General features: G+C 40.6%; 1 protein-coding gene across 1 annotated transcript; it reads left to right on the top strand.

Annotated features, from left to right (window-relative positions):
• Positions 1–26,396: 26,396 nt before the first annotated feature.
• CRHBP (corticotropin releasing hormone binding protein) lies at positions 26,397–39,777 on the top strand. The gene is made up of 7 exons (XM_012664538.1): positions 26,397–26,903; positions 27,285–27,378; positions 27,687–27,844; positions 29,333–29,543; positions 31,252–31,400; positions 35,078–35,195; positions 39,084–39,777. The coding sequence occupies exons 1-7, from the start codon at positions 26,823–26,825 to the stop codon at positions 39,239–39,241; spliced, it is 969 nt and encodes a 322-aa protein (XP_012519992.1). The 5' UTR covers positions 26,397–26,822; the 3' UTR covers positions 39,242–39,777.
• The last annotated feature ends 32,312 nt before the right edge of the window (positions 39,778–72,089 follow it).

Genomic DNA, 72,089 nt, shown 5'->3' with positions numbered 1-72,089 from the left:
GAGGAGTGACAATTAGAACTTACCCAGGGTCTACCCTGGGTAAGAGAAAATAATTGTCCAATCTGGTGACAAGTTCAGAGTTGCTGATTTATAGCCACGAGGGGTGGGAAAGTGTGATGCTGTAGTCCTGGCTGCCAAGTGGAAGCTGATAGTACTCCAGGGAGATGTACTTTTATGTTTGCTTCACTAATAAGGAAATACAAAAACAAGGTCAATTTCCCCCAACAGGCTGGTGCGGTGGCTCGCGCCTGTAATCCTAGCACTCTGGGAGGCTGAGGCGGGCGGATTGTTTGAGCTCGGGAGTTTGAGACCAGCCTGAGCAAGAGCGAGACCCCGTCTCTGCTAAAAAAAACGGAAAGAAATTATCTGGACAACTAAAAATATATATATAGAAAAAATTAGCCGGGCATGGTGGCTCATGTCTGTAGTCCCAGCTACTCGGGAGGCTGAGGCAGGAGGATCGCTTGAGCCCAGGAGTTTGAGGTTGCTGTGAGCTAGGCTGACGCCACGGCACTCACTCTAGCCCGGGCAACAGAGTGAGACTCTATCTCAAAAAACAAAAAATTAAAAAAAAAAAAAAATTTCCCCCAACATTCAGGTAATGGGCTTTGAGGGAAAAAATGAAAGTGGCAGTTCAGGGCCCAATGCGGTGGCTCACACCTATAATCCTAGCACCCTAGGAGGCCGAGGTGGGAGGATCACTTGAGCTCAAGAGTTCCAGACCAGCCTGAACAAGAGTGAGACCCCGTCTCTACTAAAAATAGAAAAATTAGCCGGGCATGGTGGCACGCGCCTGTAGTCCCAGCTACTCAAGAGGCTGACAGAGGAGGATCTCTTGAGCCCAGGAGTTTGAGGTTGCTGTGAGCTATGATGATGCCATTGCACTCTACCCAGGGTAAGAGAGTGAGACTCTATCTCAAAAAAAAAAAGGAAAGAAAGAGGCAGTTCAGTTCAGTTATGGATCAGGGAAGGGCTGGGGAGTGGGTGGGGCTCAAATGTAGCCCTCCCTGCACTGACCCCTCCTCTGGGGAGCTGCTCCAAAATTTGCAAGAAAGTATTGCCTAACCTGGTTAGGAGATTTGGAGATGGGAGCTGGGGAGAGAGGCTCCAGAGAAAACTAAGCACAGAGCTGAAGGCCAAGACTTAAGGAAAAGGCTAAATGACCGAGACAGGAAAAGAACCTGGTAGGGCCTAGGACAACAGAAAGATGAGAAAGCAGAGGGGACTTGGGAGAGAGACCAGATGACAAAGCCCAGACTGAAATTCTTCTCAAGATACTGATAGCTTCCAGCCCATGGCAGTAGAGGCAGCTTTTCAAAATAGAAAGGAAAAGATTCCCCCTGAAGAGTTACAAAACTATCTGATTCATGCTTTATTTTCTTATAAATCTCCATAGTCAATACAAGGATTAAGTATTCTTTCTCTCAACGTCCTGTCTTTAATTTCCTTGTTGTTTTTCCCTCTGGCTATTTTGTTACGAACTTGGTTGTCTGTGTGTTAAGACAATGTCTTTGACACTCACGGCTGGGGAAATTCAGTCAATTCAATCTGTGGTTCTCTTGTGTGCGTGGCCGTGAGATGTTCCTGCTGCTTCCTTCCTACACCAAGAGCAGTAAGAGCAAGATATCAAGACCCAGAGCAACCATGCTGACCCATAAGAAATGAAATGAGGAAATATGTGTTGTTCAGGGAGGCCCTAAAGCAAGTGGGGTTTGAATCCCTGAGGTCCTTTCTAAGCTCTGGGTGAGATATATCCTAAAGCCCAAGCTCCTCACGCTGGCTACAAAGCCCTTGGCCTCTGGCCCTTACCCATCTCCCCACCCTCAGCTTATGCCAGTCCCGACCCTTTATCCCCTCCTCCAACCACTCCTGGTCCTATTTCCTTGTTTTATCTTCTTCAAACTTCTAGTATCAGAAATTATTTGGTTTATGTGTGAGCCCCAGGGGAGCAGACCCAGGCCACCCTTGCTGACTGCTGTTTGCCCACCATCTAAAACCATGCGTGGAGCATAGTCAATGCTCAAAAATGATTTGTTGAATGCATAGTGTATGGCAAAATGTTCCGAGTCCCAAAAGGTCAAGCTGACCTGTTATTGTTTATTTTATTTTTTTTTCCTGATTCATTTCTTTGCATTTAAATCCCTTGCTGGTAGTAAGTTAGGCTTCCACTACCGCTCTCAGACACAACCAGTCTGCTTTGCAAAATTGTCACCTCAAAGGCCGAGAGAAGTTAACGACCCTTGCAATGATGCCTTCGGTCCCTTCGGTCCTTGAGGAAAGCTGTCAGAAAATTGTAAAAGAAAAGCCAAAGAGCTTTTTGGTGAAGGAAGAAATAAGATAAGGATTTGAATTTCTCACAGCTTCTGTGGCTGTCTTAAAAAAAAAATAGAATTTTAACATATGAAATGACTGGTATAGGAAGAAGGGAGTTGGGGGGGTGAGGATTAATATTTATTAAGGTCCAGGCCTTGTCCCCATGTTTTATCCATGTTATGACATTGAAACTTCTCAACAAGCCTATGGGGAAAGAATTAGTATCCCCATTTTACAGATAAGGAAGCTGAGGCTCAAAACGGTTCAGCAAATTCCTACAGCTAATATATGGAAAAGCCAGGTTCATGCCGAGGCCCAGCTGACTCCAAGCCCATCTGTGTGTATGTTGTTCCCAGATCACACCCCTGGTTCCTCAGACCCGCCTCTCTGCTCTGAGGGCATGTTGAGGGGAGCAGGGGACTCCCCTCTGTAATGCTCTGCTGGCCTTACACAGATGTTAGAAGACCCATGGCAAGAACACCTCCCAGACCCTCCCCATCTATACTGATTTCAAGTATCCTTTAGAAGTGCCTGAGTTGAATTCACTATCATTTTTATACAATAGTGACCTTTATAAATGATAGCTTTTGGGTCCTCCAATTGCAAAGGAAACAAGGACCATAACTGGGCCATCAATAATCTCCCCAGAGCAGAGGAGCTGAACATAAAAGCTGCAAAAAGATGCCTGAAGTTTTAGAATTTGATTGCTTCCTGAATAATCTTTTACTTGGCAGAATTAAATGTAAATGTTGTGCTTGTGGCTGCAGAGCCTACTTCGAAAATGAGATAATGCATCTTCAGGGTGGGAGTGAGAATCCTTTGTCCCTCCTGACATATTTTACATAATAATAGAAGATGCTCCTATGGAGAAGGGGAGAGCCAGGAGGGTGAAGCTACTTAAAGTGGCTGCTTTCTTTCTGCATTACGGTATAGAAAGTAGCAAACTTCAAAGCCCTGCACAGCTTCCATCTCCCCTTTCTAAATGATAAAAGATTAGTTGAAGACAGAAGCGGCTCAGGCTCAGTAAGAAACAAGAGTTCTTTTCATATCCAGATGGGGCTCTCTAATCCTCTGCAAACTCCCAGTGTCACTTACTGGGTTCAAAGTTGACTATTTGGCTGTCTCTTGTGTGACCTTCACTATTAGAGTCTGAGCCACAGTAGGAGGAACTTAACAATAAACCTTGTTGATGGATGTATCAGAAAGAAAATTACAGAGTCTCAAACGTGGAATGAAACCTCCTAGCTGAACAACGCACCCAACACATGGAAAAACACAGGCAAAAGCTGGGTCTTTGAGTGAGATAATCATCCTGGATTTTTACATGGCAGAGAGAAGGGTGAAGATAAATGCGTATTGTACTTTTATTTTTGCTGAAAGAAGTTAACAAGTAAGGCTTTGAGTTGTGTGCATGTCCACTTCATCAGGAAACTCCATTATTAATTCAGGGAAAGAGATGACAGACCAATTGAGCGATTTGTCTCTCAGGTATATGCAATAAAAGGAAACATCATATTAATTAACGGAAAATTATTCTGATACACGAAGTAAAAGGGAATTGAAGGCATTATTTCCAAATCGATTGCACCACATAAATTCGGCCAAATATGCATCCAACACATTGCAGCAAACTCCTCTTATAGTCTTGCACTTTGCTTTACATTTGTTCTAATAGTACTTGCTGTTTTGGGCATGTGTGCCAAGAAGTGACACAAAACGGAAGCTGGGATCATTATGGTTAACCTGAACATGCTGGAAACCAAAGAGAGGCTGTTACTATACACAGACTGTGAATAGGAGTGAATGGTAGAAGCAGGCTGAACTACACGGTGCAAAATAGGTGGCAAAGTTTGGGCAGATGGTCGCCAATATTTCCCAAATAACCAATAGCTAGTTGATGGGTATTATCTACGATACCAAAAAAATCTGAACCACAAGGAAAAATTGTTCGATTGATCCGAGATGCCAATCTGCTTCCACTAAAGGAGAGAGGCTCAATTCGTAGGAGCTCTCAGAAACAGGTAAAAAGAACAGAGAGTATAATAGATGTGTAGACCTTCATGTGAAGAGGCGAATGTTACTAAAAACACCTTGGGCATCAGCATCCTAAAATGCTGCTGATCCAGCAGCTGATCTGCTTTTCCTGCAACACAGTGAGGTATTTGCAGTAAAGATAATTTCTGTTCCTACCAGAGTAGGTTTCCATCTTTAAAACAAAGAACTCTGAGAGCTAGAAGAGGCCCAGGGAGTTCCAAATCCAGTGTTTTCTAAATTCTTCTGCACAGCAGTGTCATTTGTGATATCTGTTAAATACAAACTCCTAGATTCCGCTCTGGACTCTGGCCGCATCTCCAGGGAAATGGCTGGGATCTCTCTACAGAACAAGCTCCCTGCTTGTCCTCAGGCTCAGGGAGGTCTGGTGACATGACGATTGCAAGTCCAAATTTTACCAATGAGAAAACTGAGGTGCACAGGAGTGACACACCCAAAGTCCCTTGAGACACAGCAGAACCAAGACTGAAATCGAGTCGGAAGCACATAAAAATCCAATCTCATTTCATTTCCATGGTAAGGAGACGCAAATCTCACAATGTGGGTTTAGGGCCACAGAGCCCTAAGGTTTGGTTGCTAAGGGTGGGAAGCAATTGGACCAACCCCTCCTGTTCAATTTGCAGCGAGAAGTTCTTTACCAAGCTCAATACCCTAGAAAAGATATAATCACCCAGCTCTGAAAATTCCTGATTAGCTTGTCAGCTGGGATTACTTTAGCTTTACATTTAAATCATAATTCTATTTAATACCACCAAGTGCTGTTCTATTGATCCCTGGGTTTGACTCACAGTTGATATTTTTGAGCAATTGACCATTATGTCTGAAGTGCAAAGGGGGATCCAGGGAGAAGAAGGGTGTTTGCACGATTTCCTGGCATATTACCCATCTGGGAGATGGTGTCGGAGTCCACCAGAGGAGATATTTTTAAAGTACAGCCTGGCAGAGGTTTTGCGGATAATGACACCTAAATCAATTCAGGAGCAGCCCTGGAGAGCTGGAGTGAGTTCTGCAAAGTTAAGATCTTCCTGGCCTGAAGGAGTGGAGGCAGTGAGTTCAGAGGGGGTCTGCACACTTACAGAAACTGCAAAAAGGCAAAGAAAGTCTGTTGTAGACTTAAAGGGGCCCCTTTGGGTCTCCTGAATGATCATTTGCAACCTGTGATGAAGAACTGTTGTAGATTTAATCCTATTAATGCATTTTCTGCCTAAGATGTTAATTTAAGGTAAAGACATTCATTCCTTTTGCGTATGGGGGTGTGTGTGTGTGTGTTTAAACCTATGGTTTTTGTATTTATCCTAAGTATAGCCACAAGAGTCGGCAAACTTACAAAATTCAATTGATATTGACTTATGTTTTTGAACATAGGCATATTTTTGATACGTTGACATATTTTTGCACTCATATTTCTGCACATAGACATATCTAGACATATTGGCTTATGTTATATTTGCACGTATGTGCCATTTATGACTTTGGAGTGGGCTCAAGAGGCTACTCTGAAATCCAAGAGTTGTAAACCATCTAGATTTGAAACCTATGGACTGACTAGTAGCAAGCAAAAAAATAAGACAATAGAAACAATCAAATTTCCAGTTTACAGGGTAATTTTGCTTCTTGCAGAGACAATGGCATTTCACTAAGGGGACTAGAAAGCCCTCCAAACACACACTGATACCTTAAACTCAAAGTGATTCATTTTCTTTATGGCTAAGCACTCTGAGCTCTTCCTTGGCAATTCAATTAACTCCTGAGAGAACAAAGAACATGGTTTACATTGGACCTATTTCTCTGGGCCGAGAAGAATAGACACAGAACTAACACTTGATGAATCCTGTGTCGTACCTAGCAGAGATAAAGCTTCTGGCATGTTATCTCAATCAATGCTCTCAACAGCTCAAGTGGGTAAAGATAATCACCATTTCACAGATTATCCCCAAACACAGGGAGGTGAATAAATTGCCCTAAACTGCACAACTAGAAAATGGAGGTGTCTTAATCAGTTTGAGCTGCTATAGCAAAATACCATAGACTGGGTGGCTTAAACAACAGACATTTATTTTTCACAGTTCTGGAAGCTACAAAGTCTAAGATCAAGGTGTCCGCCCATTCAGTTCCTGGTGAGGGCTCTCTTCCTGGCTTGAACACGGGTAGGCAGGGAGAGAGAAGGAGATCTGGTCTCTCTTCTTCTTATAAGGACACTAATCTCATCCCAGGGACCCCACCCTCATGACATTAATACCATCACATTGAGGATTAGGGTTCCAACATGTGAATTTGTGGGGCAGGGAACACAAACATTCCATCCATAATGGGAGTTGTCCTCACTCTCAGTCCCCTAGTGTAGTTGAACCTTGGGAGGAAGGGAGAAGTGCTGTAGAGAGGACCAGATGGGTAGGGAACCTGAGAACATCAGGTTGCATTAGGAGGCCACTGATTGTGGGAGTCTAATATCCAGAGGCAAGGTGCAATCTTGAGAAGATGAAATCACTTATAGGGATGAATAAAAGTTTTTTTTTTTTTTTTTGAGACAGTCTCACTGTGTCGTCCGGGCTAGGGTGCCGTGGCGTCAGCCTAGCTCACAGCAACCTCAAACTCCTGGGCTCAAGCGATCCTCCTACCTCAGCCTCCCAAGTAGCTGGGACTACAAGCATGCGCCACCATGCCCGGCTAATTTTTTCTATATATTTTTAGTTGTCCGATTAATTTCTTTCTAATTTTAGTAGAGACGGGGTCTTGCTCTTGCTCAGGCTGGTTTCGAACTCCTGAGCTCAAACAATCCACCCGCATCGGCCTCCCAGAGAGCTAGGATTACAGGCGTGAGCCACCGTGCCTGGCCTAAAAGTTTTGATTTTGTTTCTTTCTACTTCTTCTTCTTCTTTTTTTTTTTTTTGCACCACAAGTCATAGTGTGTAAAATTTGATGCCAGTATATACTCACACTGACATTCACACACAGACATATATGAAGAAAGGTACGGAGGAACAGAATAGGCTTAGTGTCTATAAGGTTAGTTATCTCTGGATGGTAAAATTATGAGTTCTTTTATCTTTTTTTTGCCATTCATCTGAAGTGTTTGATTTTCTAAAATAGACTGTTTATTAGTATTATTATCATTATTATTATTTTAGAGATAGTCTCGCTCTGCCAACCAGGCTGGAGTGCTGTAGCGCAATTATAGCTCACTGTAACCTTGAACTCCTGGCACAAGCAATCGTCTCACCTCAGCCTCCTGAGTAGCTAGGACTACAGGCATGTGCCACTATACCTGACTAATTTTTTTTATTTTTGTAGAGATGGAGGTCTTACTATGTTGCCCAGGCTGGTCTCAAATTTCTGGGCTCAAGTGATCCTCCTGCCACAGCCTCCCAAAGTGCTGGGATTACAGGTGTGAGCCACCACATCTGGCCTGTTTATTATTTATGGATGTTTAATAATGTTAATTTATACTAAAAACTTCCCAAATGTATCTTTTCACAAGATGTCAGTAGTTTTCAAAGGTCACTTGTGTTATGTTCCCATCTTTTACAATAATGGTCTGTAAATTCAAGCATTTAATCTTAGCCCATGTTTTTCTCTCCACCAAAATGACATGAGCTTTGCTGCTGTTGTTTATCTGGTTCTTGTGCAGGACTGACTAGTTGTTTTGATACCCTATAGGCACAACCTAAGTCATATAATTTGGTTAAGTTGGAAAATAAGTATTTTGCTGAGCTTACCCCAGGCTTTCAACAACAGGAGATTTTTGTGCCCTTAGAGTGACAAGAGAGAAGCGAAGACCATTTTTGAAACTCCAGTTGGAAAAATGAAGCCCACTGAGCTGCCCACTCATTCTCATCCCACAGATGAATGACTCCATCATTACACTTTTCAAAGAAAGTTCATTTATTTATTCATCAACATCTAAAAAATAAAAATTAAATGAAGCTAGACGTTTTTTTCTGATGAGGTTTAGGAAGAAAGATTAAAAAAGAAAAGCAGGATAAGAAAAGCCTTTGATGACTCTTCGTAATATTTAAAACCTAAACAAAGCAGCTTAGTACCAGTGGGAGCTGAAACTAATTAGAAATCAAAATTATATTCGCCTCATCGATGCTAAAATAAATCCAAAGGAAAACAAAGAGGTACTTTTGTAATTAAATTTAATTTAGTGAAATAATCTTAATTCTTGCTATTTGCAACTGTGGGAGTTATTTTTAAAAGAATGTTTAAGGATGTGTTTTTCAATGCGTCAACAGTGTGCTGAGTTTTGTGTAAGACTGAGATGATTCAAAGGAGAGGGGAAGAGGAGGGTGCATCCGGTGGGGGAAGGGACGCAGAGCCTCAGAGAAGCCAGGAGGCACCCGATGGCAGGTTGGGTCCCCAGGATGAGGCTCCCCCTCCATTCTCTACTGTGTTGCTGAGTGGAGTTCTCCCCTCCCTCAAGGGACAGCATGGAAAGGAGGAAGCTGTTCTAGTGGTGTCTCCTCTGTTGGGAGCAGTGGAGTCTGGGAGAGTCCCGTGGAGTGAGTCAGCCTCTTCTAGAAGCAGCCCTAGAATTGGAGTAAGAGAGGGGATCACCTCCGGACAGCAAGAATGCACCTTAGAGCACTGAGAAGTCCCTGATCCGGTCGAGTTTCAGCCTCATCTGGTGGTACATACACACTCACCTTCTCAGAACAGCCGGTGAAATGTTGCTGTGTGCAGGAAGGAGCTGTCACTTGTTACTCGGATGGTAGCCAGGCCCTGTATTAAGTCAGCACTTTTCATATATTATCTTACTCTATATTCACAACCTTCTCAGGAGAGCAGAAATTATATTCCTATTTTTAAAACTACAACTTGAAAATATTATTCTCACTCCTTCATGGCCACATCTTTCTTTTTATTGTGGTAAAGTATACATAACAAAATTTACCATGTTTCAGCGTACAATTCAGTGGTATTAAGTACATTCACAATGCTGTGTAACCACCACCGCCATCCACTTCCAGAACTTTTTCATCATCCCAAATAAAAACTGCACTTGTTAAACAAAAACTCCCCATTTTTTTCCTCCCCCAAGCCCTGGTAGCTGCTAGTCTACTTTCTGTCTCTAGGAATTATTTCTGGCCTATTTCACTTAGCATAGTGTTTTCAAGGTTCATCCATATTGTAGTATCCCATGGTGTGGACTAGGAAGCTGAGACTTATATTAAATAACTGCCCAGGGCCACGGAGAGAATATTAAAAGTAGCAGAGGAAGAATTCAAATCCAGAGAAGTCCCATTCCCAGGTCCATGCTCTTAATCATCCTCGACCAGGTATTTCTCCCAATGCAGACCACAGACCACTGGATCAGAATCATCTTGAGTGCTTGAAAAATGTAGATTCCTAGGCCCCACCCCAGTCCTGCTACATGATAATCTTTATATTTTTAACAAGCTCCTCAGTTGATTCTTATGCAAAACTGAAATTTGAGAATGACTTCATTATTCTCTATTGAAAATGCAACTAAGAAGAGCTAGTAGCAAGTGAAACAAAGTCATCATCACAAACTCAAGGGTAGGTGATCTCTCTGAAAGGGAGAAATGAGTAGATAAGTGCTATGGTTTGAATGATGGTGTCCCTCCAAAATTCATGTTGGTACTTTATCTCCAATGCAACAATATTAATAGGTATGGCCTTTAGGAGGTGATTAAGTCATATGGTCCCCACCCCCATAAATGGGATTAGCATCCTTATAAAAGGGTTTGAGGTTGAAGGGAGTGCCCTCTTGCCCTTCTGTCCCTTCCACCACGGTTCCTCCCTTCCAGAGGACACAGCAAGGAGACGCCATCTTGGAAGCAGAGAGCAGCCCTCACCAGACACCAAATCTTCTGGTGCCTTGATCTTGGACTTCCCAGCCTCAGAGCAGTGTGAAATAAATTTCTATTGTTTATAAATTACAGTGTGTGGTATTTTGTTACAGCAGCACATTGTACTAGAACAATAAGAGTTATCCAAGCTCACATATTCTGTTGGGGTCTCCGGGAATGATTTCCAGTGTGTCCACCCTGCATGTCCTTTGTGGCCTCATGGCTTATCCTCTTATGAAGTGAAAAGATAAATCTCTTATAGTTATGTCATATTTTTCATTCCCATTTTTATAGTTCATGTCAATGTATATTATGTATGAAAAACAAACCAGCTTACCGTCCAATGCTGCCAACATGTAGCATCCTGATGTGTGGCATAGGAAAAGAAAGACACAAATGGTGAGCCGAGGTGCTGGCAAACCAGTGCACGGTGCAGCCAAAAGACGTGCAGTATTTAGTGCAGGATTAAAAACTAACCTTCAGGAAGACTTTCACCTTGAAATCTGGTGATGTGTGGAACAGATGTTTTAATTTACCTAAAATTATTTGCATAATCAATTTAACATGTGGTTTATCAAACCTGCCAAAGAGCAGGTGACAATATGGAATTAATATGATTACTAATTTGACACATCATTGAGATTAATTTGAACTTTCTTGATCTCAGAATACCCAGAGGCCTTAACAGACAGGAATAGTGTGCTATAAAATGCAATCTAAAATCCACCATCTTAGCCTCATAAATAAGCAACCACTTTGCTCAGTCTGGCCACATATTTCTATGCCTTTCCTTTTGAACTCTCCTCTAAATCGAAAAGAAGGCAGTGAGTGAATGTTGGGGGAATATATCTGGTTCAGAGTGTTCATAATTTTATGAAAGTAATTGATTTATCTTGCCTCTGATACTATATATGGTACTGCCTTCTCCCTGGTCTGTTGATTTATCCTTGATCCTGGACTCAAAGAGATATCACCTTTGAGAATCCATTGGCTTATGTCTTTAGCTTTAAGTCTAGAGATTCAAAATAAGGGATTTTAAATTATATGTCAATTTCATTATGATAGTAAGTTACTGTATTAGAAACAATAGAAAGGTTCGTTAATAGGGGATTGGTTAAATAAAATAATATCTCATGCCAATAAAATGCTGTGCAACAATTTAAATGATGTGGAAAAAGTATATTTAATGACATAAAAGCATGTTTGTGATGTGTGTCATAAAGAAATCATATTGCAAAATAGTATATGTAATTTTTATAAGAAAAATTACTTATGTATCTGGAAGGATAAAGACCAAAATGTTCAAAGTGGGAGGATTGCTTAAGACCAAGAGTTCAAGACCAGCTTGAGCAAGAAGACTGAGACCCTGTCTCTGCAGAAAATAGAAAAATCAGCCAGGCATGGTGGCGCATGCCTGTAGTCCCAGCTACTCAGGAGGCTGAGGCAGGAGAGTTGCTTGAGCCCAGGAGTTTGAGGTTGCTGTGAGGTATGAGGAGGCCACGCACTCTAGCTCAGGTGTCAGAGCAAGACCTCGTCTCAATAAAATAAAATAAAATAAAATACCCTCAAAATTAACTATGGTTATATCTACATGGTAGGATTAAGGTTGACTTATGTTTTCTCTTTTTACTTATCTGTATTTTAAAAGAGTTTTTCTTTTTACCATGAACATGTAACTTTTTTATATAATAGAGGAAAAAACTATTTTTTTTTATATTTGTGAAGTGAGGATAGCAGATTGAACTCAGTATCCAATTTCACTTTCTCCCAAAACTTCATTAAAGTGCCTGTAAAGAAGTTTTCTTACAAACACACACACACAGATGAGGACAGCCGTGAAGGAGACAACAGCAAGAACATTTTGGAAGCTGGAAAACAGATGTGAGCACGGAAACTGGTTTGATAGGCTAGCAAAGCCCACCCTCAAGGCAGCGGTGGGGAGAGCCATAAACCAAGTTGCTTTAAGCTGCAGAATTTTCCCTGGGGAGGAAGGCTGGCGGAGGGAGGAGGAGAGGGCACCACCTAAGGAGCACTGATGAGCGTTGTCTGAGAAGTGCTAGGTCTCAGGAGACAGTCTCTCCTTGTTTGTCATTCCCCAGTCCTTAAGCCTGTCCTCCCCGACCCCACAGAGGTTTGGAGGCTTATTCTCTGGAAAGAGTCTCTGTACTATGACACCAGACACAGTTGAAAGTCTGAGTGCCATACCCTAATCTGAAGGTATAGTGATCTTGTGCACAGCAAATCCTGACTGCAAAACCTTCCCAGACGTTTCCACCCGCTTCCAGAGCACCAGCAGCCAGACTCTTACCCTTCCAGGTAAGAGATTGGAAAAGGCTTCTTCACAAAGGCAAAATTTGTGCTTGCTCCTCAAGATTTCAAAATTAAACAATATATCACTTAGGGACACATATATAGATGGCATAACCAAAAGAAAAGTAGAGGAATGAGTACTCTCGCTCTCTGTGATGGGGGGGAAGGAGCTGCAACAGGCTAGTGCCCTAGTAATCTTTGATTTCTTCTAAGAAATAGAGTGTTAGCAATATGGATGGTAACACATTTTATTCTTATTTAAACTGTAAATGCACATTTCATACACTCTTCCCTATGTATTACACATTTTACAATTCAAAAAAAGTTGGCACTATCCCAAGAAGTAGCACTAGGAGGACGACAGGAACAGGATGAGGACCAAGATCTCTTCCCTCCCTGTGTGCCTTCTCTCCCTTTCTTCTTCCATTCCTGTTCTGTTTCTTCTGTGCTCTCATTCCCTCTTTCTTTTTTTATTTCCTCTTGCTCTACTTTACATCTCTCAGTCACCCCTCGCTTGTGTTCCTCAGGGAACAAGAGTTTGTTAACATTTCTCTTGAAAGTTTGAAAAGGTGTCACACATTGTTGCCCATGATTTTTATTGCCCAATATTATTAAATTGAGGCATACTTTGTGCATGTTAAAATACACAAATCTTAACTGTACAATTTGACGAGTTTTGAAAAACCAATGCACCATGTAACTATTATACCAACCAATCAAGAAATAGAACATTTCCATCCCCCCAAGAAATTTCCTTGTGTCCCGTCAATCCCCCACTCCTAGAGGGAAACACTGTTCTGATTTCTGTCAACATGAATCGGTTTTTTCTGTTCTAGAACTTCATCACCTTAGAATCATGTGGCATGCACTCCTTTTATGTCTGACTTTCTTTCTTTTCTTTTTTCCAGAACATAACAATTTTTAGATTCATCCATGTTGATCCATGGACCGGTAGTTCTTGTCCACTTTTTGCTGAGTAGTTTTCTATTATATGAATACACTACAATTTGTTTACCTTTATATTTTTCTTAATGTTGTTATCAGTCTTTTTAATTTTATCCCTTCAGTGGATATAAAGTGGTATCTCATTGTGGTTTTAATGTGCACTTCCTGATGACGGATGGTGTTGAACACCTTTATATGTACTTATTGGCAATTGATATATCTTCTTCTGTTAGGTGCCTATTCATTTGTCCATTTTAAAAATAGAATTGTTTTCTCTATATTATTGATTTGTCAGATATATGAATTCATAATAATTCCCCTTTCTTGTCTTTTCATTTTCTTGGTGGTGTTGTAGGGGCTGAAAAGTATGATCCCTTTCCTCACCCATCATAAAGGTCATGGCCGACACCCCTATAACAAAAGACAGGTTAACAAGAGAAAAGCACAACAAATGTATTTAATCCTGGTTTTACATGACATGGGAGCCTTCAGAATGAAGATCCAAAGACCCGGGGAAAACTGTCTAATTTTATGCTTACATTAGATGAAGAATGGACAGCCACGTAGAACTGGGATGGGACAAAATGGGAACAGACGGAGGGGGGAATCCAGTAGGTCAGAGAATTTATTTATAGTCATTTCTTACACAGAAAGGCAGGGGAAGGTTAGAGTCATATTTTTAGGTTTTATGGCTCGCTTTGGGGAAAAGGAGTTCTGGTTTTTATAACCTGCCTGGGGAAGAGGAATTCTAGTTTCTATGGCTTGCCTTGGGGAGAACGAAGGGTGAGAGATGAGAGGGCAGGAGAAAGTCAGACAGAAACTTTGTTTCTGAGGCTGCTTCCAAGGCCTTCACTTTGGGGTATCATTTTCTGAGCCCGAACAGTGATTTCTTTGTTGTTGTTAGTTTTTTTAGTTTTTTTTTTTCTTTAGAGACAGGGTCTTGCTCTGTAGTCCAGGCTGGAGTGCAGCGGCATGATCAGAGCTCACTTCAGCCTTGAACTTCTGGGGTCAGTGATCCTCCTGCTACAGTCTCCTGAGTAGCTGGGATTACAAGCACACCACCATGCCCAGCTAATTTTTCTTATTTTTGTAAAGACAATGTCTCACTATCTTGCCCGCGTTGATCATGAACTCCTGGCCTCAAGCGATCCTCCTGCCTGGGCCTTCGAAAATGCTGGGATTACAAGTATGAGCCACTGAACTCAGCCCCAATAATGTCTTCTGGTGAACAGAAATGTTTAATTTTAATAAAATTTAAATGATGTTTCTTTATGGTTAGTACTTTCTATAAACTAAGAAATCTTTGCCTACTCCAAGGTTGAAAAGATATTCTATATTTTCTTCTACATGCTTTACAGTTTTAGCTTTTGTACCTATGTCTGTAACCCATATTAAATTAATTTTTATTAATGGTGTGAAGTAGGGACTAGGTTTTTTTCCCATACAAATATCTAGTTGTTCCATCATCTCATGTTTTTAAGCTAATAAAATGTGCCTCTAGCCCTTTCTTTGCTCAACAAGCAAAAAAGTATTCTAAACTTAAAGCTGAAATCTTGGAATATGCAACCCTGTCTTGCACATCCCACTGCCTCCTGAAAACATGGCCAGTAACTTTAAGGACAACCTACTATGACCTCCCTGCCCCCCCATTTTGTTTTGTTTTGTAAACAAAAACAAATTGTTTACAAACAATTACAAATGATTTACTTCTTTAGAATCATATATTTCAGACTTAGAGAGAAAAAAGATTTTGTAAGGAAAAAAATTTAGCACCATTTTTTTTTTGACTCTGGCCTTCTAATGTTGAAGATGTAAATAAAATCAACTGTTAAATTTGGTCCTGCAAATATTTATGTATCATGTAAAGGATGAAATAATATGAAATAAAATTGGGGTTTAACTCGTTTTTTCAGTGTTTTTAAAATGAGTACATATCTGACTCTTTTTTTTTTAAAAGATCAAGTTTACCTAAAACCAAAAGAGTAATAGTTCCCAAAAGAAGAAAAAGTGAAAGTGTCAAAAAATGCAGAGAAGTCAAGGAAGAAAGAAAGTGATCAGTAGATGTAAAAATTAGGAGTAGCCTAAGTAAGAGAAGCTTCTGCAGCATGGTACAAGTAGAAGCCAGAGAAATGGAGGCTGAGGAAAAGATAGGGCATAACTGCATATGAATACAATTAAGAGATAATTCTCTTATGAGGTGGAAAGGAAGGTCTGAGAAATTTTGGAGATAAAACTTCTTTGGGTCTTGCCTGACAGATACCAAATACATTCTGATACTGAAAAATCTATATATGGATGTTAACTTTTAAAAATTGACTTTATTTTTTAAATTAATAGACTATTGTTTTAGAACAGTTTTGGATTTACAGAAAAAAATAAGAGACAGTACAGAGCTCTCGTGCACCCCCCTCCCTTTCCTCTGTTATTAACACTATTATGGTACATTTGTTATAATTCATGAATCAATATTGACATGTTATTGTTAACTAAAGTCCACAATTAATTCAGATTTCTTTAGTGTTTACCTAATGTTCTTTTTCTGTTCCAGGATCCCATTCAAGATACCACGTTACATTTACTTGTTGTGTCTCCTTAGGTTCCTCTTGGCTGTGACCGTTGCTCAGACTTTCCTTGTTTTTGATGACCTTGATAATTTTGAGAAGTATTGCTCAGGTATACCATAGGATGCTCCTCTATTGGAATTTATCTGATGTTTTACACATGATTAGTTTGGGTTATGGGTTTATAAGAGGAAGATCTTGGAGGTAAAGTGCCATTTTCATCACATCATGTCAAGGGTACACACTACCAGTGTGACTTATAACTGTGATGTTGACCTTGATCCAGCTGAGACAATGTTGGTCAGGCTTTTCCACTGTGAGGTTACTCCTCGCCCACTCAACACCTCCCTTGCCTCTTCCCATACTCTACTCTTTGGAAGGAAGTCACTATGTGCAGCCCACATTTAAGCAGTAGAGAATTATGCTTCCCCTTCTTGATGCCAGAGTATCATAAATCATTTGGGATTTGTCTGCATGAGAGAAGTGTCTCTTCTCCTCATTTATGAATTTATTCAATCATTTATATTGGCATGGACTCATGGAAATTTATTTATATACTGGGTTGCAATCCAATACTACTTTGTTGGTTTTGTTGCTCAAATTTTTCCAATTTTGGCCATTGAAAGCTCTTTCAGTTGGTTCTGGATGTTTACTTTTTAACCCTGAAGTTGTTTAGTGTCCTGGTCAGTTTTATACCATGAGATTTTAGAACATGAATGGGACCTACAATATAGCTATTATGTTGGCAAGAAAACTGATTTCCTCAATATTAAACGGTCTTCCTCCCCTGAACAATTTAGAGGAACTTTGTTCTGTTTGCACAGTGGTAATGATTAGAAGTGTAAAAATGTGAGCATTGAAAAGGGAGCAGTGTTTGTTGATCTTTCCTGCATAATTCCAATACCAGCTGGCTAGGGCTTGCTGGTTTCAGGGCTGCGGCATTAGGGTGTTAGTTTCTGCCCTCCAGCCACTTCCCATGTCCCCATAAGCTGAGCTTGGCACCAGCCAGCTCATTTTTACAGATGTCAACTCAGTCTGGAAGTGGCTTTCTGGGCACGAGGCCGTGCCTCGCAGATGGTGATTCAGCTCAAGGGCTTCCCAGACAAAGGCTGTCACACAGCTGGAGTGCTTGGGGACTCCCCAAGTCAAAGCCCCAGAGAATGTAGGATATTAGAAGTGGAAAGGGTCCCTATTAGTTATCTATTCCTGAATAACACATCCCTCCCTCCAAAATTTAGTGGCTTAAAACAACAGCTGTTTATTATCTCTCATGGTTCCTGTGGATCAGGTATGGGAAGTAGTTACTGGGGTGGTCCTGGCCTGGGGTCTTTCATGATGCTGCAGTCAGGTGGTGGCTGGAACTGGGGTTACCTTGAGGGCTTCTTTACCTGGACTCAGATGATCCAAACATCTGGGAACTGAAACAGCTGGGGCTCCTGGGCATCTCCCTGTATCTATGTGGTCTCCCCACATGGCCTCTCCAGCATGATGGCTTTATGGCAGCTGAACTCCATACACGGTGGCTCAGGACACCAATGGCACTTGTCCCAGGAGAGAGAGAGAACTCCAGGCTAAAAGTACATTACTTTTTATTAGCCTCAGAAGTCACACGGTGTCACTTTGCCAATTCATTAGAAACACGTCTCTAAGATCAGTTCATATTCTGGGGAAAGAGAATTAGTCTCCACCTTTTTGTGGGAATTGTCAAGGAATTTGCAGATAATTTTTAAAACTATCGCAAGACCTTAGAGTCCCGATAGCCCCCGGGACTAGATGTCTTCCTCTGGCCCCACCTGTTCCTGTCTGTGTCCTCCTCCCGTGTTCTGCATCCAGGAGGCTGAGTGACAGCTCCTCTCCGCTGTGGGTCCTGGGACACCACATCCTCTATTGTGGTTTCCCTGCCCACTGCCCACACCTTTGTAAACAATCCTTTCATAAAACTCTCTTCTAATTAGCCACTTCGAGATGCCATCTGTTTCCCACAGTGATCCTGACAGTTACTCCCACCTCCGTCATCTTAGAAATTAGGTGAATGACGTGGCCAAGCTCCCATCAGGGTCCAGGGCTTGGGACACCTAATCCAGGCCCTTTGTTTCCACTCTGTCAGCTAACATATACAGAAACCAGATGAAACCCCTAAAATTCTGATTACTCCCATGGAGTTTTTTGTTTGTTCATTTACAGCCTTCCTCTGTCGCCCAGGCTGGAGTGCAGTGGTGCCATCACAGTTCACTGCAGCCTGGAACTCCTGGGCTCTAGCGATCCTATCGCTGCAGCCTCCTGAGTAGCTGGGACTACAGGAGTGCACCAGCACACCTGGTTAATTTTTTAATCATTTTTTTTTTTTTGAGACAGAGTCTCACTGTGTTGCCCGGGCTAGAGTGCCGTGGCGTCAGCCTAGCTCACAGCAACCTCAAACTCCTGGGCTCAAGCGATCCTCCTGTCTCAGCTTCTCGAGTAGGTGGGACTACAGGCATGTGCCACCATGCCTGGCTAAATTTTTATATATATTTTTAGTTGTCCAATTAATTTCTTTCTATTTTTAGTAGAGACGGGGTTTCGCTCTTGCTCAGGCTGGTTTTGAACTCCTGAGCTCAAACAATCCGTCCACCTCGGCCTCCCAGAGTGCTAGGATCACAGGCATGAGCCACCACGCCCAGCCTAATCATTTTTTTATAGAGACAGAGTCTCACTATGTTGTCCAAGCTGGTCTTGAACTCCTGGCCTCAAGCGATCCTTCCACCTCATGATTACTCCCATGAAATTTTGCCTACATGCTACCTCCACAGTGCTGTGCTGGGCCATAGTGGGGCCTGAAGCAAAAGGAAAAGTCACTGATACTGCTGGTATACTTATTGAAAACTTTGATATTTTGTTCAGCATAGATTTTTGCATTAATTTTCATATAACAGATTGCATTACAATATCATTTGTCATGACTGAGTTTTTCAGCAGCCCCTTAAATTTTTGTGTCCCAGGTGAGCGCCTTACTTGCCTCACCCTGTCCGGGGCCTGTCCCTCCAGCTGCCTCCCCACCTGTGTCACTACTGCACTGGGGAGCTGGCTGTGGTCTTTTAGTGGTGACCCCAGGAATTGTTTCAGCATCTCTTTGCTTCCCTTTCCTGAAGTTTTCCCATTCGACTCTCATTGCCTGGCTGGTGCCATATCTTTGGATGTTGTCAATGACATTTTGGTGGTGACTATTCTCTAATTTGTAACTAGGTGGAAGTAGAAGCTCCTTTATTCAATTTGTTTTTAAGTGGCACCCAGAAGTGCCAGGTGTATGTGTGCTGGGTGCTGGGGAGGGAGGGGGGAACTCAGATGCAGGGGGGAGCTTTGAGGAGTTTACATTTAGGGTGGAAAACAGACATATTAAAAGTTAGAATAAAATATGGTAAAGGCTATTCAAGCCATATATAAAATACTCTGAGTATACAACTAAATCTGTTGCTCAGAGTTTGCTCAAAGAAGGCAGGAGGGAGGAAGGGCTGGCAGAGGGGGAAGTAGGCTGGCCGCTGGCTGGGGTCCCGCGGAGGTGAGATAAGGAGGCACCAGAGATAACTAAACACTGCCTAGCTTGCAGTTTTCTCTCCTGCTGTCCTTATTTAGAACCTCTCGTGTCACTGCACATAGCTGGCAGACTTTTCTCCTTTGGATCTATTCTAAGGCACTAAGGAATGAGACTCTTTATATTGCATTTCTCTGCCGTCAGGGAAGAGGCCGTTACGTGTGGATACGCGTCACCACTATTTAATGACATACAACCGTTCTGGACCTGGCGGTACTTTTCCCTTTGATGCAGGCAGTGAGGGATATTAAATGACATTTCATTATGATCTACTGGCTAGATGTTAGTCATGGCATATTTTCGAGTAAGCCTGAAGGGAGATGAGATAACAATGTCACTCCAAAGTCAAGGAAGCCGTTGCGCAAACGTGAACAATCCCCAATCTCCTTTACAGTTATTGATCTGCAGGTGTCTTGCTTTGAGCTGCGCCATCTCGCTTTTTGCTGCTACTCTAGTCATTTGGTTAATTTACAGGGCTGCTGTCTTTGAAGAAGGGTTGACTACCTGGCTGGATATAGAAAGATCTCTTCAGTCTGGAGTTTGTTTCTGACCCTGTGATAACCTCTCATTCTTTCCTCCCATCATTACTCTTTGGAAACCGTCTTGCCAAATCACTACTTTCTTATTCCCAGTGTTCCCAGGCCATAACAGGCGATGTCATTCAACAGTCCTTGATATGGGATCAGAGTACTTTGGGCAGTTCCTAATGATCTTATCTTCTGTGGCTTCTGCTTCGTGACTTCAACTTCCCTCTTTCCTCAATCGTCTCAATTTCACTACACTCTTCATTTCAGCTTTTCTCTCTGACACAGCGACACTGCTGTCCATTATGGTGCATCATCCTTATGGGACCCATTCTCAGCTAATCTTTTGAAATGCAGTTGTGTAATTATAGTTCTTCCTTTTTCTAAGCATGGTTTTTAAAGTCTGTTAATGTGCTAATATGAAGCCGTTCATTCTAATTTAATAATAATATGAAAAACATATCCTATGCATGCACCCATATAACACTATTATCATTAGAAGTAAAACCCTAGTGATAAAGACATATAATATGATTGCTATAATTTAATAATAGCTATCATTTAAATCTATCCTCTATGTATTACATATGTTATAATATTTAATCCCTACAATAATTCCCAGTATATATTACTATTTGGCAAGTGAGAAAATTTATGATCAAAGACGTCATTGGACCCAGGTAGGGTTTGTTTTGTTTTGTTCTGTTGTAGATACCGATTATTTCGTGAATCCATGAGTCCTTCTTATGAAAACTGCTTCTCCCTTCTCCATCCACATGCTCTCATAGGAACAGTCATGTTATGACAGGATCCTACCCTCTGGCCTCTGAGCCTCCTTCCACAGTTTTGTGGACTGGGGATTATTAGAACATGAGTTCATGGTATTTTTATTTGTTTAATGGTAACACATAAAGCTTAGGAATTGTTGGTGGCCTGTTTACCACCACAGGGACTGCAGACATGGGGGAAGGCAGCTTGCAGACAGAGAGACTGAAGAGCAGCATTCAAGTCCCTGCCTTTAGTTCTCCCCATCCATGCATTCTGGAAGATGCCCCGTGTCTTGGTAATAAATTCCCCTTTTGGCTTAAGTTCAAATTTGGTTTCAATCACTTGCAACCCCCAAAAGTCCTGCATTCTACTGACTGCTGATGTTCATTTAGATTGAAAATAGCTGCCACATGAGGGTTTCATTCAAAGGCTGATTTATACTAGTTCCCCAAAGGGTATTTGCTGAGTTTCCTCCTTCCTGATCTCAAACACATCTGAAAAATAAATCTTATCTATTAAAAACAATTGTACCAAAAAATAGCCAAATCCATTTTTATAAAAGTAGAAAAACAACCCTAAAATTTATATGAAGCTACAAAGGATCCCAACTAGCCAAAAAAATCTTGAGAAAGAAACAAAGCAGGAGGCATCACATTTCCTAATTTCAAAACATATTACAAAGCTACAGTAATTAAAACAACATGGTACTGGCATAAAGACAGATATCTAGACCAATTGAGCAGAATAAAGAGCTCAGAAATAAATCCACACATATATGGTCAACTCATCTTCAACAAAGGGTGCCAAGAATACACAATGGGGAAAGGATAGCCTCTCCATAAATGGTGTCGGAAAAACTGGATATCCACGTGTAAAAGAATGAAATTGAACCCTTATTTTATATCATAACAAAAAACAACTCAAAATGGATTAAAGATTTAAATGTAAGCCCTGAAACTATAAAACTCCTAGAAGAAAACATAGGAAAGAGCTTCATGACATTGATTTTGGCAATTACTTCATGGATATGACACCAAAAGCACAGGCAACAAAACTAAAAATAGATGAGTGGGACTACAAACTACAAAGCTTCTGCATAGCAAAGGAAACAATCAACAAAGAGACAAGGTAAGCTAAGGAATGGGGGAAAATATTTACAAACCATATGTCTGATAAGGGGTTAATTTCTAAAATATATAATGAACCCCTACAACTCAATAGCAAAAAAACTAATAATACAATTAAAAATTAGGCTAATGACTTAGACATTTCTCCAAAGAAGACATACAAATGGTTAACAGGTATATGGAAAGATGCTTAACACCACTAATTATCAAGAAAATGCAAATTAAATCCACAATGAGATATCACCTCACACCTGTTAAGATGGTTAGCATCGAAAAGATGAAAGATGATAACCGTTGGCAAGGATGTGGAGAAAAGGGAATTCTGGTACACTGTTGGTAGGAAAATAAATTTGCACAGTCATTACGGAAAACAGTGTGAAGTTTCCTCAAAAAATTAAAAATAGAATTACCATATGATCCAGCAATCCCACCTTTGGGTATTTATCCAAAGGAGTTGAAATCAGTGTCTCAAAGAGATGTCTGTACCCCCATGTTCATTGCAGCATTATTCACAACTGCCAAGATGTGGGAACAACCTACGTGTTGATAAATGGATAAAGAAAATGTGGTATATACATACAATGGAATATTACTTAGCCTTAAAAAGGAGGAAATCCTGTCATATACTACAACACGGATGAACCTTGAGGACATTATGCTAAATGAAATAAGCCAGTCTCAGAAGGACAAATGCTGCACAATTCCATTTATGTGAAGTATCTAAAGTAGTCAAACTCATAGAGGCAGAGAGTAGAATGAGGGTTGCCAGGGGTTTAGGGGAGAATGAAATTGGGAGTTGCTAATCAATGGGTATGAAGTTTTACTTATGCAAGACGAATGTGTTCTAGAGATCTGCTATACAACATTGTGCCTATTGTTGACAATACTGTGTTGTGCACTTAAATGTCTGTTAAGAGGGTACATCTCATGTTAAGTATTCTTACCACAATAAAGTAGAAAATAATAACCAAATTCATTCAAACAAAAAGTCATCTTGAAAGCAACTGAAAACTGTTTTGCTGTTGTTTTTGTTGGCTAACTATAGTAAGTTTATCCACCCCATCTTTATTTCTTGAAGAACTTAATAATATATTCCATTTTCCAACATTTCAACAAATTGGCCAAGAAAGGAAAAAGGAAGTTCTTCTACAGCATGTATTGGTGATGTTCTCTGTTGACATGACAAACAAAAGAGAAAATTTAGTATTATAGGGAGGAAATACTTAACATGTTGACTGCCGCACTAGAAAAAAAATTTTTTTCCCCCTTGGGGCCACGGTATTTTATTACGAACATAGAATAAAAACTTCGAAAACAAAATGATCCTTTCTAAGTTTATGAAAATTTGTTATTTTTTATTGTTTTCCATGTGTGAGTTACAAGCAACTTGAAAAGTAGTTCTTGAGGCTCCTAAGGTGAAAAGACGTGTGAGTTATTAATACATATGCTTCATGAGGCCCCGGGCTCAAAACTAGTGTGAGTTAAATACAACTCACATGGCAGTTAATGGGATCATGGGACCCTAGAATAGAAAGAGACATGAGATTATGTAGTCCCCTTTGCTGCTCCCGACACCTCAGTGTATAAGCTGTGGCAGAGACTCTGCAGGCTTGCACTTGGCTATCACAGTCATGTTGTAGGCTGTGTTTCTAGGCCACAAAGTCCCTCTGCATGCTAGTTAGATGTAGTCTGTCTGCACCTCTTCAGCATAATTTTAAATTCAGCATTCTCCCACCCCATGTTCATGGATTGAATGTGGATCTGATATTGTGTGGCCACTTTGTCCTTCAAGCTTAACACAGGTGACAATTTGGTTGAACAAACAGCTAATTGTAAATATTAGCTTTCACATAATAAGCTAATTATGTGAATGACCAAATAAGTCCATGAAAACAATTTATCCTCCGTCCTCAAACATACACCTACTTATTGCCCAGAAATTTTCTTCTGCCTAATCCAAATTACTCTTCCGCCATTCTCACCCATTTTTAATACTTTCATTAAGAGAATTGCTATTTGGCTTTTCTTTGTCCTCTAATTTTATCTTTTAAGTTTTCCTCTATAGGTTATAGTTTTCATCCTTCAATTACCTTTACTTTTTTTTTCCTTAGAGACAGGGTCTTGCTCTGTCACCCAGGCTGGAATGCAGTGGTGCGACCATAGCTCACTGCAGCCTCAAACTCCTGGCCTCAAGCAATCCTCCCGTCTTAGCCTCCCAAAGTGCTGGGAGTACAGGTATGAGCCACTACACCTGGCCTAATTATCCTTATTTTTATTATTTTTTTTAAAAAAAGCAGTTTCTCAATGGTGATATAACACCTCCTGTATATTCCTGGATAGAGCTGGAATGCATTCTACTAAGTGAAGTATCCCAAGAATGGAAAAAGAAGTACCACATGTGCTTCTTAATACCATCAAATTGGTATTAACTGATCAACACATAAGTGCACATATAAGAATAACATCTACTGGATGTCGGGCAGGGAGGAGGGGACGGGTATATGCGTACACAAAGAGTGCAATGCGCACCATCCGAGGGATGGACACACTTGAAACTCAGACTTGGGTGGGGCGGCAAGGGCAACATACGTAACCTAAACATCTGTACCCCCATAATATGCTGAAATAAAAAAAAAAGATAGAGATTGACTATAGAGACAAACTTCTTTAAAAGTAAATTGTATTTTAGAAGAAATATTCTTTATTATGTAAATTTCTTTGTACTTTACTGGCAACATTTAAGTTGTAAATAATGGGGAATATTTGGCAATATCTTAGCTCTTTCTCAAGTATAGTTATAGATTTTATAATTCAATAAATATTTTAGAAATAAAAAAAGCAGTTTCTACTGGCTTAGTAGATATTTACTAAGCTGGTGAAAATTACACAGTAATTTCTTCACATAGGCTTTGGTGGGGATGAAGTTCATTTTATAGTACAATGTGTGGATTATTATGTATTAATAAAATCAGAAGCTATGTTATCATATTATGTAAAATCAGTCGTTGTGTTGGCCCTCATTCATCCCAGCTCTTGCTGCGTGTGGTTCCTGAGGAGGAAGCATCATGAAGGCATATTGGGAACATCATCGTTGTCCATGTGTTTGTGTGTGTGTGTGTGTGTGGAGGTGTGTGAAGGGGCTGGCTGGAGAAGAATGTCTCCTTGGTGGTGCTAATAAAGCAGCACCAAGCTGGAGTGACACTAGGTGCCAGACCCCCAAGGGGGGAAAGACAGAGGTGTCCAAGGTGAGTGCTGGACTGACTCCCGGGAGCAGGCCAAGGCTAAGGCTAAGCAGGCAGGAAAGGAGTGTGGGCCATGCCAGGTGAGTGTGTCTGAGTCTCCCTCTAGGCACAGAGGTGTGGGAGACAGACCCGAAGGTGGCCTGGCGTGTTTGAGGCCAACCAAGGTGGGGTTAAGCCATTTGTTTTTCTCCTTTTTTATTCCTCTCAGGTTTTTTAACACCCTTTCTAAAAATCAGACTCTAAACAGTCCCTGGGAGTGGGAGAAGGACATGGTGGCCAGCATTCATGACCTCTGGGTGTTCTTTTCCCTCATACTCTCTGTGGCTCAGAATTGTCTCCTACATAAAAATGTCAAGTTCTGATACCACTAGACTAATTACTGTTTAATTTTGAGTAGGTTTAAACTAAAAATACAGCCATTTCATTCTGTTAAAATCCTGTATTACGGTCTCATTATTTTGTAAAAATTTTTAATAATGGTGCTTAGTGCATAGACTGGAAAGGGGTAGGAGAGTCAAAAGTGGAGCATCCCTATATATCCCACAATTCTGGACACACAGAAGAACAATTTTCTTCTCTCCTAATCAGCAAAGATAAGCTTATACTCATTTCTGGATTTCTAAGTCATTTGTTTAGCCCCGTAAATTTGCTGGTGAGCAGTTATAATAGAGCTTCTCAGTAGTTCTTTCCACCAGAAGGTTAAAGTAACCCAGGTATCTGAAGGCATGAAATGGAATGACTTAATCCCTCAGTGATCCAGATGGATGCTGAGGTCATAACACAGTTACCTGGCTCAGGAGTGTGCACATCATACAAACACTCAGGGCAAGTTGCAGAGCTCAGCTAAAATCCAGAAGTCCACTGACACCAGAGTTAGCTTTCCACTAAGGAAATACTATTAAGAAACAGCAACAGAATAAAACAAAGATTAAGGGACAGGAAGAAAGCCTGTAATTGCATTATTGCAATATTCTGCAAAATCAGACTTTGACTTCTGTCAGCCTCTCTTTAGAGCTGAAAATGTCTCAAGTTTCTTACTGACAGGCATGAGCCATTGCATGAGTACTAAATTCTTTGATAATTCCCAGCACGATTCCATCCAAGGTTATGTGATGAGGCTGCATGATAACCTTCTAAGTGTTTGGGTATTTTATGCATGTGTGTAACTTTGTTACTTTGATTTGCAAAACTGAAAATTCCCCCAATGTCCACAGAAGAGTAGAATGTACCATTTGGCAGGTCAAGAAAATGCCCTCCCTTATTCTTCGTCCCTGCCTCATTCTTAATCCTACATTTTCAGCTCGCTAAGTTGTAGCGACTGGAATCATTCTTGGTGAATAATGCTGGGCCACGCTGAAGATTTGTGGCTGAGAGCCGGACCCTCGTCATCGCCACGTACTTTGTCAATGAGACAGGGTAACCCATGGTTACTGAGCTGCGATCGGGAAGGGGCAGAGAGCCTCCGCTCCCCACTGCTCTATAAAAGAGACCCAGCAAAGGGACCCTACCAGCTTCTAGCTCTCAGGCTGCGCGAAGGTGTGGGAAGGAAAGCCCAAGACCTCCGGAGCAGAGCATACCAGCTGCCGACGCAAGGCCAGCATGTCACCTAACTTCAAACTTCAGTGCCACTTCATTCTGATCTTCCTGGTGGCTCTCAGAGGGGAGAGCCGGTACCTAGAGGTGAGCCATCCCTGCGTCGACCCATCGCACCTGCCTTGCGTGAGTGCTCAGCCCTGGGCGGCAGGCAGGCTGCCTCTGTCCTCAGCCTCTTGGGGGTTTGCTCTTTGTTCCTCTCCGCTGGAGCCTCTCTTCCCCTGGTTTGCCCTAGACCGGTCTTCCCCCCAGCCCCTCAGCATCCCCGACTGCCTGCCTTCCTCTGGCCGCTGGGGGCTACCCTGGTCCGATGGAGAGGAGTCAACGTCCCGTCTTCTCCGGACTCGGGGAGACATTGAGCCCCCTCTCTTTATTCGCTTGCCGAGCGGCGGGGAGGGTGCCCCGCTCCCGGTCCCTTTTCTTTCCCACCCCTTGAACTTTTCCGGACTGACCGGTTTTCCTTGCTAGCTGCGGGAAGCGGCGGACTACGACCCTTTCCCGCTCTTCAGCGCCAACCTGAAGCGGGAGCTGGCGGCGGAGCAGCCGTACCGCCGCGCTCTGCGTGAGTCGGGGCTGCCGGGCTGGCGTCCGCGGGCCCCGGGGAGGCGGGAGGTTGGCCCGGGCGTCTCCGGGAAGGGCTGGCCGGTCCCGCCAGTGCCGCGATTCCCGCCGCTAAGGATCGGTCCGAGGAGGCGCGCCCTGGACAAGAGGGGGTGACGCACCCCGGGGCGCGGGATCCCGGCGCAGCTGAGGCTGGGAGCTGGGGAGCTGCAGAGCCGGGGAAGGGGGCGCGCGCAGAGGGGCTGCCCAAGGTCGGCGCCACGGTGGCTGCAGCCCGGGACTCTCGGCCCCGTGCCCTCCCTCCCCCAGGGTGCCTGGACATGCTGAGCCTCCAGGGCCAGTTCACCTTCACCGCCGACCGGCCGCAGCTGCACTGCGCCGCCTTCTTCATCGGCCAGCCCGAGGAGTTCATCACCATCCACTACGACCTGGTCTCCATCGACTGTGAGGGCGGGGACTTCCTGAAGGTGAGGCGTCCCTGCCTCGCGCAGCCCCAGCCGAGGGGCGCGCCAGTGTTGGAAAGGGCTGAGCGATGCGCCCAGCCTGGGGCTGCCGAGCGCGGGGAGCCGGCGACAACCCTTCATTAGACACTCCGCTGGTGCCCGAGCCGGAGAGGCGCGCTCGGGGACCCTCACGCGGCGAAAAGCTCGCCCCAACCCCTAGACCTCGCCCCACACCCCGTAGAGCTGGTGCCTCTGAACGCTGCAATGGTTTTAATTGCCTTCTATGCGCTTTCGAGGCACTGGGAACTCCTAAAGACTTGAACTCGCAGCGCGAAATGCTGCATGACGCAATCTGGGGCAGAAGAAATACGGTAAAAACTAACTAGGAACCAGTGCTCCAGTCCACCGAACGGGCCGGTCCTGGTTAGAGGGCTCGCCCCACGCTCACGTCTGAGATCTGGGTCCGCCTCGCTCCCGCTGGTCCCTCTGTTGGCGGAGCTGTTCCAAGCGCGCAGAGGCTGTCTTCAATGCCTGGGCGACACAATTATGGAGCAGTAGGGCATTGGCTGCTGCGAAGGATGCTGAGGGGGAATCTAGTTTGAGACAGGTGGAGGAGAGGACAAGCCCCCCAAATCAGCAACATCCCCGCTTCCCGTCAGTGTCCATAAGTCTAACAGGTCAGCTTAGAATGGCTGATGGAGTTCTACTGTCCAGTTAAAATAATCATGATTAAAACCTCCAAAGTAGAATTACTTTGAAAGCGGGCAACCACGTTGGAAATAATTTGTAGCTAGGTTGCTGGCAATTTTGTTCATGTGGACTAGACTGGACTGATTAAACTGGAGACATGTGGTGATTTGGGGAGTAGAGTCAATAGAAAGTGACCCTTTGTCCAACTGCAAAGTTTAACAAGTGAAGGGAAAAAGTCCCAACTGGCATAGCAGCCATCATTGCCTCACTGTTGAAGCAGTTCTTGATATTTTAAAGTAGTATGTGATGATAAAAAAAAAAAAGATAAAAATGGGCATAAATAACCATTGGCAGGTAAAGTTGCTGCTCCAGTTTTTTCTTTTGCTACCTATCTTTGAGATATTTTGTTCACATTTCAATGACTACAGGAAAGAGAGCAGTTGAACAAAATCCAAGTTATGTTTCTGTTGAATTCTTCTGAAGGTGGGATGTGGAAAATGTGACCAAGATAAAAATGTACATTGCCTGTAGTTTCACTTACCAAGGTGGTTGAAATGATAAAATAAATACAGGACAGTTGATTTACTTTGAAAGCTTTATTTGTAATGAAAAATAAGCATTAATTAATTAATATTACTTGCAAACAACTCACAAAGTCAAAAAAATATTCAAATGAAAAGCAAGCAGGAAGGGAGGGTAGGCTGTGTATTCCTCACTTATGACTGAAGGCCCATTGCTGAATAACTTTTTCCCTCTTTCAACACACCCATGACTTCAGGAGCTGATGGAAATGATAGCATCTATGTCTATATTTTTTGAAAGGTATTTGATGGTTGGATTCTCAAGGGGGAGAAGTTCCCCAGTTCCCAGGATCATCCTCTCCCCACGACGGAGCGGTATATAGATTTCTGCGAGAGTGGTCTGAGCAGGAGGAGCATTAGATCCTCCCAGAACGTGGCCATGATCTTCTTCCGGGTCCATGAACCAGGAAATGGATTTACGTTAACCATAAAGACAGATCCCAACCTCTTTCGTAAGTGGGCTCCCTGTCTTGTCAGTTAAAAGGCAGAACTTGGGTGTCAAACCTGCTTTTCAGAGGTAATATCATTGCATGGACTTGAGAAATTTGAACTGAGGAATGATTTGAATGGCAATTTTGTTTTCATTAGAAATGACCTAAGGGGTATTTTCTATTCATGGTTATGAATTTATTTCCCAGGCTAGGTAGTATACTAATTTATGTATACTAAATACAATTCTATTTTTTTCCAAAGTCTTATTCTGATCTCCTAAGGTATTACAATGCATTCAGTGACAAACTTTTAATCTCCCAAGTCATCCTACTGATCCCAGATAAGCTTGCGGGATCAGATATGAAGTTATAGTCCTGGAGATATTTAGGCAAAGGCTTAAAGGCTGCATATTTGGGATGTAGTAGACAGATGTCATGCCCTGAGTGGAGGGTTGACCAGAGCACCTCAATGTTGCCTTCTGATTCTCAGCCCGCCACTCTAGTTTACTTCCTTTCTGATTGACACTCACATAGATTGTGCTCTAAAACTGAACAGCCTGGGCCTAAAGCACATTATCTTAATCAAAATGAGCTTACTCCTCTGTTTATTGTTTTTTTTCCCTATTAAGAGAAAAATCTTTCCAAAGATAAGAAGAAAGCATGTCACTCATTTTAGATTTCATGCAATAGTATTTATATTAACGTTTTATGTAGTTGAAGGATGGGGCCTAATTTGCCAAAGAATAATGTACTACTGATCTTCTGATTTCTCTTTTTAAAAGAATTTCTGAAAGAAGACCCTGCCAAAAAGGCTATTTCTGAACAATGGTGCAAAATAATTCTAGAGGACAAAATAAAATATTTTCCCTATATTTTGTTTTCTTAGAAATGAGAAACCTTCTAGAAGCATCAAGGAATTTCAGTTTTTTTAAAATTAAATGTAATTAAAAATACAAGAAGGCAGCAAGAGGTAGTTCTGATCAATCAGAAACTTTTGTCTCAATATCACCAAAAAAGTACAAATTCTGATGCTTCTAGTTTCGTAGCTAGAAGAATAAATATATTGTAAATCTAGATATGAGATATGAAACAAAAAATTTTAGAAATTCTTGTGAGTAAACTAAACATTAAAAATTTACCATTTAGTCAACTTATCACTTAACACCCGGCAAATATTCTTCAGACTTAAGCCTGGTGTCTTTTTATTTTTTCTTAGCCTATTTCATCACTATTAGAAAGTACTTTAAATGAAATTATTTCTTTACTTTATTATTTCAAAAATAACATTATGGCTCCAAATTCTATGAATGAGGGCTTCAGGCAGACAGGGTTTGAGTTCTGGCCTCACCTCAAAGCCTTGATTCTTTCAGATTCCTAACTCGAACCTGGACATTGGTTAACTGAAATGCTCCTAGAACTACTACCAGCTAGTATTGTTCGTTCAGTTATTGCTTTATGTCTTGTGATTGTTATAAACAAGGTAACCCCCTGAGATTAAGATCAGCAGACCCTGCAGCCCAGGGCCTCCTGACAATGTCCACATGTCACCGATGACTTTTATTCCCCATCTCCTGCCTGTCTCCAAATTGCCTTTGTTGATACATATAACTCTTCCCAGGCAGAAGGCCCTAGACCATGAACAGGAGCCTAGAATAAGGATATACAATAAACTCCTATAAAAATCCAGCAAACCAAGTAATGCAAATGTGATTTTATTTTTTCTACAAAGCCTGCAATGTCATCTCTCAGACCCCAAATGGAAAGTTCACCCTGGTAGTTCCACACCAGCATCGCAACTGCAGCTTCTCCATAATTTATCCTGTGGTGATCAAAATATCTGATCTCACCCTGGGACACTTAAATGGTCTTCAGTTAAAGGTGAGTTGCTTACTTGCTTCCCAGTCATTTTTGTAAGGCCACGACTTTGTCAGAGCAGAAGCAGTCATCCAGGGCAAACCTGGGCATTAGCAAATTGGAGTAGTACATCCCTCTGATTGACTCTGAAACCCCACGTGCTTGCCCTCGCTGCTGTAACTAAACCCTTCTTCTATTTTAGTTATGCTGCAAGTCGCATACTCAGGTGCCCATCCTGACTGCTTGAATACTTTCCTCATGATGTAAGAAATGTTTTCAACTGGTAAAGTTGTGGTATATAATTACAATTGAACTCTCTTGTACTTGCCTCTTTTACAGAAATTCTTTCCTAGCAGAACCTAGTATGAGTCATCTACACAGCTGTTTTTCTGATTATTGGAATTTTCTTTTGACATGAAGGAAGTATCTCATTGACAGAACTGTGTTATGAAGGAATGCTAACTCTAGCATAAAATACAAAATTGGATTTTTATATCGCAAAATACAGTAAAGTATTGAAGAGTATTTTAATACTCTTCAGGTAATTCAGTATATTTTGCCTTAAAAATATTAGCTGAGAATCCCCATCAATTTGTCTTCAAATGAACTTCTGTATGGACCTTAGAAATTTGACCATATCTACTTGCACTCATGGCTTCTTCCCTCTGAGTCATCCTCATTTCCTTTTACTGTCTCATATGCCTAGGTTAAGATAACTCATGTATTTGCTGCTATCAAAGACAGTCACAGTTCCTAATCAGACAGATGTTAGTGAACACCAAATAAATAGAACCAGGACTGAGAAAAGGAGTATATCCAATTTCCTTTAAGCCCTAAATTCATGGACCAGTGCCTATCTTTTTTAGTTGGAACTGAGTGAAAGAATAATTCTTTGATAAGGATGTGTTTGGGTACCTTTGGTACAGACTTATCAGCTTAATATTGTTAGTGTGTCATTCTTGATGTAAAATATAGAAGATGTCAGGTGTGATCACAGTTTGGGAGAGCTGCACTTTAGTTATTAAGGTTGTAAGGAGTAATCTTGGTATTTTCCTCTGAATAATTTAGAGCCTACAGGATTCTAGGCATCTATTCCTTTAGAAAATATTTCTGAATGCTTACCTTGCGCAAGCCATTATTCTAGATGCTGGAAATTAGCAATGACCAAGACAGGTCTTGCTCACAGGGACCCTGCATTCTAGTGGGATGAGACAGGCAAAGTTGCCATGTATTTCAAATAGTGGTAAGTGCCGTACAGAAAATGCAGCAAAGTGGTGGATAGGCAGTGACTGGGAACAGGGGGCTGGAGGGAGGGGCAGGAGGCTGCTTGAAATAAGGTGGCCAGGAAAAAAACCTTTTCAGAAGTGAGACCTGAGTGATAGGTCAGAAGGATCCAGCAGCCACAGGAAGAACAGGGACCAGAGGGAAGAGTAGTACAGAGGCTCAGAGGCGGGAATGGGCTTGCTGGGTTCCCAGAATGGAAAGAAGGCAAGATGGGCAGGTGTGGCATGAGACAGCTTCAGGGACATGGGCAGGGCCAGAGTGTGGAGAGCCCTGCAGGCCATATTAAGGAGTTTGAGTTTATTCTAAGTACAGTGGGAACCCACTGGAAGGATTCAGGCAGGAAAGTGGCATGATCTGACTTATACTGTTTAAAAAATCATTCTGGCTTACTTGCAGTGAATGGGCTGTAGGGGCCTTACTATCCTTTTCATGGCCCTGGTAAGAAGTTTCTTTGATTATTATTAATGTGCCTATCAAGATTATTTTCTTAAATAAAACACTCCAGATTTCTTATATATAGGAAGGTGAGTTCCATCAAAAAAAAACCCTTACATTTTGCACATTGAGTTGGTGTTTGGATCTTATGTTTGGTACAAGGAGTACAGGTACTCCTCTGGTACATTGTTGTAGTCTAGGCAAAAAATAATGGTGCCTTAGAACCTCAACTAAGACATCTAGGGGGTCACTGCTGTGGAACTGAATCTCAGAGAGGTCCCTACATCACTCACTTTCTGCCACTGTTTATAAGAAAAGCCGAGAGGTTTGCAAAGAGGAGAGAAAAGTCATTGAACACCAAGGAATAGGTGCACCCAACTGCCTTGTTTCCTTGTTTTGTTCTCCTCACTTTAGTTTCCACTTCCCAACTTCCTTATTTCCCATTTCTCTGTCCTGAGTCTGCCTTTTTCCCTTCAAGACGATCTGCTGAAATTTAGAACCCACAGAACCAAATGGAAAGTTTAGTCTTAAGAGATGATCCTCCTGGACATCCTCCACTCCAGGGAAAGGCAATTAAGGGATTTTCCTTCACCCATAAATGGCTTATTCAACTCTCAATACAAGAACATGACGCCCTGTACACAGTGGGGCTAATTAAACCTCTGTTTCATCAGTTGATGAAATTATGTGTAAAGCACCTAAGCATAGAACCCAGTGTGCAGTAGGTAAGCCCTTAAAAAGTCTGTATCCCCACTTGCCTCCCTTCATTAGTCAACAGTTGCCATTATATTATTTTCCAATTTATTGTTTAGTTCCAGTTGTATTTCAACATCCTTCTAAATGTCTGAATGTGTGTGCTCACGTATGTGTGTGTTTTCCAAGTTCTCTATTTTAGATCTTGGTTTGTATGTGTCAGGGTCTATCTGGTTAACTACTGAGGACCTTGTCACATTCTACTAGATCTGCTAATGAGCATACCCCAATGAAGAAGAGGATGATGGACAAAACTGGCTGTACAAATAGTGGGGGCCAGTACAAGATGGAAATGTAGGGGCCCTTATTACAAATTTATTGAGAATGCAGCAGAGCATCAAACCAAGCACAGGGCCTTGCTAGGCGTGGTCCTATATGGCTGCACAGGTGGCATGCCCATGAGGCCAGCCCTGATTATAGCAGGTGGGTGGCCCAAAGTGCAACATTTGGACTGAGAGTGGCTGCTTTGTTTGTGTGGGAAAGTGAGACACAGGAATTGCTGTAGACGAGACAGTGGGGGAAGAATGAAGGGAAGCCGAGAAAGGTGGTGACAGTGGACCACACAAAGTCTTAGAATCAATTCTTTTGAGTTTTTCAAAATAAATTTGTTTTAGTTGAAAGGAGAAAAATGATGGTAATTCTAGCTAACTTGGGCCCCAAATCAGTGTTTTATTCTTTTTAAATATATGCATGATTAATCTAAATCCTTATGGGCAGAAATGATATGTTCCAATAGCTGAAAAATTCCTTCACAAAAAAGAGGAAATGAAGTGAGGTGAAGAAAAAACCAAAGTGAAAGCCCTATTTATAAAATGCAGGTATTTGACTTGGTTTAACTCTGACTGCATTAAGAAATTCAAGTAATTCAGTATGTATGTCCAAATGATTCAAAAGCAAAGCATTTTCAGGTTCAATTTTCATACATCTCATATGGAGTTTACAGATTCCCATTTTATCATTCCAGTCCTTCAGCTTGAGGGGAAAAAAAAACCATGCACTGACACATTTTTTTAAAAAAATGATTACTCAACTGATTTAGAAAAGCAATCTTTATGGATTTTTTTCCCTTTAAATGTCTTTTAATTTCCGGAGTCCCAGATGTTAAATTAAATGGCACCGCCAGGATGTTAAGGGCTGATTGAGTGCATTTACCAACCTGCTGTTGGTCAAATGGTTTGACTTCTGTACTTGGTTTAAACAAATATTTCTCTGTTGCTTTGTCCCCTTAGAAATCCTCAGCAGGTTGTGGGGGGATAGGAGACTTTGTGGAGCTGCTGGGAGGAACTGGATTGGACCCTTCCAAGATGATGCCTTTAGCTGATCTTTGCTACCCTTTTCAAGGCCCTGGTGAGATATTTCTTTGATTATTATTTATGTGCTTATCAAGATTTTTTAAAGTAAACCACCCTCAATTTTTTATACATTGGAAGACAAGTTTAACCAAAAAGACTTTAATTTTGTACAGTGAGCCCGTATGAGGATTTTTACATTTGAGCCTATGTACAGTTTCAAAATCTGTTACCAAAATATCTGACATTGGGAGAGAAATCTATGAAGCAATAATGATATATGTTTAAGTTTGGCCCTAAGAAAAACTGTGAAAAGACAAAGCTTTTTAATTCTATGCTCTTCCCACCTTCTTGGGGGTCCCTGCTTTCATCCTCTAGAGTAAAGGGTTTGCCTACTAATGCAAATTTATGGCTCACATAGTAGATGTATCATCAATTAGTAATAGTATGATAATGAAATAACTAAGTTTTCCATATATGTATGTATATATGTATATATTACTCATAGTAAATAAACAACAAAGTGATAAACTTCACCAGAAATTCTCAGAACTGCTGAATGTTCCCAACTTCTAACAGCTAAACCAGCCCCTCAGAGGCCTCTGCAACACAGAGGTAAATTCTGAAATCTGTAAGTGGTCACCAGTAATAAAAGACTCGTTTAGAACATAGCATACCAAACAACCAGATCTTCTCTGTCAGAAGCCAATGAGGATTTTCCATTTGATTACGCTCAGGTAGGGTGAGGATGGGTGGAAATTACTGACCTTGTGACCGAACTTATCAGCCAAGCCCATGGGGTGGGAGGAGAGGATTACATAAAACATTTCTATAAAGATCATTCCCATATCTGTACTTCAGGTGCAGGAATCTTAGATTATCTTTAAAGAGACGAAAGTGAAACAGAAGAGGAAGAACACCAGTCTCAAACCTCATAGTTAATTCTTCCCATTCTCACCCCTTCCTCTCCTTCACCCCAGATTGTTAACCAGCTAGGTAAGGAACGGGCAAAGCAGACTGTCCTTTCCACCAGTGGTTACTTTTCATAATTAAAACCAGGTCAGCCCACCAGTATTTTCTCTCTCTGAGCTAATATGGACCTTAATAAACAAAATATCTCTGATGTGGAATCAACATATAGAATAATTCACTACAAAATAATAGAATTGATATATAAAATGTCTCTGAAACAGAATTCATATACCTCCCTATCTATGGGTTTTGCATCCGTTGATTCAACCAACCATGGATTGAAAATATTTTAAAACACAATTAAAAAAATACAAATACTACAAATAAAAAATACAGTATAGCAACTATTTATTTAGCATTTACATTATATTAGATATTACAAGCAATCTAGCGATGATTTAAAGTTGCTGTCCACAACCCCTTAGCCATGGACCAGCACCAGTCCGTGGCTTGTCAGGAACCAGGCCGCACAGCAGGAGGTGGGCGGCGGGGTGGGCGAGTGAGGGAAGGGAGTGAGCGAAGGTTCATCTGTATTTGTAGTCATTCCCCATTGCTGAGATTACTGCCTGAGCGCCGCCTCCTGTCAGATCATGGGGGCGTTAGATTCTCAAAAGAGCGAAAACTCTACTGTAAACTGCGCATGCGAGGGATCTAGGTTGCACACTCCTTGTGAGAGTCTGATGATCTGAGGTGGAGTGAGGCGGTGATGCTAGCAATAGGAAGTGGCTGCAAACACAGATTATCATTAGCAGAGAGGTCTGACTGCACAATAAATGTAATGCGCTTGAATCATCTGGAAACCATCCACCCTCCACCCCGCCCAACCCACTCCCCCCACCCCCGACTGTGGAAAAATTGTCTTCTATGAGTCTGGTCCCTGGTGCCAAAAAGGTTGGGGACCATTGATTTAAAGTATAGGGAGGATGTGTGTAGGTTATATGGAAATACTACATCCTTTTATATAAGAGACTTTAGCATGTGGATTTGGGTATCCGTGGGGGGTCCTGGAACAAGTTCCCCACAGTTACCAAGGGGGGACTGTACACAGGTAAGCACTAAGGCCTGATACGTACTCCACCCTCCTCCAGATACACATGCGTTAAAAAAGTTTCCGATGAGATTTAAGGCAGGATTGGGCTCAAGGCAAGCTTTTTAATTAAGGTAAAGGCAAAAAAATTCTAAAAACTCACTTTGCTGAAAACTAAAGGATCCTTTTATGCTGATTGAAATTTGAGCCCTGATTTAAGCTGCTGGTGCTCGGGGCTTCTCTAGCCTTTTGCGTGCGCTGTCGGAGGCGTTGAGTCACCTCATGCTAATGGTTGGAGAGCACCGGTGAGGATGTACTTGAACTGGGTAAGAAGATAAGACTGGGATGGGACTGAAGAGCACCCAGGCCTTAAAATTTAGATAATTGAAGCCAGAGTTACTTTTCTGCTTGAATGATAGAACTTGAATTAGGCAAAAGGGTGAGACCAAAGCCAAAAAATCACTTTTGCCAAAATTACCTAGATATTTGAAATTTGAATGAAATGAAATTTTAAGGCTTGAATTATATGACTCTTTGGTTCATTTGAGAGTTTATTTTTTTCTCCCATTCACCATGTTTCCATGAGCCCTTCTAAGTTGTTCAGACAATGTGGAACTATTAGAGACCCTACCCATTAAACTGGATTTTATTAGGAATTATGTCAAAATAATATATATTAGGCACATTAACTAAAGTAAACAGTTCATGTTGTGTAGATTAAAGTTCACAGTAAGACCAGAAAAAGAATGATTGCCTTCTAATTGTATAAAGAAAAATATATTTGGACCTCCTGGTAGAAACTTAACCTAGACTCTCTAGTACTTGTATTAAAATAATTATAGGATTTATATTTACTGTGTCTTCAAATTGACTTTTATCTCAATAACTCTATTGAATTGTTTTACTTCATTTAAACTCAGATACATGTTTGTGAAGTACCTGCTACACTCTGACAACGCTTGCATTTCTCAGAATTTAGAAACGTCTCATAGAGACAAGGGGTGGGGGAGATTGAGAAAACTAAAACAGCAGAAAATATGATTGCAGGGCAGATAAGTCTTGCTCAGGAACCAGCTTGAGGCTGGAGAAATAAAACCCAAGTAATTTTTAATAAAATAATATGAGTTTCAATATGTAACTGCTCAGGCACACCTATACTAAAAGAGATCTAAAAGTTGTCAGATGCTCATACAGATAAAGAATAAGATTGGATTTTGCAGAAGTAAGGATAGCAGAGGCCATTTCATATAAGAAATATGGAAAAAATGAGGGCGAAAAGGGGCAGGTGGACAATAGAACAAAAGCTAGTATATTCTGTGTATGTCTATAGCATGCAAATTATTTTTTTGTTTATGTGTAAAATAGAGTTTTTACCTGGACTCAGAAAATAATAAACAGGTGATTTTTTTTTTTTGTGGTCTACATAAATATCCAGCAGTACATTTTATCCTCTAGCCCCTGCCCACTAAATGCCATTTGCCGCCCCAGATACGGTAGCAAACAGAAACTGCCCCTGCAAATTTCCAATCTGTCCCTAGAGGGCAGTACTGCCCCCACTACAAGCACTGAACCCAAGCAAGACTGCAGAGTTGACAGACTAAATGCCCTTGCGTGCCTTCACCACCCAAGCCTTGCAGACAGGAGACCATGAAAAAGGCCAGGAGACATCTTGCCTCTATCCAGCCAGTTTTGTTGATATAACAAGGTTCTTGCACTTGAGGAGAAAGGCTGAGTTCAATTTTACCATTCTATAATTAATTATATACAGTATTATAATGAAAGTGAAAACAAAAACGTTTCACCTGATAGCAGATGCATGATTTGGGTATGTGAGAGGAGGTTATGTCCCCTGGTTTTCATTGTGTTTAAATTATCCAGTTGACAGAGACCATTCGACTGTGTGGTTTCTAACCTTCTGGGAAACTTTTATTTTTCCATCTATTATAGCCCAAATGAAAATTGGCTGTGACAACACTGTGGTGCGCATGGTCTCCAGTGGGAAACACATAAATCGTGTGACTTTTGAGTATCGTCAGCTGGAACCATACGAGTTGGAAAACCCAAATGGAAACAGTATCCAGGAATTCTGTTTGTCCAGTTTTTGAGTGACCAACCCAGTGATTTACATGCTGCTAAGTGAGTTTTTAATGGCTCTTGTATATGGTTTTGATGCCCAGCTAGTTAAAAAGCTTTTCAGACCAGTCAGTATTTCCAGCCTTGAGCACACATACATACATTAATTTTTGTGCTTTGCTTTTTTTTTTGTTCGTAATAGATAAGTGAACACATGGCAGAAAATAAGCCCCTATTTGGTAGAAAAAAATTTTAAATGGAAATCTTTGTGCTGCTTTGGTGTATTACAAACCTGAAACTGGTAAGACGAGTGGGAAACAATAAAAAATTGTATCTCAAGGAAAGAAAAATGGTGATACTTGTTTTCTGTTTTATAACAGAAAAAATTCAAAGTCTTGTGTAGGGCAAAGTAGTTGCATCTGTTTATTACTCTGTTTACAAGAGACAGTAATTATAGCTATTATTTATTGATTTGTAACAACTTGTTTTTAATAAAACTTTGTAGCATGGAAAAAATTTTCCAGCCACAAATACATACATGAATAAATATATTGAGAAAGTTGGCACCTTAACATTGTACTTCGTTTTCTTTCCTGAGTAGTCCTCTCCCTTGTTACCATCAGAAAATAATGTTCTCATGTGGTGCAGAACCAAATGCTAAAATAAATAATTTTGGATTTCTTAGGGGTAGTAGAACTCTGGATCATTGAAGCAGAATTATTTAGAGCTGAGGTAAAATTGTATTGTGCAAATTGAGTATTTGCACAAACAATGCTAATTGGTTCTAGCAGGGAAGAGGGGTACAGAGATCCGTTTTCCACTATCCTCTGAGAAAACTCAGAATACATGTCTTTGTCACAATGGATGCACTTTTCAACAAGAACAGCAAGGACCTGAAAACTCTCGTAGACACAATTTGCAGAAATCTGAGTCCTTTGATGCTGAAGGCAGTTTACTGTTGACTGAGCCTTGTTCACCTTAGCTTGAGATTAAGCATGTGGTATCTAAAAGACATCTCGGAGCAAAAAAATGAGGCTCAGAGCAACAAAGGAAATACTCCTAAGTCAACTCTTTAGTTTGGATTAACGGATAGAGCTTTAAACTATGCCATTCTTAATGGCCTGATTATGGATCCTGAAATATATTTGATATAAAGTTCGTTAGAATATACTAGAATCCCCATACACTGGACTTGTTAAAAATTTGAAAACCAGGCAGAAGGAAAAATATTGATTGAAAGTGCCGTAGGTACCTAGGATTTAGCACAAATTTTGGCTTAGCGAATATTTTGGAATGAGTGACTGCTTTAGCAAATGAATGGACAAATGCCTGGATGGATGAATGGATGCATGGATGGATGGATGACTATATAATTCTTGATTAGTTATATAAGATATTGGATTCCTTATTGCATTGAAAATAAATTCTATAAAATTGAACCATTTTGTCTTTTTTCAGTCCCTCTAGCAACCGAAGAATTGAGGCAGTTACATATATCACCATCAGAAATTTCTGGCTCTTAACCCTCGTGACTCCCTTATGCTGAGTAAAACACAATTTTCGATTGCATTTTACCATGCAAGTTAGAACTGCCTGCTTTTATTCCTAAGGGACATTTTGCAAGCTAATAAACCTCTCTACACTAAGATAGATGCTACTATGCTCTCTAAGGTTCCTGTGGCCCTAAAATTCTGTGGTCACTTATTTGTGACATATTTCACTTCAAAGCTTGTTAGTGCACTATAGTCTGCAGTCTTTGAGAGGATGGTCATTCCAGTGAATTGTTCGTGTATTATTCTTGGAAGTTCACGACTTAGTCTTCATTCCAAAAGGATGGGGCACCTTTCTGGAAACAAAATGGTCGATGTGATCTCTGTGGGAGAGTTACAGGGTGTATCTTCACTGGCACATCCACTGAGTGAGTAAAAGTTTATAGGAGACATTGGTCAAACTTGAATTCCTAAGAAAGGATAGAATAGTGGTTAAGATCATTGACTCTGGCACCAAATCTCTGTGAATCTCAGCCTACTACTTTCTTGAGAAAGTCACTTATAAGTCTCCATTGCTCAGCTTTTAATCTGTAAAATTGGGGTCATTTATAGTACCTTTATAGAAGGGTAAAAGTACCTTTTTCATAAGATTTTTGTCCACATTAAATGGTTACATATATTTAAAGCTTAAGAACAGTGTCTTCGGCTGGTCTGAAGGTAGTGAGTTATCTCACTTGATTGTTCACAGTCAGTTACAGATTGAACTCCTTGTTCTACTACTTAACTCCCCTCCTCACTACTGCACTTTACTAGTCTTTAAATAAAAAAAAAAAAAAAGAACAGTGTCTTGCACGTGTTGGCTGTTGTTTTCATTATTATTTCTCCTACTCAAAGATGTCGCCCCAGCCCCTCTTTACTCTCAGCGGGCACCTGCTTTGTACTCTGAAGGGTCTGCAATGATTTGATTATACTGTTCGATCGTGGATATTTGTGAGGGAGCTGGGGTCAGTTGGGGCTGTGGTCTGTGACTGAGAAGCATACTGTTTGAGGGTAGATCATCTCACCGCTGTCTGTAGCCTCTGCACTGCTCCAGGACCAATGCTGACCTTGGGCAAGAGGAATTTGAACGGCTTTTGTCTGATGTGCTGGTTGTGAACAAATTATCTCGTAAACAGTCTGCCTGGACCACCTGCCCTTGTGCTGTATCCTCCATCTCTATAATCTTCCCAGACCTTGGTTAATCCATCCTAGCTCTTGTCTGACCCTACTCATATCCCCAACTCCTACCTTCAGGTAGGAGTACTAATTGGGAGACTAGGGCTCTACTTACTACTTACTAGTAACTGATTTCCCAAATTCCTCCTGCCTCCATGCCTGAAATTCTGAGCATTTTTGCTCATAGGCTTTATGTTGCTGACACCAACCCATCTTCTGGACACTTTTCTACCTCCTCTAAGCCTTCCTGTTCCGCCACTGCCACAGTCTTCTAGCCTGTCGTCTGTGGAATACCCTGGTCTGCCTATGATGTTGGACTTTCTCCCAGTATCTAAAGCAGCATATCTTCTTTACCCAAACTGCTTCCTGGTACTGTTGCTTCATTTAAGTGGGTAGGGTAGAAACACTATGTGTTTACCCAAATTCATTTCTTCTACCTCCTGAGCAAAAACTAGACTACAGTTTTTCAATCTCCCTTACGGTTAGGTTTGGTTAGATGACTGAATTCTGACTGAAGGAATGTGGGTAGAAATGACGTCCACCCCTCATGGGATCCTCCACACATTCTCTCTCTTTCCTTGTCTACTGGCTTGACACAGAGATTCTAACAGAGGATTCCAAGACCACACAGGAAGACAGAGCTGTAGGATTCAAGGAGCCTGGATCCCTGAATGACCACATGGAAGGCTGCCTATTGACCAGGAATATCCACATTGCACTTTGTGTGAATGAGAAACAAAGGTTTTTTTGTTTTTTTTTTTTTTTTTGAGACAGAGTCTCACTCCATTGCCCTGGCTAGAGTGCCGTGGCATCAGCCTAGCTCACAGCAACCTCAAACTCCTGGGCTCAAGCGATCCTACTGTCTCAGCCTCCCAAGTAGCTGGGACTACAGGCATGCGCCACCATGCCCGGCTAGTTTTTTCTATATATTTTTTGTTGCCCATTTATTTTTCTTTCTTTTTTTTAGTAGAGATGGGGTCTTGCTCTTGCTCAGGCTGGTTTTGAACTCCTGAGCTCAAACGATCCACCTGCCTCGGCCTCCCTGAGTGCTAGGATTACAGGCATGAGCCACCACGCCCAGCCGAGAAACAAAGTTTTATTTTGTTAAGTCACTGATATAAATATATATAGCATTGAGTGTTGCCATACTTCATACAGTGAGCCTATCTAAATCCAATTCTTAGCGATTCATGAGTTTTCTAGTCTGGTTTTGCTGCAACTATCCAGAGAGGCCTGACTTGACTCTCTTCCAAAGAAAAAGACCTCAAATGTACATCTTTAGTCTCATGAACACTACACTTTAACTTATTTAAGTATTCAACTTTTCTATTTTCCTTAAATAATTTTAGAACAGTGATTCTTAGACGCCTTTGAAAACATGACAGAAACTACAGATCATTTTTCAGAAAAAAATGCCCACATTCAGAAAAATATCCCCCAAATATCTGAGAGTTCACAGATCTCTGAAATCCACCTAAGGATTTCAGGACAAGAACCCCTGCTTTTGGATTAAATAATGGATAAAAGTCAGTTTTATACCAGTCTTCCCAAACTGAGTTGCCCTCTCTTCAGTATTAGTTAAAATGATTCATTAGTTAATTTGGCTGCAAATTAAGTCCATAATAGCAATTTAGTCATTCTGCTTCTATATTTAACTATTTAATTTTGCCTTTTACTAGATGATCTCTTTTTCATCTGCTGTGGCGTTTTTCCTCAAGGAGGAAATACATTTGACTCAGGACAAATTTTTGTGACAATGATTTTTCCAGGTCTCTCCCAACTTCAAATTTTCCTTTCTTGCTATTTCAATAGGGAGGCAACATTGCCAGAGTTTGGCTGCAAATTAGAATCTTCATGAAAGAAAAATAAAGGTTTGATGGACAGGATTTACTTGTAGGCAATTTGTTTATGTGCTCCAACACAACCAACAGAGAGTTGTGGAAAGGAACTCGTATTAGAGGGTAATCATATGAAATTACATCTGAATACACTGTTCTCTGTACGGTGGAGTATTTCAGAAAAGAGAAACACCTTTGTATGCTCACACAAGCAAGTTGAATGGCTTCAGTTCTAATGGGTCATTTATAATGATTACCATCCCTTTTTCTCTTTGCATTTAAAAGTTTTTCTTCATGTGTTAAGACAAACTACACAAAGAGAAAAGAAACAGATATGAGAGAGGCAATATGAGTGAGAGAAAGAAGACTTGATTAGAGGGTTTGAAAACATAATGAAAATCAAGGTCTCTAAATTGGACTCAGCTTTGCTCTTGGCAACAACAGGGTGCTCAGTCCCTTGGCAGCTGAAAACAAGAAGTGGTTTTTGTTTTAGGGGAAAGACTTAATGGCAACGCTAAGACACAAAGTTGGATGAGCTAGACATAACCGTGGCCTTTGTAACCAGAAGGATTTTCAGATATTGGTGGTTCCTAGTAAGTAAATGGACTCCCCTTCCCAGGTTTCTAAAGTACAAGAAAATGTGCCCTGTGTTATTAATGGTTCAGATATAATCAAGCCAAATGCACAGGCACAGTCGGTGGCTACCCGTGGGTGTGGCTTGAGGGACAGCAAAAGGCCCGCTTAATTGAAAATGTTGCCCTGCACCGAAGTTCCCACCCTTACAATGCTTTTCTTTTGTTCTTTAAACTGTATATTTAATTAAGCAAGTAATTCATTAGTACTTTATTGTTTTAAAGATTCAAACCATACAGAAGTAATTAGTTAATTAGGCATTAACTTGGCCGTATAAGGTATTGCTAATCATTATAACATGACATAGAATTGGCAGGTAGGTTTTAAATAAATGAGACAATAGTGAGTGAAATTGATAGTGTAAGATGCTGAAAAGGAAACAGACCCAGATGAATGCTCCACAAAGCTACCTGGACAGCCAGCAAGGTACTGATGGCCAAAAGTTTGTGCAGGTAAGCAAAGAGAAAGTTCGCTATGAAGTTGGGGGTGTTGTCAAAGACGAACTTTGTGTACTTCCGCAGTTTTGCCTAGGACCAGCTCAGAAAGCAGTCTTAACCTGCGTGGGTTGGATGGGACCACAGAATGGATCTTTAGAGGAAAGATCTAGATCTGTAAATACAGGCCTCACAATGGAGGGGGAAGAACCCAGACTTCAGGAACTAGCTTTGGGAAATTGATTCAATCACTAACCAGCTGTGTGCCCTTGACCAAGTCACTGCGTCTCGCTGAGAATAAGCTTCCTCACAGGAGCACCTTTTAATGCAATGATTACACACGAAGTGCCAAGCACCAGTCTGGGCACAGGGTAGATAGACACCATAAATATGAGTGTCCCTTTCTTGGAAAAGTCGTTTATCATTCAAGTCTTTGGTAATATAATTTTATCTTAAATGCTATAAAGAAGTTTGCTATTTAAAGGAAATAGAGGTGGCTCCTTTAAGTGGTATGAATTTATTTGGTAAAGAGAAAATAGCTTGTCATTTTTGTAACATTAAATTGTTATATATTTGGCCGGTCGCAGTAGCTCACACCTGTAATCTCAGCGCTTTGGGAGAAAGAGGTAGGAGGATCGCTTTAGGCCAGGAGTTCCAGGCCAGCCTGGGCAACACAGAGAGACCTCCAACTCTACCAAAAAAAAAATTTTTTTTTAATTAGCTGGGTATGATGTCCCATCCCTGTAGTCCTAGCTACTTGGGAGGCTGAAGTGGGAGGATCCCTTGAGCCTAGGAGTTTCAGGTTATAGTGAGTTATGATTGTGCCACTGTGTTCCAGCCTGGGTGACAGAGCAAGATCATGTCTCTAAAAAAAAAAAAAACTTTAAAAAAATTGTTATATATTTTTAAAAATGGCCTTACCTCTACAGTACTTACACATCAATTCTTTAAAATAGGCTGGTCTATTTGCAAGGTTAATAAAATGGTAGATCATCCTTGCCGTCTGCTCAGCCAATCCCTATGCCCATTACGACCAGGCATATTAGCAGGGGTCTTTATGATTCTTCCCTCTCTCAGTTTTTCCAATGAAAAACAACCAGTGCTGATATCGAGTGTCCCTTAGGGGACACTGAAATGCCAACCCCAGGATAAAGGTAGGAAAAGGTGCAGCTGGTACAACTTTCTGTGAAGATATAGGTTTAAAAACCAATAAAACAAGTCCAAAGCCTAGCTCTAAGATCAACAAAAAATAAGAAACTGTTTGGCTTTATTCTGTTTTAAAATTATTTACTTATTATTTGGAGATTTTTTAAAAGGTCTTTTTCTTTCTTTTTTTCTCTTTATCTATCTATCTATCTATCTATCTATTTATTTATTTTTTTTTTTTTTTGAGACAGAGTCTCACTCTCTTGCCCGGGCTAGAGTGCCATGGCGTCAGCCTAGCTCACAGCAACCTCAAACTCCTGGGCTCAAGCGATCCTCCTGCCTCAGCCTCCCAGGCAGCTGGGACTACAGGCACGCGCCACCATGCCCGGCTAATTTTTTCTATTTTCAGTTGTTTGGCCAATTTCTTTCTATTTTTAGTAGAGACGGGGTCTCACTTTTGCTCAGGCTGGTCTCGAACTCCTTAGCTCAAACGATCCTCCCGCCTCGGCATCCCAGAGTACTAGGATTACAGGTGTCAGCCACTGCACCCGGCCTCTATTTATTTATTTATAGAGATAGGGTCTCACTCTGTCTCCTGGGCTAGAGTGCAGTAGCATCATCATAGCTCACTGCAACCTCAAACTCCTCCTCAAGTGATCCTCGTGCCTCAGCCTCCCGAGTAGCTGAGACTATAGGTGCATGCCACCACACCTGACTAATTTTTTTTTTTTTTTTGAGACAGAGTCTCACTCTCTTACCTGGGCTAGAGTGTCGTGGCTTCAGCCTAGCTCACAGCAATCTCAAACTCCTGGGCTCAAGCGATCCTCCTGCCTCAACCTCCCGAGTAGCTGGTACTACAGGCATGTGCCACCATGCCTGGCTAATTTTTTCTATATATATTTTTTTAGTTGTCCAGATCATTTCTTTCTATTTTTTAGTAGAGACGGGGTCTTGCTCTTGCTCAGGCTGGTCTCGAACTCCTGACCTTGAGTGATCCTCCTGCCTCGGCGTCCCAGAGTGCTAGGATTACAGGCGTGAGCCACCATGCTCGGCCTGGGAACTGTTTCTTGAAAGGAAGGGTCCATCAGTGTGGCAAACTTCATTGTTGTCTTTTTTAAAAAAATGTATATATATATCCATATATATATATATATCTTTAAAGGCTAGTCAAGTGAAGCAGTGGGAATAGAGAAGGAACAAAGAAATTTGTAACTAGATGTGACTGTTGTCTTATTTTAAGAAGTTGCCACAGCCACCTTAACCTTCAGCAACTCCACCCTTACCAGTCAGCAACCATCAGCATTGAGGCAAGACTCTCCAACAACCAAAAGATTACAACTTGCTGAAGGCTCAGTTGATCATTAGCATTTTTAGCAATAAAATATTTTTAAAATTAAGTACGTTTTTTAGACATAATGCTATTGTACACTTAGATTATAGCATAGTGGAAACATAACTTTTGTAAGTGCTGGGAAACCAAACACTTTATATGACTGGCTTTATTGCAATATTCACCTTATCATGGTGATCTGGAACCAAACCTGCAATATCTCAAAGGTATGCTTGTATGTTCCTTGCACTGTTCTACAAACTTCCCATGAGTTAAAACATTTAAACTTATTTTCACTTTACTGATAAGGAAACTGAAGCGTACAGGAGCAAATCAGTTGGAAGCAGAGGAGCCAGGATTCAGACTTCCACAATCTGACATCAAAGCTTGCCCACTACACTGCCTGAGACCATAGCTAGAGTAAAGCATGGAGCTCTGCCCTCGTGGAGGGTTTCCACCAGAATGGCAGTGACATTGAAAGGATTCTGGTCCTTACTCCTTTGTCAAAGCACACAATTCAAAGTGATTTTAGGGCATTTGTATGAGGATTTTATAACAAATCATTCCAACTCCAGCTCTCAGAATGGCCCCATGGGATGGCTCATTGCATGTGTCAATATGGCCAGGCCATGGTCCCCAGATATTTCACCAAACACTCATCTGGATGCTGCTGTGAAGGCATTTTTTAGGTGAGATTGACATTTAACACATTAAGTGCTGTGTGAGTTGTATTTAACTCACACTAGTTTTGAGTCCGGGGCCTTGTGAAGCATATGTAACTCATATGTCTCTTCACCTTGGGAGCCACGAGAACTATTTTTCAAGTTGCACATAATTCACACATAGAAAACAATAAAAAATAACAAATTTTTCATTACATTAGAAAGGATCGTTTTATTTTTTAATTTTTTATCTTATCTTCATAACAAAACAACATGGTCTCAAGGAAAAATGTTTTTTTCTAGTGTGGCAGTCAATGTGTTAAATCAGTAGACTTTTAGTAAAGTCTGTAACGTGTATGGGCCTCATCCAATCAGTTGAAGGCCTTAAGAGGAAAAAGACAGATGTCCCCCAAGGAATGAGAACATCCTATTGGTTCTGTTTCTCTGGAAAACCCCGACAAACACACCAAATACTGCTATTTTTGTTATTGTTGTTCTGGAAAACTCTCCCTTGTACTCAGCCAACTATAGGAATTTTCTCGACACAGTCCCATGTGACCCCTGCTCACAATCAAGCTGACTTTCACATACAGGAGCACAAAGGGGCAAAGAGATGGATCATTAGCGCCTCCAACAGTCTCATTAGCACCTCCCCTACATCACTTCGGTCCCCTTAACTGAGAACCTGCTGCTGAAGATGGCAAGAGCCAAAATAAAACCCAGTTCTCAGCCAAATAAAACCCCCGAAAAGAGAGTCCAAAGTAAAAATGATTGTGAGATGTTGTTGTTCCACTTTTAGGAGAAACTGCAGAAAGAACAGCCAGCGGTTATACAGAAATTTAAGACTGTGCCTACCTAGTTTCCAAGCAATGTTCTATTTATAAATCACGCTAAGTAAATGATATCACTTAACATTCATGATTAACAAAGGTTTTCTGGCTATTGTCAAATCTCAAGTGAAAGGCTTTTAGCTGCCTTCATTTCTTCTCAATGAACCCAATTTGGAAGTCTCTTTAGAAGCAACACCTTTAATTGGAAAGCACTCCCACATGCAGGAATGAACAATGTGTCCCCTCAGGTCATTGATCAGATGTGCTTAGAACAGACAGGAAACTGTGGTGGTGCTCTATTCAGGATTGCAGAAACATCTGTAATGCCACTAGGTAACAAGACAAGAGCAGAACATTATTGGGGGAAAAATATCTTAATTCTTTAAAAAATGTAATACATGTAAGAAATGAACAAAAGTGTCGTTAAAACATAAAGCTTAATAAATGGCTTCAACAATATTGGATATAGCTAATGAAAAAATCAGTTCTGAAAGAAAATTTAGAAGATACGGAGGATAGAATGAGATGCACCAACATATATCTGAGCAGGCCACTGGTCTATGGTATCAGGCATTTTGTTTCTCCTCATTATAAAAGATGAATATTCTCAGACACTTTGCGGATTTTTAAAAGAGTTCCCTTGAAAATTACTATTTGAAAAAGTGACACCCATTAAGATGCTGTGAAGCACTGATCACTTTTATTAAGGGAATGAATGTAGGTGAACAAAATTAATAATCCCAGCCATGATCCATCTGCGACTTTTCCTTGTCGTCATTTTGTTTTGTTTTTTATTCTTAAATAATCTTATAAAGTACCTCAATTCCTAACTTCACTTATGTATGTAGATTTATATTTAATTGATACTCAAATTTTTGCACAAGCACATTCTTTTAATCCCAGAATTTACTGCATCTCTATATAATAATATCATTTAACATTTATTCAGTGTTTATTATATACTAAGTGCTGTAAAACGGTTTACATATACTATCTCATTTAATCTTACAACAATCCAAAATAGTAGTAGTGTTATTTTCCTTATTTTACAAATGAAGGAACAGAGGAAGAAAGAAGTTAAGACACTTGTCCAAGATCAGACAGCTACCTATCCATAAAGGAAAACAATTCACATTTGTTTGTCAAGGTTAATTCATTGCAAGAATGATTCATCTCATTCCTAAATATAAATCACTCTTTTATATTGCCTGTTTTACAATCCCTCCTCTCCTCTTCCATTACAATCCATCCTAATCTATCCTCCCTTCCCCCAAATAAACAATGTCAACAGTCTGGAAAAAATATCTAGATAATTCAATGGGTTTGTTTTATTATTTTCTTTCTAATGGAGGTATTTCCTTCATTTTCATTTCATTATAGTTGTAGAGACCTGGCTTGTGGTATTTCATAGGTGTGCTAGGAATGAAGGAAGATTCTTTGGCCTTGGTGTTCTAGGCTATCAAAACATTTTCATAATGATCCTTAGGTTAAGGTGTAGACAAGAAATTCATTGCTGTGATGGATAAGAGGCATCGGCATCCTCCTGAGTCCTGACAGCAACAGACAAAACTTACTTTTGTTTGGCAGAGTTTCTAGATGGAATTTCTAGAACAGCCTCCTCTGTTTGGTGCTGCTGGAACATGGCTCCTGATTCACAGACGGGAGTGCCAAACCTTCCCCTTACTGGATAAACAGTGTCTCTTTACTGCTGAAATTCCAACAGTTCACCAAGGCTGATGAAAAAAAGCGGTACTTCAGAAGAGAAACCCCATGCTGGTGGTGTTATCATTTAAAGGTAAGTCTATATTTGGCAGTGCTTCTTAAACCTTAGTGTGACTGCAAATCACCTGGGGACCCTGCTAAAGGTCAGATTCTGATTCCAGGGTGGGGTCGGAGATTCTGCACTTCTAACAAGCTCCCGGGTGATGCTGACACTCCCGGTCCATGAACCACAAGAATATACAGACCTGTATGAAAGAAAAAAATTGCCTCTCACTGTGGTTAGCTGCTGGTTGGTTTATTTGTTTTTGCTTTTCTTGAAGGCTTGTGTTAAATAATAAAATCTACCTCACTTTCTTTCTACCTTGTCACTTGCATTTGGCGTTTGGAGTGACACAACAGAAGGAGCAAGCTGTAACTTGCAAGCCGGAGACACATTAATAAAAGAAAGCTCCGGAGGGAGAATGCAAGGCCAGCCTGTTGCCATGACGCCATGTTAATGACACTGAGCTGGAAGAGTGATTCTCCCTGGAGTAGTTATCCAGTGACACCATCTTAATTACCCAATGAAAAAACTGCCTGTTTCCAGCAAACAATTATTTCCTGATCGATACCCCTGTCTTGTTAAGTATGCGTTCTGGCCATTTGTAACCAAACGTTTTTCCTGAGGAGAATCACCTTCTCGGCTATCTCTACTCCTCAGCCACCCCAACCCACACCACACACAAAAAGCTTCTACATTCAGCTATTCTGTATGGTTTGAATCACCTCATTGTTTGTTATGCATCAGAGACTTTTATCTATAGATGAAGAACTAAGACTGGCACACAACTTCCCTTCTGGCAACTTTTTAAGCTGTGGATGAGGCCTCAACTTTGGGGAAGGGAAGAAGGTTGTCACAAACCCTCTCTGAGGCAACTTCTTGACTGCAGCTTCCTGTCACTCTCCTCTCCTCCAAGGACCTTTGCTTGTGGTTGTAGCCTAGAGCCCTCATGGACAAGTATTCCGTCTGACACCTGGCCTAGAGCCCTCATAAACAACTATCCTGTCTGACACCTGGCCTAGAGGCCTCCTGGACAACTGTCCATTCTGACACCCAGTGAGATATGGTTTGGGGGGGCAGTGCAGCTCTCACTTCCCCTCTTGGTTCTCTCTTTCACTTCCCTCTATAAGACCACCACATTGAGTCAAAAATATTATTGATGAGTATAGTGGGTTGAATAGTGACCTCCCAAAATTCATGTCCACCCAGAACCTCAGAAGGTGACCTTATTTGGAAATAGAGTCTTTGCAGATGTGATTGGTTATGATGAGGTCATACCAGGTTAGGGTGAGCCCTAAATCCAATCACTGGTGTTCTTATAAGAGGAAAGGACACATGGAGACAGGAGACACACAGAGGAGAAAGCCATGCAATGACAGAGACAGAGATTGGTGTTGTGCAGCCACAAGCCAAGGGATGCCAAGGATTGCCAGCAACCGGAAGCCAGGAAAAGACAAGGAAGGATTCTCCCCCAGAGCCTTCAAAGGGAGCGTGGCCCTGCCAACACCTTGATTTTGGACTTTTATCCTCCAGAACTGTGAAAATCAATTTCTGTTGTTTGAAGCCACCTGACCTGGTTTGTGGCACTTTGTTATGACAGCCTTAGCAAACTAATACAATGAGTAAGGAAAATAGAAGGAATTAAAAGATGTGCAGCAAAGAGTGCAATGCGCACCACCCGAAGGATGGACATATTTGAAACTCGGACTTGGGGGCGGGGGCAAGGGCAACATACGTAACCTAAATATCTATACCCCCATAATATGCTGAAAAAAAAAAAAGATGTACAGGAAAGAATTTAAAACTGTGTGAAAAATATGACCTCCACCCCCCAACAGTCTAAGAAAGAAAAAATCTCTCAGAATTAATAGTGCTAATCCGTTTCCTCCTCACCTTGGTCCAAGCTCAAATCAGAGCTTTCTGTGGGGGCATCTTCTTCAAACCTCCACAGTTCAAATCTCCATCAAGCAGAGTGCTTTATTTATTTAAAACTCTTGGTAAATCTCATTCACTACTTTTAGGGATTTGTCTCACTCGAGGGCTGATTTCCCTTCCCCTACAATTTGAGATAATAGTCTCCAGCTGTGTTTTTCTCTAATTCTGAAATATCCGGCCCATAATCACACTACAGGGTAAGGGCCTCCAGCAGGACAGACCAAGATGAGCAATGGCATCTTAGATTTATTCAAGGTCCCCTACCTGTGGAAGTTATGTTTCATTTGGAAACAGTCTTATAGACACACCCAGAAATAATTAATCTGGGCACCCCATAGCCCAGTTAACATATAAAATTAATCAACACAATAGATAATAAAAATAGGTAAGCAAGATAAGAAAAGTTTATAGCAGCATCAATACAAAAATAACTACTAACATTTTTACTAATATTATATTCTCTCAAGATTTTCCTATATTTACAAATATTATTAATATGCTTTTAAAAATTGAATTATACTATATTTTTTGTTGTATCATCTGTTTTTCTCCCTAAACTGTATTTTGTGACTATCTTTCCCTTGTCAATACATGTGCTTGCATATTTATTTAGTCAATCCTGTCTGTGGTGCATTTTTACTGTGTCAATTTACCTGGAACTGTATCTCCCAGAATTCCCGTCCTTGTATGGCTCTCGGTTAGAGTTGGCCACAGGAGAAATTTATGTGAGTGGAAATTTATGGACGGTGGGAAAGAAGCTGCAGCCCTTTTGTTAGATTGCGCAGCGTGGACGTGGGGCCAGGTGCTGTTGCCGCACAGGCGTGCTGTCACTGATGTGCTAGTAAACTTTGTTGATATGTGCTGCTCTGCAGTGAAGGACACGAGCTTATCCTGCAGGTTATCTGCATCACTAAGGTGTGAGCTTTGTTCTAGAAAATGTAGAACTAGTTGCATCCTGAGTTCCAGGTTATCTTCACATAGACTGCTTAACTAACTCCCACCGCTCACGACCATTCTGCTTCTATTGAACAGTAACCGATTTAGAATCTGGTGCCACAGGTTGGGCATTCTAGTTACCTATTGCTCTGCAACAAAACATCCCAACACTTACTGACTCTATTTAAAGGCATTTCCCCCTAGTTTTATATGTTATCACTTTGGGTTTTGAGTAACTAATTAATGCCTACAATGAAACCCCCAAATGAATATTGGCAATATGGACGTGCAAAGACTTTTTAAAAATCAAATTTAAAATAAAATCTTAATGGGTATTCATCAGAGAACTAACATGAAATTGCTCTTCCTTTTAGAATTTTATATCCAAGTGAGCTTGGAAAGAAAACACATTCCATTTTATGGAACTGTCACTTTATTTTTTGCATCAGAAAATAAACCTTCATTTCTTTTTGATGACACCCAGAATAATCTCTGATCATGTAATTTATTTCTCAGTTCTCCAGCGGATATTTGTAGCAGAGTGAACCTCAGGAATGGATGTTTAAGATAATGTTATGACGTTAGAAGCAAAGCAGATAAGAGAAATTTGGAAGGAATTCATGACAATGTGATAGTCTTTTATAGTTGATTCTTTCCTCACCTATTTTTATATGGGAATGACATTAGATGTATTCAGCTATTTGTTCAATAGACTTGTTTAAACCCAAGAGTGAGTGAGCAAGTTTCTTAATCATCTTCACAGCCCTCAGAACTCTGTGTGTGACGCCGCCTTGTATTCAATATGAGTTCAAATAATTGGTTAATTGAATTACTCAACTGTGAGACCCTGTGTTTGCATTCTCTAGATAAAGGCCTCCTCAACCCTCAAGTAATAATCATAAACACTAAACTGAACCCAGGTTCTTAAAATTATCCTCAACTTGATTAAAAGGGGATGTTATAAAAATGTAAATTTAATTTCTACAACGTCTGCCCTCAGAGTGAGCACCACACATGGTACCCCAGGAGCTGTTTTCCCTGGAGCCATCCCACTCTCTCCACTCTTGGTCAAAGCAGGACAATAAAATTCAGTAAGGTCAGGAGGCCATGCACCACAGATCTAGACACATTTTATTCTAGAAACAAGTGACAAATGTAAGCAAAGTTTTATCTGAAGAGATCTGGAGAGAAAAAAACAATAGCTTCCATAGATTGAGCACTTGTTAGGAATGAGATGCTGTACAGAGTTTTTTGCAAATACAAACCCCACTATTCCTGCTTCCCATTTATAGGTGGGGACGGAGGAGGAAACTGAGACATGGAACTGTTGAGTAGCTCTCCCACAGTCACACAGCTGGCGCGTGGCAGGGCTGGGATTTCAGCTCAGGCCGTCTGGCTCCAGAGTTAGTACTCTGTGCTATGCTGCCTTTCCAAAGTGATTGTTAAATTTGCTTTTTCTTGTATAATTAATTAAGACCTTTTGCATCTTTTTCCACTCCCACTTAGAACTAATTTGTCCTGCATCTCATTCCCAGATCACTGGAGAAATTTATTCATAAAATCTATCATTAAAAATTCTACTTTAGCCAGGTGCAGTGGCTCACACCTGTAATCCCAGCACTCTGGGAGGCCGAGACGGGAGGATGGCTTGAGGGCAGGAATTCGAGACCAGTCTGAGCAAGAGTGAGACCCCGTCTCTACTAAAAATAGAAAGAAATTACCTGGACAACTAAAAATATATAGAAAAAATTAGCCGGGCATGGTGGCACATGCCTGTAGTCCCAGCTACTCGGGAGGCTGAGGCAGGAGGATCGCTTGAGCCCAGGAGTTTGAGGTTGCTGTGAGCTAGGCTGATGCCACGGTACTCTAGCCTGGGCAACACAGCAAGACTCTGTCTCCAAAAAAAAAAAAAAAAAAGGAAAAGAAAAGAAAACAAAACAAAACAAAAGAAAAAAATCCACTTTAAAATGAGCATGGGCAGCAAAGATTTGATGGGATTCCAGTGCCTATTGGCTTTCCCAAATAATGCATTTTGTTTAGTTGAGACTCTGAAAAGCCAAAGGGTGATGCTAATATCACCATGGTATTAGTGGACCAAGATGTGTTTGAACAAGTGGGGTGGTCTGTGGGTGCCCAGGCAGATGGTTTTCCCTTTCTGGACCTCAGTGTCCCTGTCTTTATAACAGGAATTTTGAATTAATAATGGCCAAGGCTTTTTCCGTGCCTGTACCATCAATCTCAGCTTACCACTATTTCCCAGGGATGAGAGGGGGCACCTGACTTCCTGGGGCTCGGTGATATTCATCAGCCACTCTGGCAGCAAGCATGAAGGACAAAAATGCCACTAAGGCAGAACAAATATACATAGTAGCAAAGCAAGACTCACATGAAAAATAATGCAAAGAAATGTCATGAAAGCCAAACAAACGATGAATGGTGTAGGCATTTGTTGGTTCTCCTCAGTACAATAAATGAGACAGGTATGAGTGTGGAGGGCAAAACCTATTGCAGCCCTTTGTCAGTGCCCTTGAGGAGTGCTGGCTTCTACTTTTGACCAGGGTGTCATCATTTTTTATACAATAATACCTATACTATGTGCCAGGCACTGTTCTACGCACTGGGGATCATGTAAGAAACAAAACTGGCAAAGATCCTTGTTCTCATGGAGTTTGTATTCATTTGAGATGGAGTCACCCTTTGTCCTTTTTTTCTTTTTTAGATGACTTTTTATATTTTTAGTCCTCTTAGTGGGTAAAATGTAGCAAGTTTTATAGACTTAGACAGCAATAAAGGTATTACACCAAAACAGCCCCAATTCCCCGATCAAAGAATGGCACTGGAGAAACCCACCATGGGATGAGAGTTCGAGGTGAGACCCTGAGGCATCTCACACGTGAATGTCTGCAATAGTTCAGCTCCATGTTTAACTTGGGAGTTTTTTTCTTCCTAGGATGAAGTGGCCTACAAATGTGGCTTTTAAAAAATGGTCTAAGACATTTGTAAGTCCAGACTAAAAAGTGAAACTCCACCTCACTCAGCAGGTGGAAGCTGAGGTTGCTCTCGGTGTTTCTCCTTCAGAAGTGACAGCGCAACAGTCATCTCCCCCGCACCCCCTGCAGGGCTCCCTGGAGCTGACACATCCCCACCCTGTCCTGTCTTCCGCATTGGGACTTCCTCTTCTGCTGTTGACAGGAGCTGCCTGTAACAGACTGTGCAGGGGATAAACAGGCCTCCAGACTTCTCCGCTGAAGCATGGGTCTGCGGGGCAATTAAAAGGAAACACTCTACGGCGGTTGCTGTTCAGAAACACTGGCCGATTTTAGCAATCGTGGCCCCTACTCCTGCCACAGGGATGCTCTTAACTGCTCATATTTATTGAGACGACAATGTTGTCTTTGGAACCTGTGATCTCTCTGGTCACATACTCTAGACCAGCAAGCTGAACTTGGAAGCACAGTTGAACTTGGAAGAAAACTGCTGGAGACTTTGGTTATTTCATAGTATATATGTAATGAATAGGAGATATAAAGTTATTCTTTAGGTTAAATTATTATTTCTTATTCCAACTTGTCACCAACTTGATAAGTTAAATTATTTTTGTCCTCCATTTTCCTTAATTTTAATATGTTGTCTTTTGGCCATCTGGACTGGGTCACCTTTACAGAACAAACAAGATTCTTTCAAACTACCTGATAAATAGCAGCCTCTCAGGGACGTGTTTGGCATCTCTGACCCACAAACCCATGGCATGATGGTCTGCATCTCAGAACTCTTAATTCAATGGTAATCAGAATAAGAAATTACAGGTCACTGGGATGTTTGTTGACACCCAGTCCCATAATAAATTCACAGATGATCCACCCACGACCCAATACTCACTATTGTCACACAGAAGGAGGAGGGGAGTGGATCCTAAGGAATGAGACCTGAGATGATGAATTTACATAGGGGTAAAGGTGGAATTTGGGAACATGGTGCTGCATATTGCCCTGGGTAACAGCAGGCTGATATGTAAAGCCAGCTGGATGGGGCCTCTGTCACCCCCGCTAGAGTGCAGTAGTGTCATCATAGCTCACTGCAACCTCAAGCTCCTGGGCTCAAGAGATCCTCCTGCCTCAGCCTCCTGAGTAGCAGGGACTACAGGCATGCGCCACCACACCCAGCTAATTTTTCTATTTTTGGTAGAGACGGGGTCTCACTCTTGCTCTAGCTAGTCTCAAACTCCTGGCCTCAAGTGATCCTCCTGCCTTGACCTCCTAAAGTGCTAGAATTGCAGGCATGAGCCACTGTGCCCGGCCTTGGATTGGTTAGTAACCCAGACTCCCAGTCCACTCTACAGATTCTGATTCAGCAAGTCTGAGGTGGGACCTGGGAAGATGCATTTTTCACAAGCTTCCTCCCTCCTTCTAAGTGATTATTATCATCTGGGAAATGGATGAGATGTTGATTTAAAACTAGTGGTTCTCAAACTGCAGCCTTCATCAGAATCACTTGGAGAGCTTGTTCCAAACACAGCCCTAGAGTTTCCAATTCAAAAGGCCTCAGTGGTCTGGGTATTTGCACTTCTAACAAGTTCCCAGGTGAGGTTGATGCTGCTGGTCCAGGAACACACTTTAAGAAGCACCAATTTACACAACCCCATTTCCCTGGGTGAATCCTTTGCATTGGAATCACTTTTACCACTCCCTTCATCCTGAGGAACTGTTCGTAGAATGGGGGGTTCAGGAGTTGTGCTATATTCCAAAGATATACTTAGGAGCAATTTATGGACGTCACAGCCACCTCCCCACAGCTTCCTCTCCTGAAGACTCTGAACCAGGAAAAGCATGGCGGTAGCTTCCTGGAGCCAGGCAGGTACACAGCCATTGTGATCTGAGGATTTTTCTGCCTGTGTATTTCCTCTAGTCCACTGACCTCATAGAAGTCACTCTTGTCTGCCTTTTACCAATATCGTCATATATGTGTTGCTCATAGTTGTTGGTGTTCTCAATAGCATCTCATTTGCAAAACAAAAGATGTTTTAATAAAAGAGTTAGCTTTTTATTTAAGAGAGTCCTGACTTACTAAAACCACTGTGGCCTAATCCCCCTTGAAATCACAACAATGAATACATTTATAAATTCTAAATATTTAAAAACTTCCGTTATATTCAAGGGCTCTTGCCAATTTAAGGAAAAATGCTATTTCGTTGTTGTTTTCATTTGTAATCTCTAACTATGAAGGAAGCTGGAGGTTTTTCATGTATTAATTGACAGTAATTCTGTAATTGGTTATGTTCTTTGTCCATTTTTCTCTCTTTTTTTTTTATTTTGAGACAGAATCTCACTCTGCTGCATGGGCTAGAGTGCCGTGGCATCAGCCTAGCTCACAGCAACCTCAAACTCCTGGGCTCAAGCAATCTTCCTGCCTTAGCCTCTGAATAGCTGGGACTACAGGCATGCACCACAATGCCCAGCTAATTTTTTCTATATATATTTTTAGTTGTCCAGTTAATTTCTTTCTATTTTTTTTGGTAGAGATGGGGTCTCGCTCTTGCTCAGGCTGGTCTTGACTCCTGAGCTCAAACGATCCGCCTGCTTTGGCCTCCCAGAGTGCTAGGATTACAGGTGTGACCTACTGCACCCAGCTTCTTTGTCCATTTTTCTATTAGGGTGTTGGTATTTTTCTCATTGATAAGATCTCTTTGGTAAAAAAATTAGCCCTTTTATGTCATAATATGTAACAAATATTTTTTTCTCAATTTGTAATTTGTCTTTTGACTTTATTATTTATTTTTATTTCAGAATATTATGGAAGTACAAACATTTTGGTTACATGAATTACTTTTGCACAGTTTGAGTCAAAGTTACAAGTGTGTCTATCACCCAGATAGTGTGCATTGTACCCATTAGGTATGAATTTACTCATTCCCTCCTCCCCGCTCAACTTGCTTGATTTTTGTTGAATTTTACTACCAAATGAACAGATGAATGTTGATCATTTAGTTCCAATTTAATAGTGAGTACATGTGGTGTTTGTTTTTCCATTCTTACGATACTTCACTTAGGATGGTCTCCTGTTCCATCCAGGTTGTTACAAAAGATATTAGATCACCATTTATTTATGGCTGAGTAAATACTCCATGGTATACACATACCACATTTTATTAATTCACTCATGTATTTATGGGCACTTTGGTTGTTTCCACATCTTTGTGATTGTGAATTGTGCTGCTATAAACATTTGAGTGCAAGTGTCTTTTTTTATAAAATGTCTTTTTTTCCTTTGGGTAAATACCCAGGGGTAGGATTGCTGGATCAAATGGTAGGTCTACTTTTAGTTCTTTGTGGTATCCTCATACTGCTTTCCATAAAGGTTGTACTAGTTTGCAGTCTACCAATAGTGTGTAAGTGTTCCTTTCTCTGTGCATCCACTCCAGCATCTGTTGTTTTGGGACTTTTTGATAAAAGCCATTGTCACTGGAGTTAGGTAATATCTCACGGTGGTTTTGATTTGCATTTCCTTGATGATTAGCGATGTTGAGCATTTTTTCATATGTTTATTGGTCATTAATCTATCTTCTTTTGAAAAGCTTCTGTTCATGTCTTTTGTCCAGGATTTTTTTTTATTTTTTTGAGACAGAGTCTCAGTCTGTTGCCCGGACTAGAGTGCCGTGGCGTCAGCCTAGCTCACAGCAACCTCAAACTGCTGGGCTCAAGTGATCCTCCTGCCTCAGCCTCCCGAGTAGCTGGGACTACAGGCATGAGCCACCATGCCCGGCTAATTTTTTCTATATATTTTTAGCTGTCCAGTTAATTTCTTTCTATTTTTGGTAGAGACGGGGTCTCACTCTTGCTCAGGCTGGTCTCGAACTCCTGAGCTCAAACAATCCACCCGCCTCGGCCTCCCAGAGTGCTAGGATTACAGGCGTGAGCCACCGCGCCTGGCCAAACACAGACTTTTGTCCAGTTTTTAATGGGGTTCTTTGATGTATTCTTGCTGATTTTCTTGAGTTCTTTATAGACTCTCATTATTAGCCCTTTATCAGATGTACAGTATATGAATATTTTCTCCCATTCTGTAGGTTGTCTGTTTGCTCTGTTGATTGTTTTCTTGGCTGTGCAGAAGGTTTTTAATTTAATCAGGTCCCATTTATTTATTTTTGTTGCTGCTGTGATTATTACCTTTGGGGGTCTTCTTCATAAATTTTTTGCCTAGGCTGATATCTATAAGAATTTTTCCAACCTCTTCTTCCAGAATTCTTATAGTTTCATGCCTTAGGTTTAAGTCTGTTATCCATCGTGAATTAATTTTTGTGAGTGGTGAGAAGTATAGATCCTGTTTCAGTCTTTTACATGTGGCTATCCAATTTTCCCATCACCATTTATTGAATATTGTATATTTTTGTCTGCTTTGTCAAAGATCAGATGGCAATATGAGGATAGTTTTATATCTGGGTTCTCTCTTCTGATCCAGTGGTCTATGTCTCTGTTCTTGTGCTAGTACCATGCAGTTTTGGTTACTACAGCCGTGTAGTGTAGTATAGCTTGAAGTATGGTAAAGCGATGCCTCCTGATTTGTTCTTTTTGCTGGAGGTTGCTTTGGCTATTCAGGGTCTTTTCTGGTTCTATACAAAGTGTAGAATAATTTTTTCTAGATCTGCAAAAAATGATGTTGGTATTCTAATGGGGATTGCATTGAATCTGTAAATCACTTTGGGTAGTGAAGACATTTTATTGACTTTAGGTATTTATGTCATGTCAACATGTTATATTTTTAAGTAGGGAAATCTATTAAATGTTTTTCTTTATGATTTTAGGTTTTATATTAAGCTTAGAAAGTTTTCCTCCAGTCCAATATTTTATTTTTAAAAATTTCACCTCATGTTCTCTCCTAGTACTTTTATGGGTTTCATTTTTATATTTAAATTTTTCATTCATCTGGAATTGATTTTGTTATAAGAAATGAGATACAGCTTGCTTTTTTCCTAAGTGACCAGCCAGCTATTCCAACACAATTTGTTGCATAAACCATCTTTTCCCCCAGTCATTTAAAATGACATCTTTGACTTGGGTTTATTTCTGGGCTGTCTATGTCTTCTTAAGTACCAAACTGTTGTAACTATTATGTCTTCATAATACATTTTTAATAATTAAAAAAAACCATAGTATTTTAGGAAGATTTAGCTGGGCACAATGTGGAGGAGGTGGGGGAAGACACTAAACAGCAGGTAATAAGCCAGAAAGCAATGGAGTTGTCCAGGTATGGCATAATAAGCACTGGGGGTTGGCAGGGGCGAAGAAGGATATATCTAATCATCAGGATTCAGGGCGAAGAAGGATATATCTAATCATCAGGATTCAGGGCGAAGAAGGATATATCTAATCATCAGGATTCAGGAGATTAGGGTCAAGAAGAACAAACGATGGGCCAGATTCAAAGATTACCAGAGAAAAGGAACTGGGTCTATTAATCTATTGTATCAAACTGAACTGAATCACTCCAAAGTGTCAGGTTTGAGTACTGGGACAAAGATGCTATTATTAAAAAGTCACATCTTTGTATGTCTTTAACTTGAGAATTTTGCGAAATTTAGGTTGAAGTCATGTTTATTGGATTAGGCTAGTAATAGTTCTTGAACATTACACACACTTTAAGCATTTGTATTCCTGGTGAACAATCAGTTTTAGTGTATCTCTTGGGCTGAGTTAATACAAAGTACTCACACTTAATTCACAGACCAGATTTTTGGGGTCAGATTCATGTGATTATTAAGCCATACATTTTGAGGAGCACACTCTGATACTTGTGGGTTGCCTGCCATTTATAGGGATTGAGGAGGCACTCTTGATCGATGCCTTGACTCTGTGGTCAACTGATTGGGCAATGACACATGGAGCATCACTCTTCGTTGGTCTTGATCCTTTATTCAGGCATATCTAAAAAACCTTATTTTGAACAATTGCAAAATAATTTTTATGATACAACTCTTTTTTAAAACTGAAAAATTTATTAGAAAAATAATGCACACGCACACTCACTCTGCAAGTTCAACAGTACAAAGTGTTATAAATAAAAGGTAGATTTTTTTTTTCATGATCACGATGATTTATTTCCTAAAGATCACAGTGCCTCCTTCCCATTTCTTCTCAACAGGTAGTTTTCTATCTGCTTTTTAGCAATATAGGCCACTTTGTTATATACCTTTAACTTTACCCTGAAGATATATAAGAAATATTACCATTCATTCATTCAGCAAATATACACTTGAGTGCTTATTATATGCCAGGCCCTATGATAGATTTTGGGTAATCAGTAGCAAACAAATGAAATACGATTTTTTTTATTTCTGCATATTATGGGGGTGCAAATGTTTAGGTTATGTTGCCCTTGCCCCCTCCCCCCATCAGAGCTTCAAGCGTATCCGTCTCCCAGATGGTATGCATCACACTCATTATGTATGTACATATCCATCTCCTTCTCTCTCCTCCCATCTGCCTGACGCCTGGTAAATGTTATTCCTATATGTGCACTTAGGTGTTGATCCGTGAAACCAATTTGCTGGTGAGTACATGTGGTGCTTATTTTTCCATTCTTGAGATACTTCACTTAGTAGAATGGGTTCCAGCTCTATCCAGGAAAATACAAGAGGTGGTATATCATTATTGTTTCTTGTAGCTGAATAGTACTCCATGGTATACATATACCACATTTTATTAATCCACTCATGTATTGATGGACACTTGGGTTGTTTCCACATCTTTGCAATTGTGAATTGTGCTGCTATAAACATTCAAGCGCAAAAAGCGGAGGGTCCATATTCTCTCTGCCTGTATCAACTCCCACTCTCCAGAAATAAATGCTATTAACATTTTGTGGTGTCTCCAACAGACATTTTTCTCTATATAAACAGTATCACACACACGTATGTGTGTGTGCATGTGCATGTGTATATGTATATACACTTGCACATATTCACATGCATATAGGTTTTTTATTTTTGAAAAACAATCGTACTCTACACATTCTTTTTTTTTTTTCTTTTTCTTTTTTTTTTCTGAGACAGTGTCATGCTCTTTTGCCCAGGCTAGAGTGCAGTGGCATTGGCTTAGCTCACGGCAACCTCAAACTCCTGGGCTCAAGTGATCGTCTCGCCTCAGCCCCTCTTGTAGCTGGGACTACAAGCAAGCACCACCACACCTGGCTAATTTTTTCTATTTTTAGTAGAGACAGGATCTCACTCTTGCTCAGGCTGGTCTCAAACTCCTGACCTCAAGCAATCTTCCCACCTCGGCCTTCCTGAGTGTAGGATTACAGTCATGAGCCACTGTGCCTAGCCCATACTCTACACATTCTACAATTTGCTTTTTTCACTCAATCTATATTATTGGTGTCTTAAATGTCTGTCAATGTCCCTTGAGGTACTAATATTAATATTCCCTGGCAGAAATAAACTGATAATAAATGATGTTTCCGATGTTGTTTGAAAGCAAATTATTAAAGCTTGTGATTAGTAGTTATTGACGATATGATTACTTTAAAATCCATATAATGTAAAAAAAATCCCCAGCTCTTTTTAAGTTATGCTAATGTAGTCAGAGATTTTTAAGAAAAGCAGAAATGTATTGTCATTAATTTAATCAAGCATCCACCAGTGTTTTGCAATAGAAACATGGCTCAAGGGTATAAGCAGACATTATTAATATATATACATACACACATAAATATATATTAATATCTCACACAGAAATATACGAGAGCTGTTTGGAAAATATCCAGCCATTATTAATACAATGTGTTCATTTTACATGACTGGATGCTTTCCGGACAGCCCTTGTACATCACATACATAGACATATATATATACTATTACACACACATATACACATACATATATACATCACACACACACACACACACACACACACACACACAAGCATCTGTATCATGTCTGGCATAACTTTGCTCTTTTCTCCTCTGTTCTCAACATCTTTTTGGCTACTGTATCTTTAGCTTGAATTCTGGCTTTTCTGTTGGTGAAGGTGAAGTTGAAATAACCTGAATCCTGATCAGTAGGCCAAATTTGATGGGGTGGTTGGTTCCAGTGGGGGCTCCTAATGAACAGGTCTGCCTGGGTCCTGGACAGACCCCTGTATTTGAGGTCATACAGATATGTTCAGAACCCTGTGCCCCAACAAAGGAGGACCGCTTTGTAGGTTAATTATAAGCGGACGATTAGAGAGCTTTATTCCCTTCATTTCCAAACCTGTTCTTTGATCTCTCTCTATTTCATTAAAAACTTTCCAAGTAAGCTTACAATAGTGTCTTAGCTTTCTGGAAATTGAAACTTTTCTCACCTTTCTTTCATGGAAACCCAAACTTTCTCAAATGACTTTTACAACAGTTTGCTTTTGGAGTTTTCAGTGGCCACACAGAAAAAAACATTATTTTAATATAAAACTTATTTTCAAGCGTATGTGTTCTGTGCATAAAAATTGACTTATATACTAGCACATTATTCATATATGCTAATATGCTAGTATGTAAGTTTCATTCATAATATGCTAGAATGTAAGTTTCTTTAAGTTTCTTTTTGGTTTTTGGGTTTTTTTTTTTTTGTCTTTGCAAAAATTTTCACTGCAAGATCCTTTTCAGCAATGGCTTTTCTATGGATCTGAAGTACTAGTTTGCAGATCATTGCCTACTTGACAAGGGAGGAGAGAAAGAATTAATATAATGTCCATGCCTTTTCTTCATTCCCTATAAGCCAATCAGTTTCCAAGTTTCTTGAATCTTCTTCCCAATTTTTTTTCTCTAATTCCCATATTGCTTTGGTCTGAGTTCCCATACCCAAATTTGGGATTATAGTAATAACCTGCTAATTGCTCTCCTTGGAGCAGTTTTTCCTCCACTTCAATCCAACCCATGCATCAGTTTCATAAAGATCATTTTAGAGCACTGATCTCATTATCTCTTTATCTTGTTCACACTCAAAGACTACCCAATGTGTATGGGATTCAATTCCACAATAGCATTCAAAGCCTTTTATCATCTGCCTTACTTTCTTTATCAACTTCCTAGTTTTCTGCAAGATATCATTTGAAAAACACTTTGCAAATGGGATATGGTAGGCAGAATAATCCTGCCACCCCCAGCCACCGTATGTCCACTTCCCAGTCCCTGGAACCTATAAATATGGTACCTCACACAACAAAAGGGATGTTGCAGGTGTGATTAAAGTTAAAGACTTGAGATGGGGAGAGTATCTAGGATTATCCAGATGAGCTTAATGTAATCACTGGAGTCCTAAAAACAGAGAAGCTGTCTGGGTTATGGAGAGGGGAGGATTGACTGTGGAAGAATGGTCAGAGAGATGCAATGTTGATGGCTTTGAAGAAAGAGAAAGGGAGTCATGAGCCAAGGAATGAAAAAGGCAGGACATAAATTATACCCTAGAGTCTTCAGAAAGGAACACAGCCCTTCAACACCGTGATTTTAGTCCAGTGAGACCCATGTTAGACTTCTAACCTACAGACCTGTAAGAGAATACATTTGTGTTGTTTTAAGCCATTAAGTTTGTGGTAACTTTTTTTTTTTTTTTTTTTTTTTTTGAGACAGAGTCTCACTGTGTTTCCCGGGCTAGAGTGAGTGCCGTGGCGTCATCCTAGCTCACAGCAACCTCAAACTCCTAGGCTCTAGCGATCCTCCTGCCTCAGCCTCCCGAGTAGCTGGGACTACAGGCATGCACCACCATGCCCGGCTAATTTTTTCTATTTATTTTTAGTTGTCCAATTAATTTCTTTCTATTTTTAGTAGAGACGGTGTCTCGCTCTTGCTCAGGCTGGTTTCGAACTCCTGAGCTCAAGCAATCCGCCCGCCTCGGCCTCCCAGAGTGCTAGGATTACAGGCGTGAGCCACCGCACCCGGCCAAGTTTGTGGTAATTTTTTATAACAGCAACAGAAAAGTAACATATGGAGTAAATCACTACATATATAGGTGTTTGTTTCTATTTGCCAAACAATTCTCCCACCTCTAAATAAGCCAGGTTCAATAGTGGCTCCAGATATGTTCCTAGGCTGGCCCACTACCTGAAATGCCCTCCCCATTTCCTTTTTTTTTTTTTTTTTTTGAGACAGAGTCTCACCCTGTTGCCCTGGCTAGAGTGAGTGCCATGGAGTCAGCCTAGCTCATAGCAACCTCAAACTCCTGGGCTCAAGCAAGCGATCCTCCTGCCTCAGCCTCCCGGGTAGCTGGGACTACAGGCATGCGCCACCATGCCGGCTAATTTTTTCTATGTATTTTTAGTTGTCCAGATAATTTCTTTCTATTTTTAGTGAAGACGGGGTTTCGCTCTTGCTCGGCTGATCTCAAACTCCTGAGCTCAAACAATCCACTGGCCTCGACCTCCCAAAGTGCTAGGATTACAGGTGTGAGCCACCGTGCCCCCGTCCCCATTTCCTTTCCTTTTTTTAAATATTCTCTGTCATTCAAGTCTAGTGGAAGATCTATTTCTTTCAGATTACTCTAATCCCTTCCTTTCAGGATGTTGTCTGCACTCAATTGCTATTCTCCTACCTTCTTTGTCAATTGTTTAAAGTCTGTGCATCTTGCTTCCATAATTAGATTTTAGACTATTGGAGGACAGGGACCATATTTTAAATTTTTTTATACTTCTTAATAACCAGAAAACTCCATACACACATGTGATCAGCCTAAATAAATAGTTTAATGTGAGAACATTTTAAAAGTTAAAAATTTAAAAATCAAATTATTGCCATTAGAAAAGTAATTATTGAACTCATTGATGAAATGATAATGCAATTCAGTGAGTAAACAATCCCATTGTCAAATAACCTTCCCCAAGAAAACACCACTGCATAAAGAAAGGCATTTCTGTGTGTATTTTAGTGGCAAGTTCAGCTGTAATAGAAATGGATGAGCTGGCTCCAGTTGCAAGACAGTTATAGTTAACTGCAGAGAAACAGCATTATAACACTTATCGGCTTGGGAAAGAAACCAGCCCGCTTGCTAAGTAGAATGGACAGGTTTATTCTTAGGGCTTGAAAAGTGAGATAAACTCAGAGGGGTGCTGCACTCACAATGCTTAGCTGCTCCTTTGTTCACACCTTCATTAAATTTAATTTCATTCCTTGGAATAGGAAAATGCAGCCTTTAATAAATCGCTGCAATTTACATCCTACTCAGTATTACACATTGGAAAATGATTTCAGTCCTGACGTTTTGCTGCAAAATTATGTATATATTTAGCATTGAAAAATGATAAGGAGAGTTCTTGAACCTCTTAAGGAAAGCAGGATGAACAATAATGTAAGCATGGGGTGAGACAAGGATGAGATTATTTGATGTTCTTATAATATTGTTGATATTCTGATTCACTCATCTGTTAATCCCTGTAACTGCTTATTTGTAAGAGAGCATTCATTAGCACGATCCTTTGGACTTTAACAACTTTGGTAATTATCGATTACATTTGCATTCTCTAAAAGGAGGATTTAAAAAAGGTTAAAAAGCCATGTGATTGAGCTCCAAGGACAGAGGAAAATTGGCAGCAGGGTCTGAAATTGAGCAGAAAGGTTTATCTTACCCTTGGATAAGCAGGAGAGAGAATGCAGTGTGCTGCTAAGTAACAACTGGTCCACTGCTACATGTCCCTGGATGATCTGGTGATGGCATCCATGCCTCCTCAACAGTCAGGGCCACTATCATTGTCACTGCCCCTCAGTCCACTGGACACCTAAACAGCTCAACCCAGATGGAGTCTCTAGAAAGAAGAAGGTCATTTTTCTGTTTTCCCAAAATTGGTGGCCAGGCTGTATTGCTCCTAGATTAGTCTTCCATACTTCTTGGCAGCTGGTCTGCTGGCCCTTGCCCGGCTGCTTGCAATGCACTGGGCATATTGCTGGGTGTATTGGTTCCAGTGATGAGAAATATATTTCATCCATTAAGTGACAACATGTACATGTATTTCCTGATGAACACACACTGTCAGACATTAGTAAGAGTTCTTGCTTGTTTCAATTAGTTTACCCTGAAAACTGTTGAAGAGCCTGAACGTGAAGTAGATACAGCGGTTCCCAAACTTTTGGACTCCAGGGACCAATTTTATGGAAGAAAATTTTTCCACGGACTGGGGATGTGGGTATGGAGTGTCATGGCGGGGGGGTGGCGAGTGGTGGTGCAGATATCAGGCGGTGATGCTAGTCCTGTTTCCTAACAGGCCACGGATTGGTAATGGGCCCTGGCCCAGGAGTTGGGGACTGCAGGTAAGACGTAGCTCTGCTATCTGAGACTCTCAGCTTGGTTTGGGTATGGTGCTGAAACACTGCTCTTCCCTCTCCCCTGTCCCTAAAAGTGTCTCCTAACTGGTAAATGGGTCACCTTCTCATTCCAGTTCTCTATTCTGTGATTGTCAGTGTCTTGCCAGCAGTCACCGACTTCTTCCTCTGTCTTCCCAGGGCACCTCGTTTGTACTTTTGTGTCATTCACTCTGCCCTTGGGTTAATTTTGATTGTGTAGACGTGTGCCTCTAATACTACTCAAATTCAGCTCCTTGATAGTAGAGAATTTGCTACTCATATTTATGCCTCCCTCAGGACATAGCAAAAATCTGTGTACATGGCAGGTAGACAATAAACATTTGCGGAGTATTTTTTAAGTGAATGATGGCAATAGAATTAAGTGTTAACTTTCAGATTCCTATAGTACTAATTCATAGGATCTTTTTAAAATTTCCTCTTTAAAGTTTTATGACAGAATTAATGTAAGCTAATTTTAAAATCTAGGACCTATACTCAAGTAAAAATAAAGAGGAAAACTACCCATAATCTCTCAACCATATGTGACACTGTATGTATTATGGTATTTATCTACCCAGGCTATTTTCTATGCATGTATAAACACACATAGAAATGAGGTCCTACTGTGTATAGTGTTTTGTGATCTTATTTTTTCAAACTAAAAATATTCAATCTATGTGCAATTAAAATATAATCAATACATGCACATATCACCATTTTGACATTTGCAGAGCATCTTGTTGTACCTTATGTTCCACATTTATGTTACTTCCCAATTTTTGTCTTTACAAAGCCAGGTAAGACCTTGTTTCCCAGCCTCTGCTGTCCTATTAGCTTGAAGCCACTCGTTAAAGGGATGCACAATGTCCTGTGTGGTTACAGCAACCGCTACATTCATGAAGACCTGAAAGAATTACCTGATGTCTGGTTATATAGAATCTTTACTGCATCCTTAACAAAATTATGTGGAATACAGTTAAAAAACTATACTTGTTCATGAAATCTACCTCATTCTCTTAATAAGGAATATGTATCTGAGAATATATTAGAAACTTTAAAATGACCAAGCACATCCCAAGACACTTAGTATTTGAGTAGAGTTTATTGTCTATAGAAGTCGCTTGGTACCTTTCAAACTGCAGGTCCATGGTAAAAAAAACACTGATGAAATTGAAATCAGTCACAGACCAAAAATGAAGATACATGTTACATGGAATTTCATTAGAATGCTCAAAAATATTAATGATTTCAGACTGGCCTTTCTTTCCTTTTTTTTCTCTTTGAAAATGATAATCAGTTAATCCATGTAGCATTTTGCATAGATAAACTAAAAGTCCATTTTAAAAGCTATACCTATAAATCATTGGCTGATGAAATCAAACTCCACTGGTTATTGCAGGCCAGGGTGGAGCTGGAGATAGTTACCATCCACAAGCCCTGACCCACACTGGACCACCATCTCCCTCCCTGTTACAGAAAAACCTGCTCTGTAAAGACAGTTCAGGGTGAGGAAATGAGGAATATGGCAACCGTGTGCTGAGCGGGACACCTCAGGTTCTCTTCCTGTCCATTCATCCATGCAGAGCACAGCTCAAGTCACTCTAAAACGTACCCCAGGCCTCCTGGATTATTATGCCTATGATACCCAATTATCAAGAGTCCTATAAAACCAGGTCACACTAAACCAAGTAAAAGAAATAACCAAGGGTGAAAGTAGTTTGAGAACATTTGGAAAATGATACAAGCGGTGAATAAAACCGTAGAGATCACTGACTCATATTTTATGAATTAAATTCCATAGGCATATAATATATTAAAGGAAAAGTGCTAGATCTCTGATTGCCATGTGTTTCTGACATTTTATAGACCTCGAGATCAGATATGAGTGCTCAATCGATCCAGCACCGTGCACTGCCCCTGTAATTAAGACTAAATGAACTGAAAATGCTTTTAACAAGTATGTCATAGAAAATGCTACAATTCATCTACTCACAATGGAATTAGAATTCTGGAAATATGTTGCCAATTTCCTTGCTGTTAGAAAGGACTGAATTTTATAAAACAAATGCATTGTCTGTTATTTATGACTCAGGTCTAAAATTGTTTTGGTTAATGAGTAAAATCTTTATATAACTATTAATCTGACAGCTGTTTTTTTATAATAGTAAAAAAGAAGCTGTTGACAATTTACAATTCATTGCTGAAAGAAATCTATAAAGCGAAATGCCACTATCATTATTTCTTGATATAAACCCATCATAATTCCTACACATTTAAGTGTGCTGCGGTTTAATTTTCAAACACTGTAGTGTAATTGAACTTATTTACATGTATATCAGACCATATTGGAATCTAGAAACATTCCATGAGTAACAAGAGTTACTATTTTACTTGAAGATTATGTTGAATAATATAATTTCTGTTGTAGAAGGTTGATAGTGCATTGGCTCTGAGTTAGAATCATACTCTGTCGGTTACTAGCTGAGTAACCTTAGGTAGTTTATTTAACCTCTCTAAGCCTCAGTTTCCTCGTGGGCAAAATAGGGATAATAATGGTATTGGCCTCAACGTGTTTTTAACTTTTTATTTTGCAATAATTGTAGATTCATAAGAAGTTGCAAGAATAATGCAGCGAGGTCCCATGTTCCCATCATCCAACCTACCCAATAGTGACACCTTCCATACCTATTTCTCATTATCAAAACCCAGGAAATTGATTGGCATAATACAATGAACTAGATTACAGTGCTTACTCAAATTTCACCAGTTTTTGCATGTGTTCTTTTTTGGGAGTGGGGGACAGGTGAGCACCCTAATTCTATGGCTTTTTAATCATAGGTACAGATTTGTGTAACCACTGTTACAATCAAGATACAAACATTTGGATTAAATACAATTAAAGTGCTTAGCTCAGCAGGTTGCTCACAGAAGAAACTAATTAAATGTTGCCTATTATTACTAGATTAAATCAGATGATCTTCCTTATTCAATGCTTTCCAATTTTATGAGGTACTTGGTTGGTTGACATAAACAGTATTTTAGAAGCTAGAAGCAAGGCTCTTTGTATTAATCATGTTTTTAAAACTTTTCTATATTTTATGATGCTTTGACATCTTGAGCCCTTGCAGAACTGGGAAGAGACTGCCACTTCCAAAGGTAGCTCATTCCTAGAGACTGCGAACTGCTTGCCTGTGGGCGTGCCTTTGATATGCACACCCACCAACCCCAGTCCGTATCCCCATCAACCTCTTTTTATCAGGCTCCTGCAGCCTGAGACACTATTCCTCTGTTCTCAATCTCTGCAGGCCCAGGTGTGGGACAGCTAGAGACCATCCCTGTAGCTCAGAGCCTGCTGAAATTAAAGTACCCAGT

This window comes from Propithecus coquereli, unplaced genomic scaffold (assembly GCF_000956105.1).
Source record: "Propithecus coquereli isolate 6110/MARCELLA unplaced genomic scaffold, Pcoq_1.0 Scaffold9, whole genome shotgun sequence".
Classification (NCBI taxonomy): domain Eukaryota; kingdom Metazoa; phylum Chordata; class Mammalia; order Primates; family Indriidae; genus Propithecus; species Propithecus coquereli.
This window is presented reverse-complemented; position numbering and strand designations above follow the sequence as displayed.

Excerpts from the sequence above, each read along its gene's own strand:
- CRHBP (XM_012664538.1), top strand. The coding sequence starts at position 26,823 with ATGTCACCTAACTTCAAACTTCAGTGCCACTTCATTCTGATCTTCCTG. Across the intron at positions 26,904-27,284 it reads GGGAGAGCCGGTACCTAGAG|CTGCGGGAAGCGGCGGACTA; the intron begins GTGAGCCATCCC and ends TTTCCTTGCTAG. Across the intron at positions 29,544-31,251 it reads GACAGATCCCAACCTCTTTC|CCTGCAATGTCATCTCTCAG; the intron begins GTAAGTGGGCTC and ends TTTTCTACAAAG.